Genomic DNA, 72089 nt, shown 5'->3' with positions numbered 1-72089 from the left:
ATGAGAAAGGACACTGGAAGAAAGACTGTCCAAAACTGCAGAAGAAATGGAAGGCTCCACAAGATGCAAATGTTGCAGAATGCAAAAGTGATGTGGAATCAGATATCTCTTTAATTGTCTCGCTTTCAGCATCATCGTATCCAGATGAGTGGATATTGGATTCAGGTTGTACCTATCATATGTGTCCCATTCGGGAATGGTTCTTTGAATTTCAAGAACTCGATGGCGGGGTTGTTTACATGGGTAATGATAATCCATGTAAGACAGCTGGGATAGGTTCAATCAAGCTGCGGAATCATGATGGATCCACCAGAATTTTGCGGGATGTACGGTACGTGCCAAAGTTGAAGAAGAATCTCATCTCATTGGGGGCTTTAGAATCTAAAGGCCTAGTTGTGACTATGCGAGATGGAATTCTTAAAGCAACTTCAGGAGCATTGGTGATGTTGAAAGGCGTAAGGAAGAACAATTTGTATTACTACCAAGGTAGTACAGTGGTGGGGACAGTAGCGACAACAACTTCTAGCACTAAGAAGGATGTTGAGGCAACGAAGTTGTGGCATATGAGATTGGGACATGCTGGAGAGAAATCCTTGCAAATTCTTACAAAGCAGGGATTGTTGAAAGGTACGAAGGCTTGCAAACTTGAATTTTGTGAGCATTGTGTTCTGGGAAAACAACGAAGAGTGAAGTTTGGCACTGCAATTCACAATACCAAGGGTATTCTGGATTATGTGCATTCAGATGTGTGGGGACCTGCCAAGACTCCGTCAATCGGAGGTAGGCATTATTTTGTCACTTTTGTTGATGATTTTTCCAGGAGAGTTTGGGTGTTTACTATGAAGAACAAAAATGATGTGCTTGAAATTTTCCTTAAGTGGAAAGCTCAAGTTGAAAACCAGACAGGAAGGAAGATTAAGGTTCTCCGAACAGACAATGGAGGAGAATACAAGAGTGATCCGTTCCTGAAGGTATGCCAAGATTGTGGCATAGTTCGGCACTTCACTGTTAGAAAAACACCACAGCAGAATGGGGTGTCAGAGCGTATGAACAAGACACTTGTGGAGAAAGTTCGTTGTATGTTGTCTAATGCTGAGTTAGGCAGAGAGTTTTGGGCTGAGGCTGTGACATACGCTCAACATCTCGTCAATCGTTTGCCATCATCTGCTATAGATGGCAAAACCCCGTTAGAGGTATGGTCTGGAAAACCTGCAACTGATTATGATTCTTTGCATGTTTTTGGTTCTATTACATATTATCATGTGATTGAATCAAAGTTGGATCCACGGGCAAAGAAGGCTCTTTTCATGGGCTTTAGTCCTGGAGTGAAGGGATACCGTTTGTGGTGTCTAGAGGCAAAGAAGACGATTATCAGCAGGGATGTTACCTTTGATGAATCTGCCATGTTAAAGAAGGTAAATCCAGAAGGAGCTGATAGTACTCCGCAACAGGTGGAGTGTGCCCGGAAGCAGGTGGAGTTTGAGCCGATAGTGGTGATCCCAACACGAAATACCACAAGTGACTCTCTGTACCGCCCTGGTAGTCGGGAGAGATGACGTGGCATCCCGCTACAGTATAGGCGTGTTGGCAAGGCGCCAGGTTGGCAGAAGGGAAGGAAGTCGGGGGGCTCGTGAAGTCGCCAGTTATTAAGTTGGCGTGTTCCGATCTCCAGCATACTAGAAGCGGCGATCACCGGGTTAAAGATGAAGTCGCCAGGTGTAAACTCAGGCGACCAAGCGATTGGAGATCGCCAGAGAAAGCACATCGCCGAAGATGAAGGAGAAGCAGATTATGAAGGCGGCCGGCGAGACCACAGGGAAGGTGTATGAAGGCACCCTAACTCGCCAGTTCCAGTAGAGATCGCACTCCCAAGTTGGCTATGTACTGGGCAGTACCATGCATAGGTAACTTAGTAAAACAAGAGTAGAAGCAGCGCCCAAGTCAAGGAGGCTCCAGATGATGGCACGTGTACAGTTGGATACGAGCCACGTGTCCAAGTCTGTAACTGCCAGGAGAGAGAAAGTAACCAGGTATATAAGAGTTCTCAACGAACTTTCTAAGGTACGCACGTTCAGATTATACTCTTTACGCTTGCGAGTTATAGAGCTGACTGTGAGAGAGGATTTGCACGGTTCTTGTTCTCTTAGTATTTGGTGATTCGGTCACTGACTTGGGCGTTGGAGTGCGATCGGCCGCAGCGCCGCCGCTCTGTTTCTTTGCAGGTTCTTGAGGTGGATCTCGAAGAGGAACGGAGGTGTGAAGCGGTGCACACGTCGATCCTTTGACGAGGCAGTTTCCAGCGTTCTAGTCAACAGGCAGGATCACTCTCCTATGGTAGAAGAAGAGTCAGATGAGGAAGAGGTTCCTACCCAAGAATCTCAACAGCAATCAGCGCCAATTGCAGTTAGAAGACAGAGACGAGATATTCAGAAGCCTGCTCGTTTCATGGATATGGTTGCCTATGCACTTCCAGTTGTTGATGACATTCCATCCACTTACCCAGAAGCCATTCTGAGTTCAGAGAGTGGTAATTGGGCAGGTGCGATGGAAGAGGAGATGCAGTCTTTGAAGAAGAACAAGACGTGGAAGCTGGCACAATTACCGAAAGGTAAGAAGGCAATTGGGTGCAAATGGGTATTTGCAAAGAAAGAAGGATTTCCTAATAAAGAAGATGTTCGCTACAAGGCAAGGTTGGTTGCTAAAGGCTTTGCTCAGAAGGAGGGAATTGATTATAATGAGGTATTTTCTCCAGTTGTTAAACATTCCTCCATTCGAATTTTGTTGGCCTTGGTAGCATAGTTGAATTTGGAGCTTGCTCAACTTGATGTAAAGACCGCGTTCCTACACGGTGATTTGGAGGAGGAAATCTATATGACTCAACCAGAAGGATACAAGGTTGATGGTAAAGAAGATTGGGTTTGTAAACTTAGCAAATCGTTGTACGGACTGAAACAATCTCCGAGACAGTGGTAGAAACGATTTGATAAGTTCATGAAGGATCAGAAGTACAAGAGAAGCAAATATGATCACTGTGTGTATTTGCGCAGACTTGAAGATGGTTCCTACATTTACTTACTCTTATATGTTGATGATATGCTGATTGCAGCAAAAAGCCAAGTTGAGATTGACAGGTTAAAGGCTCAGTTGAGTAAAGAGTTCGAGATGAAGGATTTGGGGGAAGCCAAGAAGATTCTCGGCATGGAGATAAACAGGGACAGAGAGAGGGGAAAACTTTGGCTGTCACAGAAGCAGTATTTGCAGAAGGTACTACAACGTTTTGGTATACACGAAGATACAAAACCTGTAAGTACCCCACTTGCTCCTCATTTGAAATTGATGTTCGCTATCACTTTGTGCGTGAGATTCTCGAAGAAGAGGAGATTGTTCTCCAGAAGATTCACACTACGGAGAATCCTGCAGATATGCTCACCAAGGTGGTTACAAAGACCAAGTTTGAACACTGTTTAGACTTGGTTAATATCTTGCACATTTGAAGTTGGCGTCCAGAGGCGCAAATTTGAAGCACTGTAAAGTTTGTTTTTGTTATGTTTTGAGAAGATTTGTTTTAGGTGGGACTTGAAATTAAGCCAAGGTGGAGATTTGTTGATTTTGGCTTAATCCCAAGTCCCACATCGGTGGGTTCATTGTTTGGGAAGGAGGTTTGAGGGTTATAAATTAAACTTTCCTCCTTCATTGTTATATATCCCAATTTGTAATATCTTCTCACATAATAATAAAAGTGAGTTGTTTTTGTTGTGCTCGGAGATTAGGCTAAACAGGCCGAACTCCGTTAACAATTTTCGGGTGTGTTTTTTCCTCTTTATCTCTTTTATTGTTCCGCTTTATTTATTCAATATTATTTATCGGGTAGCTCTGTTAGGGTTATGTTTTAGTGGGAAAATTACCCGTTTTTCCCAACATTTCCTTCATAAAGACATACATAGATTACTTGTTCCACGGCGTTTGAAAGTTGGAGGCACACTGGTGTTCCCGACTTTGATCGAAACTCGAATCTTCCCACGGTGCAACTCCTTAAACGAACACCCCCAACAGGTTTAGAGTTTTTCTTAGTGGGGTTGTGATGGAAACCAAGTAGAGGACGCCCAAGCCCATGACGCCCAAGCCCAAAGAATCACTAGGAGCATGACAAGAGCTTTGGGACAAGAGGGTCAAATGATGACTCTTCTTATTTCTATTGTATAGTGGAGGTGGTGTGGATATTAAATAAATAGGTGTGAATGTATTACAGAGAGTCACGTTGTCCATGTGACTTAGTGGGAGGGTGTAGGTGTCATATAGGAGGTGCCAAAACTAGAAAGGAAGTCACACTTTCCTCATGCTCTAGTTGGCGCCATTTTAGTGTCATTTAGGGGGGAATTTGAATTTGATTTAGCTTCTCATTTCAGCACCTCTTAGGCTAAAATAAGGTGTTTGCTTTTGTAAAATTCAGAATTGGAAATTTGATATAGAGAAACTCTACTCATTTGGAGAGAGATTTGTGTGAGATTTGAATCTCCTTGCTTGGTCTCATCTTGTGAGCTATTGAAGAGCTTCAAGTGGCGGCTTCCTTCACTTATCTTGGAACAATACTCCAAGTGTCGTGATGCAGTTCCAATTCTCCATTCCAGCCGAGCTTCATTCTATAAGTTTTCATTCCTTTCAGCCGAGCTTCGTTCCAAAAAATTTTTGAGTTGCTGGACACTTTGATTCTGTTTTGTGATTAGTAATTCTGTTTTTCTGTTTTTGAGTATTTCTTGCTGTTTTAATTGTTGTTAATGCTTTGTGCTTGAGTCATTTTAATTTTTGAATCCATACATGTTTTGTCTAGTCATGTTTTTTTTTCTATAATGTCATCAATTCCTTGTAGTCCTTTTCTTGCTATCTTTGGTTGATTGTTTTTATTTGAGTTCAAATTTTGGTTTCTATTTTTTTCTTGATCCTTTGGTGCATTTTATTTTTAATTTTGAGTTCATGCTTGTGTATTAGATCTATACAAGTTCTTATTCATCATTTCTATTGTGTCTTTGTAGTTTCTTTAATTCTGTTTTTCATTCCAGTATAGGTTCCTCTGTTTTTCATAAAAACGTGCTGACTGATTGGTTTATCAAAATTTCTGTGTTTACTAGAAAATTATGAAATTCTGGAATTAAGTAGTTTGCGGTGTTACAAAAGAGTGAAAAAAATAAGTACATCAAAATTCAATATACAAAAAAAATTATAAATGAAATACGAACAGTGTGTAATTCTGCCGAAAAAAATACGGTAATCTGGCAGTGATTTTGAAAAATTTATTACAATTAATTGGTGTACTTTTTTTGAGTGATTCCAGTGCCAATATTTAGATAAGATCTTGAATTTCCAGTGGTTAAAATTTCACATTCCAGTTCGCTTTCTAGAGTTCCAGTTAAATTTTTTAAGTCACGCACGGTTTTTAACAAAAAATTCCAGTAGCATTGTTTTTGTTTTCTTCATCTATTCTAGTATTATTCTTTAGGACTCCTTTGTGTACTATCCTTTCTTTGTGTGCCTTAATTTTCTTGCTTGTCTTTTAGTTCATATTCTTTTCTAGTTTTGTCATATCTTGCATTCTGTTTTGGTTTAGCTTTTCTTGCTTATACATTTTCTTGCTTGTCTTCTTTGTTTCTCTAGTTTTTGTGGTGATTTGTTCCTTGATTAAGTGTGGTTTGCTTTGACATTTTTCATTTGAAGCTCATCCAATCCACAAGAGAGGCTTGGTTAAGGAAAGAACATTTTCTTGGAGTGGTTTGAGTACATTCTTTTGGCCTTTTCCAGCAAGCTACATACTTTCTTTTGCTAACAAGTTTCCTTAATTGTTTGTTGTTGTTTTTGTGTCTTTTATGATCATGGATAATTTTTCTAGTGGAGAATCCTCCAAACCTTGCTCACCTCAAAAGGCAGCTCTCTTTGAAGATTTGAAGAATGCTAGACAATCAAATGCACAATATCTTGACATGATAAGACAAATGGAGGCAAGGCTCCAAAGCTTGGAGATGGCCCGTGAAGATGTTCATCAAAACCGGGAGAGAAGACATCATCATCATCATCATCATAGGCATTCTTCAAGGACTTCTCACTCTTCTCATGGATATCATGAAGACAATGCACGGCAAAGGCACCATCCCCATGAAGAGAGGCGCCAGCATGTGGCTGTCCCTTATTCACCTAATGTAAAACTCCCTAGCTTTAGTGGTGAAAGTGATCCTAATGTATACTTACGGTGGGAGGCCAAGGTTGAGCAAATATTTGATGTAAATGGGGTTATAGATGTTCATAGGGTTAGATTAGCATCATTAGAATTCTTAGACTATGCCATGCAATGGTGGCATCAAACTCTCTTGGACATTAACCTACACAAGAGACCGCCCGTGGTCTCTTGGGATGATTTCAAAGCTTGTCTACGCGCTAGATTTGTGCCTCCACACTTTAGGAAAGACCTATTGTTGAAACTCCAACGGTTTCATCAAGGCACGCTAAGTGTGGATGATTACTTTAAACAACTAGACACGCTTTTAATTAGAGTTCGTATGGATGAGAGTGAGGAAGCTAAGATAGCTAGGTTTGTTAGTGGCCTTCGAAGGGACATTCAAGACGTGGTAGAGCTACAAGAATATTCTTCATTGCAAAATGTAGTTCACCTTGCTAGTAAAATTGAAAATCAACTTGCAAGGAAAAATGCTTTCAAAAATTCTTCTAAAGATAGCTACTACCACTCTTCTTGGAAAAATAAAAATAGCTCTTTTTCAAATATCCCTTCTAAGGACTCTACTTTCAAACCTATAGATTCTAAGCCTTCCACTTCCACTTCTAGGCCTGAATCACCAACTAAATCGTCTAGTAAGAAGTGTTTTAAATGCTTAAGCTATGGACATATTGCTTCTAATTGCCCTTCTAAACGAAATATGTATATGCATGATGGGGTAGAGGGTAGTGAGCATGAGTCTGAATCTTCTAGACATTCCTCACCTTCTAGGTCCCCTAGTGAGAATGAGAGTGAAAGCCCACATGAGGGTGACCTATTGGTAATAAGACGCATGCTTGGACAAGTTTTAAAACCTTTTGAGGAAAGTCAAAGGGAAAATATTTTTCATTCAAGGTGTCTTATTAATGATAGGGTATGCTCTTTGATTGTGGATGGGGGGAGTTGTGCTAATGTGGCAAGCACAAGAGTGGTAGACAAGCTTGGATTATCTACCATCTCTCATGCCAAGCCCTACAAATTACAATGGTTGAGTGAGGTAGGTGAGATTGTTGTTAACAAACAAGTCCTCATTACTTTTTCTATTGGTAGATATAAAGATGAGGTCTTGTGTGATGTTGTCCCAATGGAAGCCACACATATTCTTTTAGGTAGGTCATGGCAATTTGATAGAAAAGTTTTTCATGATGGCTTTACCAACAAAATTACTTTTAACTCTCATGGGCACAAAGTCATTCTTAAGTCTCTCTCTCCAAAGGAAGTACATGAGGACCAAGTTAAAATGAGAGAAAAGAGAGAGAAAGAAAATGATAAAAAAAGTTCCAAGAGAAGCCTTCTCATGTCCACACAATAAGTTAAAAAGGTAATAGTTACTCAAAAGCCTATTTTTTTAGCTATTCCTAGGACTATTGAATGTGAGTCGGCTAAGGATAGTCCCACATGTTTGGACAATTTGGTAAAGGAATATGAAGATGTGTTTCAAGATCCTCCTAAAGGCTTACCACCTCTAAGAGGGATTGAACACCAAATAGACCTCATGCCTGGGGTTTCTTTACCAAATCGCCCTGCATATAGGACCAATCTATTTTCATTCTCATATAATGTTGTGTTCAAGAGTTTAAAAGTGTCTATGTTCATCCAACTCGTATCAGGTTGTAGTTGAACTCACAAAACTTAATTTTGAGAGAACGGGATTAGGCCTGTACTTGCCTCCAATCGAGATTAATCATGGATGCTCGAAGACGTAGAGAGTTTGTTACTGGACAAAGTTGTAGTTTTGTTTGTTACTGGAGTTGTAGTTTTGTTTGTTATAGACAAAATTGTAGTTCTATAGTTACACTATTTTATTTTATTTTGTTATGTTGTTTAGGGAGATGTATAGATATAAGGTTGTTATAAGAGTGGTTAAGGCATAGAAAAATGTCAATTGTAATTCTTGAATTCTTCTCATTGACTTATTACAAACAGAATCCATTCTTTCATTAGAATTCCCTTCATTTTATAATTCTTTGAGTGACCTTAAACTCCTAGAATTATCTACATCAGTGGTATCAATTGGGCACCTTCCTATCAAGAGTATGGCAGACGCAACACGTAGTCAAACCATGTTACGTGAACAGGAAGACCGTCTAGAACCAAGATTGAAAGTAAGAATCATGGAGATTACGACCTCCATGAGATAGACGTTGGACTCCGCTGTGGCGAAACGCATTTAAGAATGTTTCTAGAATCATCTTGTTGCCCCAGATTTACAAATGGCACAAACACACCATAGTTCTTCCACTTATTCGCGTGGAACAAGATTAGTCTAAATTGAATTTCCTTGCTTTAATGGTGATGGCGTGAAGCAATGGATTTATTGTTGCGAAACATACTTTGCCATTGATGGTATGCCCGAGGAGGTCAAAACAAAGTTGGTTGTTGTTAATCTTGAAGGCAAAGCTTTATAATGGCACACATTTATGGTGAAATCTTTTTCCCTAAACAACCTCCCTGTTTGGACAGAATTTAAGGCAATGTTGACAGAACAATTTGGAGGTATTTACGATAACCCAATGGCTGATCTAATACGCTTGCAACAAACAAGATTAGTTGTTGAATATCAAGAAAAATTTGAATCAGTGATTTCTAGATTACAACTCTCAAGAATATAAAATTAGTTGGTTTTTTGAGTTGGTTAACACATGACATTCAAATGATGGTTTGAATGTTCCAGTTGACCATCGTTTTGAAGGTTGCACAATTGGCAAAGTTATATGAATTTGTTGCAACCTCTTGCCTCTCCACCCAAACAATTCTTGAAGTTTTCCAAGAATAGTGTTGTAATCAAGCCACTCTTATCTCTTTCTTCTTCCAACAAGGGGGATTTTCCATCTACCAAAAACCAAAACCAACTCCATCAACAACCCTACAGAAGCCTCACACCTGCTTTTATGAGTGAAAGAAGATCAAAGGGTCTTTGTTATTTCTGTGATGAACCTTTTACACCTACACATTCTCTAACTCACAAAAAGTTAGAAATTCATGTGTTAGAAGTCAATGATGATCAACCATCAGATTTGGAGGACTTATCTCAAAATTTTCTCACTAATCATGGACAGTCACTGGACCCTCACATTTCTATTAATGCTCTTACGGGTGTGGCAAAATTTAAAACCATGAGAGTAACGAGTTATTTCAAGAAAAGACCAATCCACATCCTTATAGGCAGTGGAAGTACTTACAATTTTCTTGATGCTCTATTGGCTACAAAAATGGGTTGCTTACTTGAAGAAAATCCTCCCTTGAATGTGGTGGTTGCAGATGGGGCGAAGGTCACTATAATCTCTATGGTAAAACAACTTTCTAGGACTATTCAAGGGATTGGTTTTACTTCTGATATGTTATTACTTTCGTGTGGTTCTTGTGATCTAGTCCTAGGAATAGAATGGTTTCTCACCTTGGGTGATATTACTTGGAACTTCGAAAAGTTGACTATGTTGTTTTCGGTTAAAGGAAGGAAGTTTGTATTGTGTGGATCTTCAAGGAAGTTTGTATTGCGTGGATCTTCTAAAGAAGGATTGAAAACTATGAGAAGAAAACATATATGTGATGCACAAGATGTCACATTGTTGCATTCTTTAACAACTCATGCTTCTCCCAGTGTAGAGATTGCTCAGATTGTTGAATTGTTTCTGCAGATATCTTTTCGGAGCCAACCATTTTGCTACCAAACAGAGTTGGGCATGATCATCGCATTCCCTTAGTCCATGAAGCAATTCCAGTAAACAAAAGACCATAAGATACGCTAAACAGTAGAAAGATATTATTGACAAACTGGTTCAAGAATATCTCAATAGTGGGTTTATTCAAAACAACATGATGGAGATCAAATAAGAGAGGATTTTACCAATGGAAGAAGAGGTCATTCACCCACACATTTGAAGTTCTTCCTTCTAGTCTTCTAAAAAATTAAAGAAGAATTAAATAAAGAGAGGACCAAGCTTAAAGCAAAAGAAGACTACAAGCTTTCAAGAATGGGCTTCAATTAATATCTCTCTTTATAGTTGCTTTCAATTTGTAAATAATATAGAATAGTGTTTAGGTAGGTGCTAAGAGGGAAACCTAAAGATACCTCTTATGTAAAGCATCTTTAGATATTAGTTTTAGAACATTCTAGTAGATTGACCCTTCATAGCTCACTATAGGCGCTAGAAGTGAGACATGTGCAAGGGACCTTAGGTAGCTTCCTTTGTAAGCTTCTTTACACTTTCATGATCGGTCATCCTTCTATAAAAGGAGGGGCTAGAGTCTTCATAAAGGAGAATTGATTGTTTTAGTAATGAATCTCTCCCCAAATTGGTGAGTGAGTGAGTGAGATTTGTCTTCTCCTCTTCTAGTCTCATCTTGAGTGCTATTGGTTCCTCAAGTGGCGGCAATTCACACTTATCTTGGAGCATTCACCCTTCAAGTGGCGTGTTCCTCAACCAAGAACTCCAACCACATAAGTTCTCTTCTCTTTTCCATCTCTTCATCCATTTCCATGTCCATATAAACTCTAGAAACATATCTTAGGATTTTCTTGCACTTTTGTTCGGTTCTTTTGGTTCTTATCTTGTTTTGTTCGGTTCATCTCATTTCTTTACTGTTTTAATCGGTTCAAATGCTGTCTTTCATGGTTTTGTTCGGTCCAATTGATTTCTAGTTAGTTTTAATCGGTTCCTTTGCTTTCTTGTGCATTTCAATCAGTTCATTTGACAAGAAATGGGTTTCTACATGAGTTTGGCTTGGTTACTTGTGTTTTGGTGAGTTCTTGAATGTTAAGAACATTGATCCAATTCTTGAAAAGTTCCTAATCATATTCCAACTCAAGTTGATTCCATATCATGTCTATGAAACATCTCTATCTTGCTATTGGAATCATATCACAACACCAGTTCTTATGCGAGTCCAGTAGTTTTGGTGGGAAAGAAGGATGGTACATGGATATTATGTGTTGACTACAGGGACCTTAACAAACAAACTATAAAGGACAAATTTCCCATACCTCTAGTGGATGACCACCTAGACAAGCTACATGGATAAGCTCTCTTTTCAAAAATTGACCTCAGAGCAGGCTACAATTAAGTTCGCATGGATGAAGGTAATATCCATAAAACAACCTTCAAGACTCAAGCTGGACATTTTGAATATTTGGTTATGCTATTTGGCATCACCAATGCTCCAACAACATTTCAAGGGTTAATGAATGAGGTATTTAGCAAATTCCGAAGGAAATTTATGTTGGTATTTTTTTATGATATCTTGATTTACAGCGAAACCTTGGAAGATCATGTGACTCATCTAAAACAAGTGTTGATGATTATGCAACAGCAATCTCTATTTGCAAAAAAAATCTAAATATTATTTTGGAGTGGAAAAAGTAGAATACTTGGGTCACATTATTTATAAACAAGGAGTAGCCACTGATCAAAAAAGAGTATGGTTGTGCAGCAGTGGCCAATTAAACAATTGCGTGGATACCTTAGGCTAGCAGGTTATTACAAAAGATTTGTGAAGTGTATGGAAATATTGCTAGACTTTTAACAAATATGCTAAAGAAAAATACATTTTTTTAGTTTGCAGAAGCTAAAGATGCCTTTCATTCTCTAAAAGCTAGTTTGGTAAGTTCACATGTTCTTGCTCTAGCAAAATTTTCTAAACCATTTGTTGTTGAGGTGGATGCTTCAGGTATAGGTATCAGGACTGTTGTGATGCAAGAACACCATCCTATAGTCTTTATTTGTTATGCCTTAAATTTACAACAACAATCTTTGTCCACTTGTGAAAAAGAATTGTTAGCCTTAGTTTTTGTGGTACAAAAGTGGAGACATTATTTGCTTACTTCTCACATCATTATAAAAACGAATAATAGAAGTCTCCAGTACATATTGACTCAAAGATTGACCACACCCTTCTAGCAAAAATGGTTGGTCAAACTCATGGAGTTTGATTTCTCTATTGAATTCAAACAAGGTCATACAAATGTAGTTGCGGATGCTTTATCCAGAAAGGATATAGTGGAAAACATGGTTATCACTACACTTACTCCTAATGTTGACTTAATGGACAAAATTATATTATCATTGTAGCAGGACATTCTCTTACAACAACTCATACATGATATCCAATCTATGACGGCCACTCATAGACATTATACATGGCACCAAGGTATTATGCGCAGAAAGGGCCGATTGGTGGTGGGAAAAGATGCTTGAGATGGGACATTTTTCTTTGGTTACATTCTTCTATTTTTGGTGGCCATTCAAGTGGAGATGCTACTCTAAAAAAACTGCAAGTTGTCTTTTATTGGAAAGAAATGACAAAAGATGTCAAATTTTTTGTTATGCGGTGTGAAATCTATCAATGATGCAAATTTGATGCAACTGCGTCTCCAGGACTGCTGCAACCTTTACCTATACCTGGAAAAATTTGGCAACATATTACAATGGATTTTATAGAAGGATTACTTTCTTCACATTGTAAAAATGTCATTTATGTGGTTGTGGATAGGTTGAGCAAATATGTCCACTTTATATCTTTAATTCATCCTTATGCTGCTGCTGAAGTAACCCAATCTTTTCTTGATAATGTGTTTGATCCTGCCTGTTGACCAAAACGTTGGAACTTGCCTCGTCAAACTTTGGATCGACGTGTGCACCGCGTCAACCTCCGTCCTTCGTCACGATCCACCTCAAGAACCTGCAAAAGAACAGAACGGCGCCTCTGCGGCCGATCGCACTCCAACGCCCAAGTCAGTGACTGAACCACCAAATACTTCAAGAGTAACACTCAAGAACTCTCAAGGAACGTGAACCAGTTCTCTCTCACAGTATGCTCAAGAACTCGCAAGCGTAAAGAATACAATCTGAACGTGCGTACCTCAAAAGTTCGTTGGGAAACCCTTATATACCTGGGCACTTTCTCTCTCCTGGCAGTTACACATCTGGACACGTGGCTCGCATCCAGCTGTACACGTGCCATCATCTGGAGCCTCCTTGACTTGGGCGCTGCTTCTGACTCTCTTTTGGCTAAGTTACTTATGCATGATACTGCTCAGTGCATAGCTAACTTGGAGCGCGATCTCTACTGGAATTGGCGAGTTAGGGTGCCTTCGTACACCTTCCCTGTGGTCTCGCCGACCGCCTTCATAATCTGCACCACCTTCATCTTCGGCGATGTGCTTGCTCCGGCGACTTCATCTTTGACCCGGCGACCGCCGGTTCTGGTATGCTGGAGATCGAAGCACGCCAACTTCATAACTGGCGATTACACGAGCCCCCCGACTTCCTTCCCTTCTGCCAACCTGGCGTCTCGTCAACACGCCTATACCGTAGCTTGGTGCCACGTCATCATTTCCGACTACCAGGGCGGTACAGTGTTTAAACTGCATGGTTTTCCTAACTTTATTACTAGTGATAAAGATGCAGTTTTTGTGAATCAATTCTAGAAGGATTTAATGGCTTTTCAATGTGTGCACTTTCAATTGTCTACTGCATATCATCCGTAAACGGATGGGCAAATAGAGATTTTAATAGCTGTTTGGAGACCTTTTTGCGGTGCATGTGTTCAAATGTTCCTCACTTGTGGTATAAATGGTTAGCTTTGGCTGAATGGTGGTATAATACTACCTACCACAATACCATTAAGTCCATTTCTTATGAAGTGGTGTATGGCCAACAACTGCCCCTTTATCTTATTTTCCAAGTGAATCAATAATTGAATTGGTTGATAGAAGCTTGAAGAAGAGAAGAGAAGCATTGAAATTGATTAAGTTTCACATGAAAAAGGCGGATAACAGGATGAAAAGGGCGATCAAACACAGGAATGATAGAACATTTAAAATTGGTGACATGGTTTATGTAAAGTTGCATCCTTGTCGCCAAACTTCGGTAGCTTTTCAAAAGAATGCTAAGCTTGCACTGAAATATTTCAGTCATTTTCAAATTGACAACAAGATAGGAGCAATAGCATACAAACTCCAACTTCCTTCCCAATCTAAAATTCACAATGTGTTTCATGCTTCGTAACTCAAGCGACATGTGGAGGACATGATGACTGCAATTTCAATTCCAAAAACTGAAGTGCAGATAAGAGAACCAAAATTAATTATGGATCACATGACGGTTAAAAGAAAAAACGGAGTTGTGACTAAAATCCTTGTCAAATGAAGTACCAATTTCCTGAAGATGCTATTTGCGAATTCTTTTATGACTTAATGAAAAAATTTCCAGATTTTCATCCTTGAGGACAAGGATTCTCTGAAGGGGAAGGGTTTGTTACAGGACAAAGTTGTAGTTCTGTTTGTTACAAACAAAGCAGTAGTTTTGTAGTTACATTGCTTTTTCTATTTTTCTGTTGTTTAGATTCCGTTTTTCTATTGTTTAAGGAGCTGTATAGATAGCTATATAAGGTTGTTATGAGAGTGGTTAAGGCATAGAAAAACCTCAATTGTAATTCCTAAATTCTTCTCCTTAACTTAATACAAATTGGAATCCATTCTTTCATTGTAATTCCCTTCGTTTTCTAATTCATCGGGTGGCTTAAGCTCCTAGAAGTACCTACATCAGAGTTGCACATGATGAAGCAAGTTGTTGCAACAATAGTGACCATCAGGTCGATATTCATGAAGAATTTCGAGAAAAGGAATCTGATGCATTGGGTACTCAACAATTTAATGTATACGGTGAATCCGACCAAGTGTATGCTTATGAAGACTATTCCCGGGATACGAATTTAGCTTTTGGTTTGTCTTTGTATAACGTGAGGCAAGCAAAGAATCCTCATATTGTTGTAGGATGTGTTCTTTTCATTCTAAAGGGAGCATGGAGGAAGTCTGCACAAAAAAAGGAAATCGACTTACAATTATCAAGGTGTCATCATAAGCTGAACACTTGTTTGTGGATGTCAGGAACTCTAAGAAGTGTAAGCGAACAAAAATAATGGTTACTTCATCCTTTTTCTTTCTAAGAATATGTCAAGTAATAGTTACAATGTTTTCTTCTCCAAGCGTATTGTTGTCATGAAGGCACTAGTTGGATACCCTGAAGAAATGGAAATCCTGTCTATTTTTAGATGGGGAATGGCAAAGAGAGGAAAACGGCTCTTAGGTTCGAACAGAGAGATAATAGAATGTCTCATTAGAAGAAAAGAGGAAAATATATTGGAACAGTAAGTTCTACAAAATTTCACGTGAAGGTCATTTTTTCCAAGCTACCCAAGTTTTGTTAGTAGCTATATTAAGATCTCTCTTTTGTTGAATTTGATTATTAATCTTTTTTTCTTGGAGTGTCTTTGCACTTGTCATCCCTGGAATGTGCTTCCTTGATAAACATACTTTAATTACTTGCCTTACTAGGTAAGGTCAAGACCATCACCACACCGTTCAACCAAAACAACCTAGGAATCAATGTCGATGATATGTTGGAAAATTGGGGCAACATATATTAACTTTTAGTCAAATACGATATTAACTCAAACATATTAATCTAGACCTAGACTCAATAAATAAAATCGAAATTTGATAGGTAAGTTATAACTTTAATTGCATTTATTACTCATGATTCCACCTAAATAATTTGAACGTTGAAGTATCTTTTGTAGGTACACAAACCTCTCTTTTGGATATGGGATGTACAAGTGAAACCTTTTGAACGAGATTATTGCAAAATCAACACAAGACATAATAACATGGTGAAAGAGGAGAGTTACTCGACATGTGTAAGAACATTATGGGGTCGAGGAGGATGTTGAAGAAATTTATGGTATCAATGAGGAATATGACAAAAAATTGTCACATATTAGTAGATGCTCGGTCAACTGAGGTAGGACACATGACCCTACTCTTTAGAAGAATTAACACTTTAAAATGCAAAAGGAAAATGGTAGAAATGATAGAAATGAAACAAAAGAAAGCAGAGGAGATCAACACTTTAAGACAGGAGAAAGAGGAGTTGAGAAAAAGGTTGGGGGAGGGGATGCACATGTCTCGACCTATCGAGGAAAAGGCCTACCAAGAGCAAACTAAGAAAGACATGACAATTTCACCCTGTTTAAGACTGTCTTCGACTATAGAAACTTGAGGATTGGAAGCTGAAAGTCACAAAGTTAAGTCCCAACTGCACACATTGGGAAACACTTCTGTGACGATAGGAGGCACTCGGCGACACCCATTCGCTAACACATCAATGGACACCATGCTCTCATCCAACTGGAAAGTCCTAATTATTGATCTATATGACAATACAACCGCCTCAGACAAACATGTTGATGTCGATGCTATCCAAATGAATTTATACACAATAGATGACATTATGTTGCATCGCGCGTTCCCCACGTTCTTGAAGGAGGTGGTGTTAAGTTGGTTCACATAACTTCCCCCCTTCTCGATTGACACTTTTAACATGTTGGTGGCTAAATTCAGGAAGTAGTTTGCGACAAGCCGACCACATCATCTAACATCACATTGTAAACACCTGGCAAGAGAGAGAGAGAGTTGTTGAGACTCTTCATGGAAAGATTCGAAAAAGTAGCTTTGAACATTTGTAACCTTGGCTCCATGGTCATCATGGTGCAAACAAAGAATTTTGCAATCATGAAGACATTAGTGGATTAGGGGAGCTCAATCAACAATCTTTATTAAAAAAAATCTAGAAGCTGCAAATCCCTAAAACAAAGATCCAACCCTACGACAACTAGATCGTGGGGTTCTTGGAAGAAATAGTTGACACACAATGATACATTAACTCATACAAAGTTTGGTGAAGGTAGCCTAACAAGTAAAACTATCAAAATTTGATACTTCATCGCTGATGTCAACATCTCATATAACATCTTCTAGGAAGACCTTCTCTGAACAAATTAGATGTGATAGTCTTCACGACTCACTAAGTAATGAAGTTCCCTTAACCACTTTTTTCTAGATTGTCTTTGCACATCTCATCACTAAAATGTGTTTCATTCATAAACACATACATAAATTACTTGTTTTGAAAGTTTGAAGTTAATAATTCATATTGGATGACGTGTTTATATTTATGTTTCAAATTGTAATTGTTTGGATCATTGATATGGGATGAGGTGTTTATATTTTTTGTTTCAAATTATAGTATCAAAGTAAGAATGTGAATGATAAAATATTTATTTATTTATATGTATAGTTTTACAGAAGGAATCAAATTACATTTTATAAATAATAATGTAGATATATGCTTTTACCAAAAATATAAAAAAAATTATATGTAAAAGTTAAAATGAAAAAAAAAAGTAATTAATCAAAGAGGTTAAAAAACACAAGTTTTAAATTTGGAGTACAAATACTACTTTCCAAACTTTGTTATGACATTTTTAATTATTCTAATAATAAAAAAGCACTTGTGCAATTCTATCTAGAGACTACTTGTTCTGTAAGCTCTTGTACATAAGGTCAAATAGTTATCATCAAAATACTAGATTAACTTACCTAAAAGAAGTCTTTCAAGCTTAGAGTAGTTCTGTTATTAAAGTTTGTCTTCACAAGTTTACCCAAACAGACCCTTAGAGAAAAACTTACATAAGCAATTCAATATAGACTATCTTAATAATCAAGTCATTCAATATTCTAACCACACTCTCTATAAAAGAATATTAAAATTGGAAAAATCATATGGGAATTAGGAATATACTTTGTAGTAAACAATTGAAGAGGACAAATGAAAAGAGGGGAAATGAAAAATGTTTGGTATCATATCTAAAAGTGTGAAAAAAAGTGTAGAGGCAAAGGAATCTTCCTAATGACATTTTTCCCTTACATATAAATTTGAAATCAAACTCAAACCATTTACTCAAATACATCACATGTTGATTGTACGATATTTGTTTCTTACATTCATTTATTTCTTGATTTTTTATGGACTCGTCATGCTTTGAATCCAAATTAGCTTTATTAGTTTTGTTATTATTTGAAAGATTCCATATTAATTTTATTAGAAATTCAAATGTGAATTTGAGTCTTCCAATAATTAAACATAAGAAATTAAATATATATAATAAAAAAACTCGTAAATTCAAGTTAAATCTTTAGTGTTTTATATAAGTTTTTATTGCTGAATGACCTAGGTGTATCTAACTCTTTTAAAAAAAAACAATTCTCATGCATTAAAAAAATGTTAATCACATCTTCAAATTATTCTTTTAGAAAATTTTAGAGATATGGTCTATAAAAACATAAGTAAATAAGTTTATTTTAACTTGTAATAAAAGTTAGAAAAAAATGTATGAAAAAAATAATTCATGAGAGGACATGCTTGATTAAAATTTTATCAAAATAGGGATCAGAAAACAATATATTGGGAAGCTCAAGCTCATGAGTTACTGTGACCTAAAACTTTGTACATGGGTTTCGACTTAGTTCCCACTTAGCCTACCACCAATTCAACCTGAAGAAGGTGAGGGCTAAGGGATGTTGAAGTTGAAGTACCTTTGGGCTCAGAAATCAAAGAATGAACAATTCCCATCAATATAATCTGAAAATAGTTTTGTCTAATTAATCAACACCCAAGTTGGTCACAACTTTCTACTATGAACCAGGCTAGATGATGGTTTTGGATCAAAAGCTCTCTCCTCTTGATCACCACCAAAGAGCAGATTAGTCCAATTTGTTGACCTCTGAACAATCCTGGTGGGAACCCTGTCACTATCTTCCCCACCAGAGGCCTCATACCCATCACTGGTTGACCTTGACAGAGGGATTCCCTTCAGGTTTGCAGCACCAAGGGCAGAAAGACTGGCAAGCCTTCTTGCTTCTTCAGCTTCAGTCGAAGACACTCGAAACGGGTGGATGTCCGGCGAATCTAAACTGCTTTCAGGTGAAGAAGCAACAATCCCAGCCGAGCTTGATACTGCCTGACTTGTTTGAAACGCACCATGTGCTTCCAGCTGCAGAGGAGCCAAACTAGATGTTCCACTGAATCCTTTGGCAACAATGTTGCTGGTAGAAAATTTTGGTATGGCCTCCATAGGCAAATCCGCGGGCAGACGAATCCGTTTGCCTGCCCGTCTTCTGTTGGTCTCAACCCTGGGACTCATTCGCCGACCACTGCTGCCAGAGTTGTGGTCTGGTTCCAGCCTGAAAGGCTCATTGTTGTGTCTTGTCACAGGCTGAAGAATTTTTGATTTTTTTCTTGCTTCTGCAGCAGCCTTGGAAACCTCTTCAGCATTCAACCGTGCCAGAGTCCATGGACTGATTTTGACTGCTCCAGGATTCTTTTTCTTAACCGGCTCGTCTCTCATTGTCTTCTTTCCCACCGAGCTTACAGAAGCCGTTTCTGGGGGCACTACATCAAACTGCATAATGCAAACCATCACGTACCATCAACAAAACTAAGATATATAATGTCAGTTATTCTGTTTTTCATGGTCATAAAAAAACTACGGAATTCTGCTATAACTAACTCCACATTTTGAAAACATGGACAATTTGATAGGTTTAAGAAGTATTTCATTTCCCTTCATTAATATCAGTGAATTTTATGTTTTATGCAGTAACAATTTTCAATAACTAAGTCATTCATTCAAATCATGTGTCAGATTTTCATGCACTGATCCTTCAATTTGTGTCACATATCTGATATGTATAGGATACTCTGCGATACTTTATCGGTAGTTCATATCTATGAAAACACTAATACTTTATGATTACATTAATTTATAATTTTTATTTTGACAATGTCTAAGATATGTGATCATTTGGATCCACAACTGCAATTATATATTCATAATGTTTTAAGAATTTTTATACATTTTTAAATATATATGTCAGGTATCTTATCTTATTATTTTCAAAAGGCGTATCATCATCTCAGATAAACATCATAATCACATGAGGAATTAGATGCAGAGGTCTAGTGTAAAATAAAGATATATAAACATTAACTAATAGCAGTAGTGAAATGAAAATTTACATTAACTAATAGCAGTAGTGAAATGAAAATTTTACCTGATCTTCAAGGAACAGACGCGGCGGTGTACACCATGCACCACGATGGAAAGTAGTAAAGGAACTTGCACTGCTCAATCCAGTAAGTGAGCTAACAGGTGACATTTGGGGACTCTGCTGACCTCCAATTTGCTGCTCCTGCTCCTGCTCCCTCAAAGCTATGATGTAATCATATGTGCTGATTCCCTGAGTAGTCAAATCACAATAATCATAATATTTAGTACTTAAAACATATTAAGACCTCTTGGGAGCAGAGGGCCATAAATCTATACAATTATAATATTTATCTACTACATGCCTTCGAAATTCTTTTTGCACAGAAGAGCACATATATAAGTTGCCACTAGTGTGAATTATATAAGATAAGTTTACAAATGAAGCATGTGTGTGTGGATTTTCAGGTACCAAAAAGTTCCCAAGCTTACCTTTTTAATGAGAAGAATGTGAAAGAAAAACAGCTGAACAAGGGGTAAGGTAGCAATCATAGCCAGAATGGTGCAGACTGCCTGTGAAAAGAAGAGGTTTGTCATGGATAAGAATAAAAGAACAACAGAGAGAAAGAAGCTAAAGAAGAAGTAACTGCAGAACAAAAGAATAAAGATTTAGTGTGCATAGTAACCACATAATATGCACCACGACTGTAAGCAGAATACTCACCACAACAATGACAAAGGGAACAAGAGAGAAACTGCTCCCTAACTTGGAGGAGATATCCACAGAAAATTTCTTCTTCTCAACAAAACAGCAGATAAGCACAAGTATCCCAGTCAACCACTGAAGTATAAGCTGCAATCCCAAGCCCAAGGTGCACAAACCATGCACATACCTGTCAATAGTTAATCAAAATGAAAATGACTAGGAAATTAAAAATGCTTACTCTGGAGTTTTCTTCAGGTTTTGGCATGTTGCTTCCAACAAGTAAGTTGGACTTTAGGACAGTAGGACATTCCAACTTTTGACACTTGATAGGAAGAATATCAAGTATTTGACACGGAAACTAGGGAAACAAATTAATTTAAGCATGTTTCTTGGTTTCAAGATCATGCCAAAGATATCAAGCTTTGTTGACTAAGGTCTCGTCTCGTTGTGCAGTTCCAGTATGATGTGGCACTAAGGTAGCCACAAAGTAAGGAAGGGATAGTATTTTGCAAATAAAGGATTTTGGAATGCTGGTGATCTGGTGCATAATTATACTTGAATTGTATGGCCTGGGTAGGGTGTGGTTTATACTTTATACATAGTTGCAGAGTTTATGTTATGCAACGTTTAAACATGTGAATGGCAAGTAAGGTATAGGCAGACAATTTTTCTTACCAAGAGGAGAGCAGCAACCATGAGGGTGAAAAATTTTCTGTAGTTCCTTTTTCCAATACAGTTGTTGAGCCACTACAAAATCCAAGAAGCAACAGTCCTTTAGAGATAAACATCAATTGATAAGCAAAGAAAATAGAATTTAGATTATCATACTCTGCAATGATGATCGAAGCGATCAACACACTTGTCACAAACCCTACAGTGCTTGCTGTACTTGAAGACCTGTAACAACAATATTCCTCAATGGTTCAACTTCTTTTATTACCAAAATTGACAGAATGAAACCTCCAAGCATTCATGTAATGAAAAAAAATATATGCATTTCAAGATGAGCACGATTTTGTAACACTAATGAAATTCTTAAGTTCTAGACCAAGGAATACACATATGGTATATCTGAATTCAGCTTGCAGGATTGTTGTCGTGAAATTATATGTTCTCCCCAACTGACAACATATTTCGGACAGAACTGCTACAATAAACTTGGAGGGACAAAAATTTCAGTAAAAACGCCTCTGCTCACCTCAACTTCACACAAACTGCAATAGAACATTCCATCTTCACTTGCTTGTTGATCACAAGATTCCTTACTTGAACTTGAGCAGCCGCAGATATAAGCGCAAGGAGAGCAAAGTAATAGGAGACAGGACGAAGAAGGTGAAGATGATGCATTTTTCTTCTCTACAGAAATAGCAGCACCTTTAAAACTAGCTTCAGTTCCCAATTCTTCCTTATCCACTGATTTTGGACCAACAGTTGAAGCATTCCCATCATGCATTGATGAAGTTGATTCCCCTCCTAGTTTAGAATTCTTGAGTCCATCAAGCTGTTTGCTATCTGGAATTTTAAGATATTTTTTGGACTTGAAAACCCCAGGATCTGCAGGATCAGATGCTGCACACCAAATGTACAGTGCAAAGACACATGTAATCTGGCAAGAGGAGAGGTGTTACTACAACATGAAGTCCTTCATGCAATTTAAGAGAAAATACATAGATAGTTTCCATCTTTTACAAGCAGATAAAATTGATATCAAAATAACAATGTTGTCACTAAACATTGGTTAAGCATATTTCAAGCACATTCAAAGCCAGAAATATTGACCCACAGACAGAATGATGCAAGCTCTGTAGAGGGTTAGCAGCCCAAAGACCATAGGGATAAAGAAGGTCTAACAAAAAGAGCAAACTGCCAGACAATGATAGAACGCTGAACATTGTTTATAAAAGCATATCAGCCTGCATAAACTTCTCTTTATTGGATGGTGGGTATATTAGCTACCCACCCATTTAATATTCCATTGGTTTTACCAGTTAGAGACTAATATTACACTGGTCAAGGATTGTTAGTTGCTGTGAGTTAAGTTTAGAAACTTTCATCCTCCATAGTGGATAGTTAAAGCAGTTCTTTGAGTCTAAAATCCAAGATTGTTAATCTACAAAAACAACCACCACCAAGCATTTTTTTACTGGGTGATGTAGGCTACATGAATCAAATCAAATAATATTATATAATATTATGTAATAAATAATTATTCAAATAGCGCACAGAAACCAGATGTTTGCCAATCAATTCGCCAACTTAGTGTTTGATGCAAATTACTCAACTAAATGCAAATATTTTATTGCAGCTTCTGCGCATGGATTTTTTTAGGACAACAGTCCATTTTACCATGAAGTTCTATAATGATCTTCAAACAGCTTTCATCAAAGTTCAAAAAATAACTCAGCTATTACTTAAATGCAAATTACAAACTCTCAAGAGAGAACCTAAACCATTATCTGCAATAATCTCCAAAGGAAACCACCTGCAAGTTGCAACTGTCAGTGCCATGCTATGTTCCAACAGCCCCAGGAAGATTATTAATTTTTATAGCGCTCAAATTTCCAAAAACTAGTATTAACATCATGATGGTTGCATATTGTTTCCATATGTTTCTCTTAAAATATTGAGCTGAAAAGTTCAAGACAATGCTAATGATTAAACAGTTGGCATGATGATTAGGAAAAAGAGCTATCTCTGTCATTCATGAATGTGTCATTAGAAATCATGCATAATAGTTCCAACTTCCACATTGCAGCGACAGGAAGACAACTCAGCAAATTATCACCCATATTCAGATACTGACTGGTTGTACATTTAAGCAGAATGTCGAAGCTATTGCAAAATTCAATGTGACCCTCTTTAAGTAGCAAGTTCATGGAAGCTTCCATGAACATGTCCCAGTTTTGACCAAGGGCGTGCTCAAAAATTTTACATGTATCAACATCCCTCCAAAGAGGAGGGTGATTGCCGGAATTATCAAGAAGGCCAAAAAAGGAATGTGATAAAGAAAATTCAGTGCTATCTTGGATTTAAAAAACTCAAACATGTTTGAATTTGGAGAATAATCTCCTAACACACACATGTGCTTTGTTTGACAACAACAACAAAAATGAAAGCCAGCACATCATTAACTACATATCTTCACAAGGCTACCTCTCAAAAACATTATAAAAAATCAATTAAATAAAAGGGAAGATAATTTAATTAAGAAGGGTATATAACTAGGGGTCAAATAGCCTCTCATAAGGTATGCAGAGACAACCCTATACCACATTAAATTGAACACCATTTGAATGCTAACAAAAAAGAATGCATAAATAAAGCAAGGAAGTAGAAGGAAACCAGATTGGAAATTAAGATTAGAGGCACATGAAACCAAAAACCTTGAATCAGAAAGCAACAATCACAGATCTCATCACACCTTCCACCAACCCACTCATATACAGTAAAATGAGCATACAGCAGATGAAGGTTCAAGATTGGCTTACCAGGGGTGTGTAGAGGCCCATGACAATATACTGATAAATCTTCTTCCCAACAAAAGGAGCAAAAAATACGTAGAAGGCAAATCCCAGAGCCAAAAACACAGCAATAGCCACCACCTTCACAAAAACAAAATATTCTCAAAATGACAAACCCCCCCAGAGATCAATAGTAACAAATCCTGTAACAACAATAAAAATTAAAACTTTACCTGGAGAGGATGGTAAGGTAGCTGCCATCCATTCTTCCTCATCTTTCAGTATGAATGCAAACACAAAATCTGAAGGGGAAGTACACAAAGTACAAAAAGCCACACAAATGTAGGTAGCACCAACCAGAAAGAGAACTATAGAGCCCTGTTATTCACCCTCTTTAACCACTTTCGCTCAAGTTCATTTCGAGGGAAGAGATGAAAAACCAAAGATTTCACTCTGGGACCAGCAAAAACACTTAACTTGCAATGACATGTTGGTACAAAGAGCTGGCAGAAAGAGATGTATCAAAGAGAGAGAGAAAGAGAGAAAGAAAGAGAGAGAATGGGGCAGTTTTTGTGTGTGAAGCGAGAAGTTCCAAAGGGTATTCAGAGTGAGGAAATGTTTGTCTGGTTCACTCAGAGACAAACCTTACCCAGGTCATGGAAGATGTAAAGAAATGGCCTTTTCTGGATTTAGGAATTGGGGTGGTTTTGTTGCTTGCAAAGCTTTTTACTTTTGCTGCAGAGAATAGATCTCTATGTGGTGGGAATGAGTTTGATTTTCTTTCTTTGCTGTGAAATTTACCTCATCTCATGACCCACCCCTTTACTTTTTGGGGTACTAGTATTACGCTGTGTTGTGCTGTGCTGTGCGTTATCTTTTTCCATAGGCAAAATCATGTGTTACTCACAAGCCACTGCACTGGACAGTTGTTTTGGTTCTGCTTTTGTTAATTGCCAACAATCCCTTTAAAAGCTTGCTCAGGAAACGCATACACGCATTCTCTCTCTCTTCTTGTCTTCATCATACATTTTTTATTCATAAATTGTAGCAGTAATAAATAGTAATAAATTGTATATTAAGTATATACGAATATAATTAAATCCAATGAGTAATAACCATCTCACTGTTTTGTGTTTGACCAGGTTTGGCTTTCTTTATTACTTTATTATTGCTTTTCCTTGTACTGTGCAATGATACTAGGAAATTACTATGTTGGAGTGTTGCTCTTATAAGGTGGGGTAACACTGTCTATTGTCACCCTCAGAACAAAAAACACTTTGTTTATGCCTCCCAGTGTATGTAAATTGTAAACATGTTTAGTCGAAAAATCATGCGTAGATAACAATTTTATCCCAAGTTTGTATTCAGATTTGTTGGGTCAAAGTATATTAGCAAAACAAAATTAAGTACCCCTAAAAAATACAAACAAACTGTTTAAATTCTTTTATTCAATTCTATTTAATTCCTAGGATTTTAATTTTAGAACCAGTTAAATTTTCTATTTAGTACCATTTACACTTTTATTTTTCTATCTAGTACCATTTTCCTATATATTACCCTTTTGTAAAATTAAACCCTACAACAACATAAAAGTTGAATTTATAAACATAAATTAGTATTTATTTTTATTATCATTGATGATGTAATCATGTTAATTTCAAGTAAAAAATATAGGACATAATTATAGAAAAAACCAAAGTCAATTAGTATTAATTAATAGTGGACACAAATAATATTGAAGTGTCTACCTTAAATGAAAAATCCTAAAAAAACTAATGTAAATGTTACACTTAATACCTAAAAATGAGAAGAAAAAAAATGCAAAAATAAATAAGTCTAGAAAATAAAAACAGCAACAATAAAATAAAAACAAAAACCAGAAATAAATAAAGAATGGAAAAAAATAATAATAACTAAAAACATAAAAGATATAAAATAAAGGCAAAACAAAATAAGATAAAGATAAAATATATAAAAAAAAATCCAAATAAGATAAATATAAGAGATATAAGGCGGTACTAAATAAGTATATGCTGATCATAAAAAGGAAAATAAATTAAATATGATCATTCATTTAATAGTTTTTCAATGGTACATTAAATAGTTTGTACGAAATGAAACATAATTAATGACGAGAAGTGTACAATCCAGTAATGTTGGGATAAGTTCTTTATGTGTGTCCTGGTGTTTGACAATATAAACATTTTTTTGTTCAATTATGTTGTTTTATTATGTCCATATCAGTCCTTATTCAACTTGGTTTTTTTTATAATTATGTCATGTATTTTTTACTTGAAATTAACATGATTACATCATGAATAATAATAAAAATAAATACTAATTTATGTTTATAGATTCAACTTTTATGCTGTTGTAGAGTTTAATTTTTTATTTTCTTCATTCTTAAAAAAAATAAGTTTTAAACTAAACATTTTAAATTTATTACTTTTTTATTTTTATTTTGTAAAAACTCATTTCTTTATTTATTAATTATATTTATAACTATTTTAAACATTAAAAATATTTATTTTTTAATGCATTCAAAATTAAAATTATCAAAAAAATTATTTATTTATTTATTTTTGAAATGGTGTTAGATAGGGAAATAAAGAATAAAAAGATGTTAGATAAGGAAATAAAAAAAAAGTGCTAAATAGAAAAAAAAAAAAAGGTGTTAAAAAATAAAAGTGCAAATGTTGTTAGATAGAAAATTTAACCTTTAGAACCCAACAAAAATGAATTTTAATGTTTCAGTTAAACTTGAATGTGTAGAATAATAGTATTCCATTTTTTGTAGTGCATAATTTACTTAATGAATGGAGATTATTTTAATTATTAATTTAAAAAAAATATTAAATTTTAATTCAAAGATAAATATAAAGTGAGGATGATATGAAATAATGAAAATAGATTTGTTGATTTGTTTCATCTGATTTTAAGTAATGAAGTCAAAAGTGAAAATTAGATTTTGTTCGATTTTGATCTAAATAGAATATGTATTTTATGATTTGGTTTATTGGTTAGTCCAGTCAAGTTAAAATTGGTTATTTATTTTTTTAATCTATATTTATATAATTTTAAAAATGAAAATATACAATAACATTGATACAAATAGGTTTAATGTTTTTAACTTGTCGAGGCTCCATTTTGTTTCCTTCTTAATTTTAATTTTGAGGGAATTATTTTTTTAATTATTGTTTTTATAGATATGACAGAATTTTAAAGATAATGTCAAAAAATTTATCCATACGTAAATTTGTCATAGAAAGATTTATTATGATTAGACTATAACTGAAAGAATTAAAAAATTTACAACATTATTTTCAATGAACAATATTAGAAAGTAATATGATATCTTAATAATTTTTAATTTTAAAATTAAATTTTATTTTATAATTTTTTCAAAGTACATACCCGTTGAAAGTAATTACTTAGAAATCTAATTATAAGAAGAAAAATAAGGACATTTGAAAAAAAAAATAAGATCACATAAATGAAGAAATAACAATAACAATATATTAAAAAATTCTGCATCGTTACTTTAAGTTTTATATCTGTTAGACAATTTTACTTAAAAGTCAATTGATTTTAAACTGGAATTTAACATCTCATCATAGGATAGTTGATTTGAATAATCATTTGGCAACATATAATTTATGGCTTTTTGGATTGATTTAATATTTTAATTTTTTTAAAGTCTAAAAGTTAAAAAGTTACATACAAAATTACTCTTCATTTTAATACTTATTTTTATAAAAAAAAAAATTCATCATATCTCATTCTCATTCAAATTAATTTATCATTATTTATCACACACGTCTATTTATATTTATCAAGATAATAAATTCATATATATAAACACATATCATAAATAAATTACATAACTACACAATTAAAAATGTGTTATTTGAACAATATATTCTCACATGATAAAGAGAGACTCGTCCACAAGCTTTAAAGTCATTTTAGTGATATTTCATGTTGTTTGAGAAATAAAAGTTTTAGAGAATATATATTTAATTTGATTTGATTTTTTTTCTTTATGTGAGTGTCCAAATTAGTTTTTAGGCACTCAAATGTCATTGAGAAAAGACTCAACATAAACTCTTATCACTTAAACATTCTATCATCGCTTGAAATGTAACTTCAAGTCACAATCTTTCAAAAATTACCTCAAGTTACTAAATTATTATTGCTTTAATAGTCATTTGTCATTTAAGATATGAGAGTTCTAAAGAAGAGAAATCTCTCATCTTATTTTAATTTGACCAATAATTATAGTATAATTTTCAAAAATGAATATGATGCAAACTTATCTCCCTCACTCCCACCTTTTTCCTTAAAAAATCTTTCATGTTTCTTAATTTTTTTTTTTATAAAAGTTTTCATGTTAGGCATCACTATGCAACTTGACATCTCAGCTAGACTGACATCTCAAGTAACAACAATCATCTGTCATCACATGAAAAAAAATATTATTAAAAAAAAGGAAAAAGAAAGAAAATACAAAAATATGGGGGAACTAGACCAAAACCCACATGTTAACAAAAACGGTACATAGGTAGACTATACCTATTCATAAAGAATTCTAAGAACAGACTAGATGGAAGTCTATTATACCAATGAAATGATTCTCTATGAATGAACCCTAAATTAGCCAACTTATCAGCACATACATTTCCCTCACGAAAAATATGAGTAACCCTAAACCTGATTGTCCTACAGAAATTAAGACAAGTATTCCATCGATTACGAAGCATCTACGGAACATTAGTCCTAGCAGTAAACGCAATACAAACCAAGACAGAATCACATTCAAGCCAAACATTAGTAAGTCCCATCTTTTGAGCTTCCTCCATAACATGTATAACTCCATAAAACTCAGCAACCAAAGCAGTTTGAACTTCAAGAAACCCTGAAAAAGCACCAATAAATTCTCCCATACTCCCACGAAAAATACCTCAACAAGTAGCAAGACCAGGATACCCCATAGCAGCCCCATCAGTGTTAATTTTAACACAGCCTGGTGAAGGAAATTCCCATCTAACAGGAAGAGGACGAAGAACTTTCCCACTACGAGTCTTGATACCAAAAAACTTAATCACGTTGAAATCCAACATATCATTCTTCATTGAAGCTTTAGACGAATTTCCCACTAGACAAGTTAAATCTTTAATTACCGAAATAGCCTTTGAAACCTCAATCTTATCCTGAAATCTAGCATAATTCCTCATACGCCATATCATCCATATAGAAAAGGTTGTCACAGCAAGCTTAATCAATTTAACCAAAGGACTACCATCACTCTTAATAAAAGAAAGAAGATCATCCTTATTAGAGAAATGAGAAGTAAGAAAAATCTGTCGAACCCAACTACAAATATGTAATGCATTAGAACATTCAAAAAATAGATGTTGAATAGATTCTTCATGCTTTTCACAAAGCGTACACATAGAACATATATGCAAACCCTTATTCTGAATATGCAGATCTGTAGGAAGTCGCCCATGAAAATTTTTCCAGAGTACTAGAGTTTTGGAAGGCGGAATAGATGAAGACCAAATGAACTTACCCCAACCACATGGAACTCCTGGTTCCAAGAAAAAAGTCCTAGCTGATTTAAGAGTGAAACGACCAGACTCATCTAGAATCCAATTAGGAATATCTTGTTCCTCTCTAACCATGATATGATTAAAAAAATGCGGCATCTGCTGTAAAGATAAGGGAATATTCCAATCATAACTTGACCAAAATTGAGAGACTGTATCCGGAATGCTAGCCCCATCAGATAACCCTGCAATATTTGCTAAAGAAGTAGTAGAACATCATTTATCATTCCAGAAATTAATAAAAGAACCTGTACCAACCGTCCAAGAAGTATATTCAAGTATGATAGTTTTTAATTCCAAGCCAAAGAGAGGAGGATCTATAAACCATTCTAACCTCGTATTTTGATTTAAGAACTCTAGCTTTCAAGAGTAAAGACAAAGGTTTGTTGCTATAAGCAAAGTTCCAAGCAAGCTTAAGAAGATATGCATTATTTTCATGATGAAGATTAATAATATTCAAGCCTCCATCCTCAAGAGATGAACAAATTTTCGCCCAATTAACGGTAGCGATACCTTTTTTCATAATATCACCAGTCCAAATAAAATTCTGGCACCACTGCTCAACTTGCTTAATAAGTGAAACAGGCCATTTATACATATTAAAACTATAAGCTAGAAATCCAGTAATCACTGTATTGACCAGCTGGATCCGACCCATCATGCTAAGAGATTTTCCTTTCCAAGATGCTAGCTTCAATTTGACTTTATCAGCCAAAGGTTGAAGAAATCGACACTTTGGAGCACCAACAAAGATAGGCACTCCTAAATAATTGAAAGGCAAACAACCATGACTACAAGAAAGAATATTTTGAATTTTGGTGACAAATCTTGGAGAATTATCCATGGTGAAGAAACTACTTTTAGAATTATTAATATATTGACCAGAAAAATCACCATATGTTTTAAGAAAAATACTCAAATTTTGAAGAGACTTAATACCCCCCTACAAAAAATAAAAATGTCATCAGCATACAAAATATGAGAAGGAGTGAGATAACCTTTCGGACTAGCCATATTTAAAATCTTCTTATCATTCACAAGCTTAGAGATACCTCTACTAAGAACTTCCTCTGCAAGACAAAAAAGTAAAGGAGACAATGGATCACCTTGTCTTACACCTCGACTGCAGGGAAAAAAACCCACCAAACTACCACTTATTCTGATAGAAAGCATAGTTGAACGGAGAATTGTACTAATCCAACTGACCAACGAGGGGTGAAAACCAAAGCGTTTCAAAACTAATAATAAGAACTTCCAACTCAGAGTGTCAAAAGCTTTATGAATATCAACTTTATAAGCCACATTACCTCCTCTAGCCTTTTTAGAAAGCATATTAATAGCTTCAGAAGCAATACCAATGCAATCCTGAATCTGTCTACCCTGCACAAACCCATATTGATTAGGAGAAATGATTCTAGCAGCCACAAGAGCAAGCCTATCTGCCAGTATCTTGGAAATAATTTTAAATTTGAAATTAGCAACAACAATTGGCCTGCAATCTTTAATAGAATCAGCACCCTGAATCTTAGGAATAAGAGATACCACATTACTGTTCATTCCAGGGAGAACCCAATTTTGTTTAAAAAATTGTTGAACAGCATTACAAACATCTGTCCCAATAATTTCCCAACAAGAATGATAGAAAACACCACCAAAACCATCAGGACCCGGAGCACTATTACCGTTAAGATTAAAAACAACATTCTTGATTTCAGAAAAATCAGGACATTTAATCAACATCATATTCTCCTCAGAGGAAACCATCGCAGGAATATAAGTACCAATAAAATCTTCCATATTATCAGCATCCAGAACATTAGAAATAGACTCAGCATAAAGATTCTTATAAAAGTCCAAAATATGATCCTCAATGATTTTAGGATCCTCCGTAACCTCATTATCAATCCGTAGACGATGAATCCCACTAGAATTATTTTCTCCTTTTGACCACAGCATGGAAAAAAGCGGTATTTCGATCTCCATCCTTGAACCATAACATCTTAGCCCTTTCTTTCCAAAACAAATATTGACAGTGAAGAGCATGATCAAGCTCCTCCTTAGCAATCTTTTCTTGATAGAGAAGCCCATCACTATCAGAAAAACTAACAGTCTCTAAGTTTTTTTGAATACCAAAGAGGATATCCTGCTTAAGAAGAACTCCATTGTGAACATTACCAAAAGAATTTTTATTCCAATCTCGGAGCTCAAGTTTCAACCTTTTTAACTTATGTTGTAAGATAAACATAGGACAACCAACAACCTTATCAGCCCAAGAATCATGAATAAGCTTCATACACGAAGTGTCCTGAAGCCACATAGAAAAGAAACGAAAATTGCTAACCTTCCGCAAAGAATTACTAGCAAGACTAGCAAGAATAGGGGAATGATCAGAACAATTTTTAACAAGAACTTGATAAGTACAAGAATTCCATTCATCCAGACATACTCCATTACATAAAGCCCTATCCAGTCTTCTGTGAATTCTATGCAACCCTCTCCTTCCGTTACACCAAGTATAACAAGATCCAGTAAAAGGCATACAAGAAAGATCATTAGTATTAATCCAGTCCAGGAATTCATTACAAGAAACCTGATTAGGAGCCACCCCCCCCCCTTTACAGTCCTCCGCCGAGAGCACGACATTAAAATCTCCCAGAATACACCAAGGCCCTGTGAAGAAACTAAGATCCCTCCACAAAAAATCGTCTAGACAAGTATGTGTTAGCACCATAAACACCTGCAAAGCTAAAACTTTTATCCTGCAGGAAACAAGTTACAGAGATAAATTGATCATTAACCAAGAAATTTTGGACAAGATTAGGAACCGACAAACACCAAAGCTTAGCAACTTTATTAACAATAGGAGACGTAGCCACCAAATGCATATTAACAGATTTGAAAAGGACGTCGAAAGCATTAGTGTACGGCATCATGGGTTCAGCAAGAAAAATCAGGAGAGGTTTATGTAGGTTAAGTAAACTAAGCAACATCTCCACAGTTTTGTGGTTTCCCAATCCTCTGACATTCCAAAAAAAATAAAGAGACCTTCATTGCGACGTTGTAGAGAGAACTGCCTTAGCAGTTTTCCTGGATTTACCAGGCACCTTAGGTGGTCTCCCTGGTTTTCTTTTAGTGTGAACTGTTTCTTCCCCATTATCACTGTCATCCTCCTCCATCTCATTAGAGTCAGCCCAAAATTTTGAAACAACCTGATTTTCAATATGATCCGAATTAATTCTAACAATGGTAGGCGGAATATTTGACGCTCCAATATGAGAATCACCTCCCACATCTGTAGTTTCCAAACCATCAAGAGAGGAAAAGTGATTTTGAAGGACCAACGATATTGCTTTAACATCCCCAATATATTTAGCCTTCCGAGGGGAGGTATGAGGCGACTGAGATGGTACAGTCACAATAGCAGAGACCTCCACATTAGGAGTAGTATCTGCGTGTGATTTAGCCCTTCGAGGAGAGGTAGTACGCAACGGAGATGGTACAATCACAGAAGCAGAGGCCTCTACATGATGATCATCAATAAGAGTCGTTGAATGTGACTCTGAGTCCTTAGCTTGAATAACAACAAGTGAATCCAAAGTGGGAGTGGACAACCCCTGCTTGGGTGAGGACCTATCATGATCTGAAGCATCCTCAAGAGGAGGCATATCTGCAAAATCATCCTCTCCTCCATCTATTTTATCAGCAAGGTGACCCAAGGGTGACCCTACATTAACCCCACTAGTAGCATCAACTTTCAAATTATCCATGGGACCTTCTAAGAGCTTGGTCTGCAGATTTTTTTTCCGATATTCTTTACGTTGGGTTGGAATCGTGGTCCTCCCTTGTTCCTGTTCATCAGAAGGTGTCTTCTGAGAAGGTTTATGTAGAGGCTCAGGAATACGAACCTGGTCATGGATCACCCGGCACTGAGCAAGCTCGTGCCCAATCATCTTACAATGAGAGCAAAATGGAGGGAGCCATTCATATTCCACACTAGCTACAAAAGCAAAGTCTGAACGTTCAACCAAGAGGTGATCATGAAGAGGGGACAACAGATCAATATCCACCAGCACTCTAGCAAACATACCCCTATTCTTTCTCATAGTATGCTCATCCAAAGACAAAGGAGTACCAAGGCCTCTGACGATGGAAAATATTGTCCTTGGTTTCCAATACTCCAAAGGCAAATGGTAAATTCTAACCCAGGTCTGAGCTTTGGTACTCCTCATGGTAGCTGGGACAAAGTCTTTTGTCCAGGCAAACAGTCTCAATAAACCAAGAGATAACTTCAGGGAACCCATCCCGAGGGCCCATCGCATGTCTTCTATAGAAGCGAACTCAAACTCATAGAAACCCTTTCCAAGAGGAATTGTTTTCCATGGTCCAAGAGCTTTCCACACCGGCTGCAACTTTTTAGTTAAATCTAGGTGTGTGAGAGGTTTATCCCCCTTAGATAGAATAACCCGACCATGGAGATGGGTTTTGCAATCCTCAAGACCAGCCAAGTAATCTGCTTCATCAATCTGGACAGCAATCATGTCACCCTTAATACAAGGGGTAGGTAGCTGGGACAAAGGAATGTCACATGTATTTCCCAAAGCCTGAGCAAAAGTCTTCCTTTGACCGGACATAGAATATACTTTATTATCAGGACATACTTTTCGATCCATCAAACAAGTCCATGGAATGAGGAAACCCGCAGAGCCCTCCGTCATTTTAAAAGGCTAACAGGACCTGTAGTAGGAAACCCTAAAACCCCCAAATCTTCAATTTAGGGTTTTGGTTTAGTTAATTTACGTAACCTGGACCTGCTGCTATTTGGGTTCGTCGCCGTCTTTCTCGCAGTACTTGCTTCGTTGTCACCTCACCGTAGCGTTCTTTCCTTGAAGAAGACGGCGGTGGAGGTCGTGTCGCAGTGGAGTTCGCGTGGCGGGCGACCACTGGTTTCACGACATTGGCAGCTTCCCAGTGGTGGAGGCGAGGCTGCAACTGCTGCTGCACCGCGGCGGCGACTGCTGGCCTGGTGTTGGAGGAACCAGGCGTCGCAGAGAGATAGAAGCAAAAACCCTAGCGATGCTGTGAGGGAGGGCGATTGCGACGGCAGCGAAACTGGACAAACGCTAACCTAGCGATGCTGTGATGGAGTGCGATTGCGACGACGGCGAAACTGGCCCTAAATTTTGAATCGAGAGAAATCCCTTCGTGTTCATATCAGTCATATCATACTATTTAATTAAGCTCTCTTCTTTTTTCATGTTTCTTAATTCATTACAAGAATAGTTTCAATTAGGAAGTTTACTAATGATAGTTTTCTTTTACTTGAATTTGATCCCTTTAAATTTTTTTGTGAAGGATTTTCAGACATCTAATATGATTTGATGACACAAGAGAGTTTTATCTCAACACCACCACAATTCCAAACAACCAAGTTTCATTATCCTTCACATTTGTAACTTTAATACCTTCTTTATAACATATGTAGTTTGGTCATCTGAATGGAACTCATAGTTCTCATGTTTGCATTCTTACACTATTAAAAACACATGTTAAGTTGTCATTCATCATGTTCACATGCACTTTTGCCAATTGATATTATTCATAGTGATTTTTAGACAAATCACATTTTAAGTTCTTCAAACCACAAATATTATATTATGTTATTAAATTATTACTTTAATTTTTTGTGGACTTTTCCCTTATCTAACAAGTCTCAAGTTTTTCACTTTCTTAAAATTTAAAGCTTTCATCAATACTCAAGTTGAATGGAAATTAAAGAACATTCAATATGTCAATGGTAAAAAAAATTAACAATGAGTCATTTTAGAAATTTTGTCAAACTAACGATTTATTCATTTTTTTTTCTTGTCCTTGCACATTTTCAAAAAATGGGAAAATCAAAAGAAGAATATGAACCACTAAAAACATTGTTGACACCTTTTTTCATCATGCTTCATTGCCACCATTATTTTGGTATCATGCATTACAAAATGACAACTTACCTCAACATTCTTCCAAATAAACAATTAACCTATCAATATACTCTTTAAAATCTCTACCAAAACAACCCCTCCTATTCTCATCTTAAGATATTTAGTTGTTTGTGTCATCCATATTTCTCATCTACAACAATACATAAGATACAAGCTCACTTTATCTCCTGTGTTTATTTGATATATTCATCTAATCATTATGAATATAAATGTTATAATTTATTCACAAATAAAATTAGCTTAAATCACCGTATCATTTTTTATAAACTTAATTTTCTTTTTCCAAAGTCCATCATTCATCCAATCACACATATGATTATTTTGATGATAGTTACTCTCTTTATGTAGTCAATAATTTAAACTCTAAACCCTAAAACAAAATTGTTCAAAACATAATATTTAACAATCTTGTTCCTATTACATCACATTTCCTTAATCTTAATATTACTAACTAGGTTGTCAAATTTTGTTCAAACTTTTAAGTTATGACTTAAAACATTATCAATAAAGTAACTAATATTGTGTTTGAGCCACAATGTTTCTCACAATAATATTGTAACAACCAATTCAACGTTGAGGTTATGGTTGAATAAATTGGAACCTGATTGAAAAAAAAAAATCACACAATCAATCTAAATCCAAAGATAAAATTCAGAAAATGTAAAATTTATAAAGATGAAAATTTGTAATAAAGTAATAATATAATGTTTTAAATTTATTTTCAGATTTTAAAAAACACATCCATTCTCTTTTTAATGTAACTACACTTTAAACAAAAATCTTACAACTCATATATTACTATATAATTATGCAAAAAAAATTAAAAATATATAATCAGTTAACCACGAGTTATACAAATGTCTGGATACTTAACTCTAAGTTTAACTATCTTTTATTTTTGGTTTTACATGTAAATATAAGAATATATATAAATATATATATATATATATATATATATATATATATATATATATATATATCAGGTTAATTATGAAAGCCAGTTAGCATTATTTGCTTTTACTAATATCCTTGGGTAAAAAATTCCCTGAGCCTCAATTCATTTAATCCTGATACCAAAAGTAAAAATAGGTCACTGAAAATTTAATTTTAATTAAATAAATTATTTTTTAGTGATAAATTAAACAATAAGAAATTAGCCAAAAGTTGTTCATGTTTTAGTTCACTATTAATTCGGTGATCTTTTATATTTAAATTCAAAACTAACTAATCAAATTATTGGCTAAAAATTAATCTTTAAAATAACAACAATTGATAAATTTTTACAGTATAAATCATTGAATTTTTAAAAAAATTTACATCCTGATCACCAACATAATGTTGAATTGCTAATTTGAATTAATTGAAAACTTTAATATATTTTTTATCAACAAAATAAGAATAAGTCAAGAAAGAAAGTTGGATATTCTCAATTATTTATTTATACTTGCTATTTTTTAAATACAGTTCCTAATGGTGGAGCAGTTAATGCTATTGCAAGGTAGGTTAGAAATATCGAGTTTAACGGCTTAATTAGCCCATATTTTAAGATTATAACCCACCTAGATTAAACTTACATAGCCTATGGCACTTTTTAAATAATATATTTGAAATTTGATTCACTTATTTGAATATAGATAACATTTTATGACTTAATTTGACATTTTTTAAATTTTTTAACTAAATCCTCAAAATAACTAAATCTGAATTTGTATATTTTCTAGTATGCCTTGTTAAACAAGACTACTAATATATATATATATATATATATATATATATATATAAATAGGTTAATAGAACTACAATTACTCAAAACACAAGAATATTTAAAATTCGAAATAAAATAACAAGAAGTCATAAATTGTACATTATTTTTAATGTTTAAATTATCTTTTTCTTTTCTTTTCTTCCTTTTACATTTATTAATGTTTTCTTAATACTCACCTCACTGGCCTTTCAGTTGGGTAAATACAAACAAGTTAAGGTGTACTTTTTTTGTTGGTTCTAAAAATATTTTGAAATAAACAATGAGAAAGTGACTGAGTTGCTTAGATACCAAGCAATAAGTTTCTTTCAGCGTGGTTATAATAGGTTTAAGTACTTTATACAAAATCTTACATTTTAATTTAATCATAACTCTTATTATACACTAAATAAATAAGTTAAAAACAACTAAAAGTGATCAAAAGATATTATATATATATATATATATATTATGGAAATACTAAACACAATGACTAATTTAAAACCCCATATATTTATTTTCTTCTTTAAAAAATTTACCCAATTTTTTTAAATCACTCCTAACATGCAATATGAGTTATGGGGCAATTGGTCCAAAAAGAATGTTTTTTATATTAGCATATTAACATATTTTTGTTTTTATAAAAAAATAAGTTGTTCTAATACTTTTTTTTAAATGAATGTAAAATAACCATAAGAGATAAAAAAAAGTTTATTCATTTTATTATTTTATTTTTCTAATTTTTATATTATTATCAATGAAAAATAATATAACATTTTTATGAACATATGTAAAACGCAATTATAATTCTGAAATGTATAAATAAGTTAAATAATTTTTCCATCATGTCGTATATTTTGTAAAACTTATAATATTTTTATTTTATAAAAATAATGTAAATCATTTTTTCGTACCACTATAAAAACTTTCTGGATATGTAAGTTATATATGAAACTTAATTTTTATCCCGTGAAATTGTATAAAGTTGTTCCGTCCGGTTGACCGGGACGTCTTCGTGCGCGATCTCAACCGTCAGCTAAGGACTCCTTCCCACTGATTGCCTGTGAATTCCTGCAACAAAGAGAACAAAGAGGCGCCCTAGCGGCCGTTTGCACTCCGACGCTCAAGTCAGCCAGCAAGAAACACCAAAAAACTGTCCACCCACGTATCTGAGCACCGCGTGTGGCACTCTGAAGGTGGTGAAAGAACTGTGTATCGGTGTGTGTATTGTCTCCTTTAGGCAAAAATATTCTCCAGTCACTTGTACGTAACCTTAAAGCACGGGCAAGCAACCAAAGAGTTTCTCGTAAGTTTGCCAAAGGATCCAACCCTCTTTCCGACATTCTCAGCGCTATTTAAACTGCCTCAGCATTTAAAGCGCCTTAAAGCGCTTTTAATCTCAAACGTAACGCACTCATTAAAGCGCTTAATTACGAAACGTAGCGCATTTAAGACGTTGAAACGCTCGGGAGCCCTAATAGTACCTGAATGCTAGAAAGGGAAACTGTATTGAATATCTTTAATTACCTGGCACCTGACTAGAGGGTGTTTCTATTCCGGCATTGCTGTCATACACGTGGAGGGCCTCACGACGCCATGACCCCATCTGGGGGCGTTTCTGCCCATCTGGGGACGTTTCTACGTGTGGGTCCTCCTGCCTGGGAGTGCTACTGCGCTAGGGGTGGCTTTTTGGGTGCCAACTCACGCCCCCAAGTATCTAGCCACTTACTCTGAGAGCGTATCTGCCTTCCTCTCGCACCCTGCACCCGGTTATCCTGGGCGTGACCTTCCTCTTGGGTCGTATCTGTCCCGAAGGCGTCTCTAGGGCGGCAAGGGTACTTCACGAGTCAGGCTGCCCTTCACTGGTACTATCACTATGGCCTTGAAGCCACCTTTTCCTTCTCTTTATCACTTTCCCGAGATATCGGGTCTTGAGGCTTCCCACGGCGTCGCTCCCTCCATGGTATTTCCTACCCATGGGTATCGGGGAACCACACCGTGGTTGCCTTGCTTTTACACTGTTTGATCTGGCGACGCCCTGGTTGGGCGACGCCTCTACCCAGGCGACGCCTCCACCCAGGCGACGCCTTGCCTTGGCGACGCCTTGTCCTGCCTTGGCGACGCTTCCTCTTGGCGTCTCTACACCTGGGCGACACCTTGAGTTGACTTTGACTCTCCAGTCGTTGACTTTGACCTTCACTTGGTCAACGCCCTGATACGGGACGGTACACAAGCCCCCCAGTCTTAAGCCGAAGACTTGTCTTCAGCGCAAAGACTAAAGCCTTGCCCCCGCCATCCACGTGCCTTCCCGATGACGTGTCATTCTCTGCTGACTCAGCAAATTTTCGAATTACTGACGCGACATTTTCTGAACCACAGGGGTATTCTTAATGAGCGATTGGACATTCCCCGAAATGGGGATGATTACACCTTTTGGGCTGCCCTTGATCGCGCGCCACGTGGCCCATCACGTGGCCCTCCTTTAGAGACCCTTGCGCTTCCCCTGGGCAATCAACCCTCTGACGCGTGGCCCGATCCTACGACCCTTAGTTAGCGCTTCTTGAGTCGCGAAATGTAACGTTTAAGTTACTCCAAACCCCGCGCTCACCCTACTGTTACATTCATTCACTCTGCTACTTTGCCCTGTTCATCGCCTCCAAAACCTCTTCTCTCTGCAATTGCGATTCTCCCCTTCCTGCGCTCTCCTACCGCCTCCATTTCAACAGCAAAGGTATGGTTTCGAGCACTCTCAACTCTTCACTGTTGTCGCATTATAGGAAACTGCCTGGGACTGTTGTTATTCTCGTATTTCTCTGGATATTGTTTGTATGCTTCGTTGTTCCTTTCGCTTCCCTTCGTTCTCTTGTGGGTAGGGCGCTCCTAGGGTTCTTCCATTTTCCCCTTTTCTTCTCTCCAAACCCCTTTTCTCTGAACCCTTTCTTTCTCTTTTGATCTTCAGCATTGGCGTTGATGGCAAAAACCAAGACCACCGCGCCTCCCCCGCTCCCCAAGTCTCATTATAAGGGCGAATATGACTGGGCCCCCGACGAACTTCTGGACGAATGTTCCCTCCTGAACTCCGTTGAGGACATGGAGGCCCACAGGGGGGACCCTGCTCTCTATAACTTCAATGCTTTCCACAAAAGCCATGACTCCCAAGTCCTGGTAAGCCGAGTGCGACCTGGGATGCCCGTTTGCGCGGACTCACGGGATACTGGGGGATGCGCTTTCTTCTTCCTCTATCAGATGGTGCTCAAAAGGGTGGGCCTGCGTCTACCCCTCACTCCCTTCGAAAAAGAGCTACTGACAGAGATAAACACTGCTCCCGCCCAACTCCATCCCAACAGTTGGGCTTTCGTGAGGGGGTTCCAAATTCTCTGCGGCTATCTAGGTGTTCCCTCCTCTGTGGACGTTTTTCTCCACTTCTTCGAGGTAAAGAAGCAAGGGAAAAGCCTCTGGATGAGCTTTTTTGGGATCGCCGGGCGCATCATCCTTACGCTCTTCCAGAATTCGTTCAAAGGCTGGAAGGGGAAATTTTTCAAGGTACGCGCGACCAAGCGCGATCCTACCATTCTAGAGGGCTTTCCCCTGTACTGGACAGACAAACCCATAACTATGAAGCCCTTGGCTTTGGACGAACTTGCCCCGCCTGACCGGGACATATGCAAAGCCTTGGCGGGACTGGGGATAGTCTTCGATACCGCCAAGCTCATCGCGAACGAATTCAATGCCCATGGGCTTTCTACATACTTCGGTATCTGCTCTTGGCGATTTATGATGCATTAGTTGTTATGGTTATCTGCATTACCATTTTTCACTGTACAATGTTACTTGCATTTCGCATCCCTTCCTGTATTGTGAATCCACATAACTGCTCTAGTACTAATCCTTGTTGTTTGGCCTGTCTTGATGTAGGATCGATGATGGGCGCTTCCAAAAGAATAATGTTGGCGAAAGCACTGAAGGAGGCTCGTGCCGCCAAGGCAGGCGTCTCCTCCAGCCCTGTTGCCAATCCGATTCTCCCACCGGCTCCTACACCGCCGCCTCCAGTCACTGCTGAAGCTGCTTCTAGCCCATCTCCGACGTCTCCCCCTGGCTCCGACTTGCTTCCAACCCCCAACTCTCCTTTGCCTATCGCCGCTGTTCCCCTAGCTGCGGCCTCGTCACCGGCTCCACCCCCCCTTGACAAAGGGAAAAGGGTTTTGGAGATTCTGTCAGACGATGAGGAATCGGAGGGTGTGGCTCCCTTCAGAAGGAGAAAATCCGCGCGGGTTCCTCTTCTGGTAGAGACGTCGCCACAAGGAGGGAACCCCTTTATGGACAACCCTCCAAGCGCAACCTCACTCCCTCCTATGATTCTCCAAGAGGAAAGGGGCGAAGGTGCTGAATTTGCGCCGCCTCTGCCGCCGCCAGAAACCACTGCTTCCCCGACTCCCGACGCTGCTGCCCCCGACTTCATCGCCATCCCTCCTCCAATCATGCATCTCATGAGGGGTTTCAGTGGCGGGACTATGCCAGAAGGTACCGACAGGAGGGAAGGTATGCCTTTCTATTTGGGGGCCTTCTTGGCGGTGGCTCTTGAATGGCGCTCCCAGGCCAGAAACGCTGTCATGCAAACTCAAACTCTCCAGGCCTTGGAGACGAAGGCATCTACCCTGGAGGAGGAGATGAGGATCCTGGGACGTCAGAACGAGGCTTATTGTTCCTCCCTGAAGCAAGCACAAGAGTCCAGGGCAGAAACTGAGAGGAAGCTGGCAGAGGCCTTGGAGCTCCAGGCTGACTTCTACGCTCGTGAAGTTTCTCTCCAAGTACAGGTGGCGGGTCTTCAGGAAGTGGTCAAAGCGGATGCAGAAACTCACAAAGACCTGAAGGACCGTTGCTGTGAACAGGCTGCCAAGGTGGAGCGGATGGAGGAGGAAATGGCCACGCAGGCCAAAGCTATGGACCTTCTCCGAGTTGACTACGACAAACTGCAGGTCGAGGTTAGCCGGCTTCGCGTGGAGAAAGAGGCTCTGGAGAAGCAGGTGGCCTCTGGAGACGCCGCCATTGAGGAACTGGAGAAGGAGAAAAAGTCCCTTATCCAGGAGATGGCGGGCACCTTCGAGGAGGGGTTCCAAGAGGCCCTGTCCCAGGCGTCCTGTGAGAACCCTGGCATCAACCTTTCGAACTGCGACCCCACACACCACGTAGTCGACGGGAAGGTCGTGCCCATGGATTTGAACGACTGAACTGCTGCCCCTCATCCGCCACCTTCCTCTTCAAGCTTAACTCTTCATTCTTTACCTTCGCTTTTTGATTTTATTTGCCAAAGCTTGTAATTCTTTGAACTATCCGCGCTCTTGTTACTGATTTGGGACGTTCGCATGGTTGTCTTTATTTCTTTGTCACATACGATTCTGCCTATGCGATCTCGCTCTCATCTTTTCCCTTCATATGCTTCAATTATTTTATCTGTGTTCTGCCCGTTTCTCACACTTCGTTGGGCGGTTTGGTATGATTGGGTAAGGTCGCCCGCCAACCCTTACGTCCATGGAGAGGCTCACTAAGTGGCGCCGTATCGTCCACGGGACGTCTCTGATACCGAAAGGATTTTTCTTTGATCTTTTAACGCTCGGCGCCCATGCCTAAGGAGAGGCCTGCTAAAGCAGCACCGTATCGTCCCCGGGTGTCTAAAACGCTGAGTGCTGTGGGGTTTTGGTTCCCTCCATGGTCTTTCCTGCCCATAGGTATCGGGGAATGCCCTGCCAGTGACTCGCTGGCGTTTGACGGTCTCGCCTCCCTCCACAGTCTTTCCTACCTGTGGGTATCGGGGAGGCGACGCCTGCAACTAACTTTGCCTTTCTCTGATTTCTTCTCCCTCCTCAGTCTTTCCTACCTGGGGGTATCGGGGAGGTAACGCCAGTCGGTATTTGGGTTGGCGACGCCCGCGACTTCTCGTCTGTCGTCGCCCTTTGCGTCCTTCCTGGCAACGCCTCGGGCGTTACCTTTACTTCGTCATTGACCTTAATTCTGGCCTTGGTCAACGCCTAATAACAGCGAAGAGCCCAAGGCTTTGCCTGTGCCATCCACGTGGCGCTCCTTGTATAGCTGATGGGACCTTCTGTCATTCGACTTGATCCACGTGGCGCTGCCTGTATGGTTGATGGGGTGTCTAGTCATTCCATTTTCTAACTCCTGCTGTACCCCTGGCTCACTTTCGACGGCGGATCGTACCATTGGATATTCTGTTGACGGGACATTTTCTGATTTAAACCAGAGGTGCCAGCATCATCCTTTCATCTTCCACCACGTGTATCAATCGTGCGGTGCATCCATTCACGTCTTTTGGCGCTCTAACCGCTTTATTTAATTCTTCGAGCTCTGGAACTATCTTCATCGTTTTCTCACTTCTCATAACCTACTTGCGTTCTTTCTTCTTGCACCCTTTCTTCTTGCACCCTTTCTTCTCTGTCGAAGGGCTGTTCTAACCTTCGCTCCCCTCGCTCAACCCTTGCATTTCTAGCCATCCTGATCTTGCTAAAGAATGTCTTCTCACGACGCTACCCCCAGGGTCCGTCCCAAAGACTTGTACCCTTGGGCCTCGAGCGAACTTCTTGATGAGTGTTCATGCTTGCTCTCCACCAGGGCCGTACGAGAACACAAAGGGGAGTTGTGTTCTTACGACCACCGGGCCTTCGCGAGGAGGCACGATGACGACATCGCTGTGCTCCCTTGCACTCTGGGGGAGCCAGTGTGTGGAGACGAACGGGCCAACAACGGGGTCCCTTTCTTTTACTTTTACCAGGTGGTGTTCAAGACCATCGGGGTGCGCTTACCCTTCTCCTGGTTCGAGAAGGAACTGCTGACGGAGATCAACGTGGCTCCAGCCCAGCTATACCCCAATAGCTGGGCCTTTGTCAAGGCCTTCGATGTCCTCTTTGGGTTTCTGGGTTGTGCACCCTCGGTTGACCTCTTCCTTCACTTTTTTGAGGTGAAGAGACAGAGACACAATCTCTGGGTAACTCTCAGCAATGTACCCGGAAGAGTTCTCTTCACGCCCTTCCAAAGCTCTTTCACGGGGTGGAAAGGCCGGTTCTTCAAGATCTGCTGTACTGATCTTGTTCCCGACGCCCTCGATGGGTTTCCGTTGTACTGGGTGAGAGAGGAAAAGGTCCTCAAAGCCAAACCCCTCAAGAATCTGGCTCCAAGTGATCAAATAGCTTGCCGGATTCTTGCTGAGGCGGGAGGTTTTGACTCTGCTACGGTGATCAGCTTGGAGTTCAACGCTAGGACTCTTGAGAAGTACATAAGTAAGAACCACTGCCTTAGGCAACTTCGGCCTTCGTTACTTTCTAACTGTGCCTGTCTTTCTCCACTGTGTCTCTAATACATCTGTTCCCTTTGTGCAGGTTCGAAAATAAGCCAAGAAAAGAGGACACGGCTTACTCGAGCGCTGCGGGCTGGGAAAGGGGCTTCGCCTTCCTCCAGTGATGACTCTGATGAGCGCTGAGAAGTGGCTTGTTTGTGTTTTTAAATTTTGTACTGAACATTGCTTGTAACAACAACTTTTCAATATCATAATTCTTTACAACGCCACTTTACTTTGCATATGCTTCATATACCGCGCGACTTCCTTTCGTCTCGTTCTGCCAACAATGCATGCTTTTACTTGGGCGACGCCTTCTTTCTGGGCGACGCCAAGACCTAGGCGACGCCTTCTTCCTTGGCGACACCATGGCCTAGGCGGCGCATCACATTACTTCTAACAAGGAAAAATAAAGGCTGAAAACCAAGGCACTTCTTTTTCTCAACTGGTTTTTCCATTTATTAGGGTGACCTCATTAAAAAACCCCCGAAAGGGAAAAAGAGCGTCCCCTTCAACTAAATTGTTACATGCTGCTTACATAGGTCAACTGAAATAAAATTTTAAGTTGGCTGCATTCCAACTGCGCGGGATAGGGCCCCCATCTAAAGTCTCCAGGTTGTACGAACCGTTGCCCTTAGCCTCAGTAACTCTGAAGGGCCCGGTCCACTTAGGAGACAGCTTATTCTCCAACTCGTAAGGGTGAGCTTTCCTCATCACTAGGTCGCCCACCTGAAACTGTCGTGGCTTTACTTTAGAGCTATATTGCCGCTCCACTCTTCTCTTCATCGCTTCAGCTTTTATTCTAGCTTCTTCCCTGGCCTCTTCTAGCAGATCCAGGTTTACCCGTCTCTCCTCATTAGATTCCTCCACCACAAAGTTTTGAAAACGCGGTGAGCTTTCGTGTATTTCTACTGGAATCATCGCGTCCGACCCGTACACCAAACTGAACGGCGTCTCCATAGTAGAGGATTGGGGCGTGGTGTGGTATGCCCATACAATCCTTGGCACCTCTTCCGCCCACGCCCCTTTGGCCTTTTCTAACCTTCTTTTTAACCCCCTCAGCAGAACTCTGTTTGCTGACTCTACTTGCCCATTGGTCTGGGGGTGTTCGACCGACGCGAACACTTGCTTGATTCCCACTTCAGCGCACAGATTTCTCAACTGCTGACTGGCGAACTGGGTCCCGTTGTCAGATATCAGGCGCCTGGGTACGCCAAAGCGACACACGATGTTTCTCCACACAAAATGCTGTACCTTATGCGCAGTGATTTGTGCCACGGGCTCTGCCTCTATCCACTTAGTAAAGTATTCTATGGCGACGATCAGATATTTCATCTGCCTGATTGCCAGTGGGAAAGGGCCCAAGATGTCAATTCCCCATGTGTGGAAAGGCCACGGGCTGTATATGGACCGCAACTCTTCTGGCGGCGCCTTGGGCCAGTCGGCGTGCTTTTGGCATTGCTTACACCGCTGGGCGTGCCGTGCGCAATCCTCTTTCACTGTTGGCCAGAAGAAACCTGCGCGTATTACCTTGGAGGCTAGGGACCTTCCTCCTACATGGCTTCCGCAGATGCCTTCATGTAGCTCCGCCATTATCCTGGTGCACTCATCGCCACTGACGCATGTTAGGATAGGGTGAGTGAAACCGTGTCTGAACAGCACCCCATCCACCAAGGTATATCTTGCGGCGTTCCTTTTGATTTTCTTACCCTCTTCAGGGTCCACTGGAAGGGCCCCATCCGCCAGGTATCGTTTATAGGGCGTCATCCAGGTGTCTCCCGTGGACAGGACACAAACCTGCATCTGCTCTTCCTCAAACGCACCCGCGTATATACTGATGCGGGGCGCCCTCTGCGTATCTTGGGTTAATGAGGAATGACTCCTCGGCCTTCCCCTTGATGCATAAATCTGGAGGACATCCACCCTGTTGTCTTCCACGAATCGACGTGGAGCTTTGAGGGTTTCTTGGATCACTGTCCTCTGTCTACCCCCCTTGCCTGAGCTGGCCAGCTTTGCGAGCAGGTCGGCTCTGGCATTCTGCTCCCTCGGGACGTGTATTAACTCAAGAGCGTTGAACGCCCCTTTCAGCAACTGGACGTATTTTAGATACGCCGCCATCTGGGGGTCCTTCGCCTGGAACTCACCCGACACCTGCCCCGTAATCAACTGGGAGTCGCTCTTCACTAGGAGGTTCTGTGAGCCCATCTCCTTGGCCAAGAGCATTCCTGCAATCAGGGCTTCATATTCTGCTTGGTTGTTACTTGCCTTGAAGGCAAAACGCAAGGCCTGCTCGATCAGTATGCCGTCGGGTCCTTCCAGCACTATTCCCGCACCACTCCCTTGCTGGTTTGAGGAGCCATCAACCGAGAGCAGCCACTGTGAACTCGCTTCCACCTCTTGCTCACCTCCGGGCGAAAGTTCTGCTACAAAATCCGCGTACACCTGCCCTTTGATGGATCCTCTAGGCTCGTACTCTATATCGAATTCTGACAGTTTCACCGCCCAGCGTACCATTCTTCCTGCCACATCGGGCTTCTGCAGCACCTTCTGTATGGGGAGGTTGGTCATTACCACCACCGTAAAACTGTGAAAGTAATGACGGAGCCTCCTAGCCGAGAACACTACCGCCAGCGCCGCCTTCTCCAGTGCTTGGTACCTTGTCTCAGCTCCCTGTAAGGCCTTGCTTACAAAGTAGATGGGCTTCTGACTCTGGTCCTGCTCTTGGACCAACACAGAACTGATGGCCCTATCTGTTACAGTAAAATACAACCGGAGGGGCACGCCCGCTACCGGTTTGCAGAGAACTGGAGGCGTCGCCAGGTAATCCTTCAGCTTAACGAAAGCCGCTTCGCATTCCTCAGTCCATGCAAAGCGACTGTTTCTCTTGAGGCACTGGAAGTACGGGTGCCCCTTTTCTCCTCCGGCGGAAACAAACCTCGAGAGCGCCGCCATCCACCCTGTCAACTGTTGAACCTCCTTTACCGATGTCGGACTCCGCATGGCGATAATAGCCGCACATTTGTCGGGGTTCGCCTCTATCCCCCTCTCGGTGAGCAGAAAACCCAAGAATTTACCGGCCTCTACCCCGAAAACACACTTCTCGGGGTTCAACTTGAGGCGGTATTTGGATATCGTGTTGAACAACTCCTCCAAGTCTGCCATGTGCTGCACCCTGTTCTGCGACGCTACCACCATGTCGTCTACATAGGCGTATACGTTCCTCCCAAGCATTGGCGCCAGGACCTTGTCCATTAACCTCTGGTACGTGGCGCCCGTATTTTTGAGCCCGAAGGGCATCACCTTATAGCAATAACTGCATGTTTCAGTCATGAACGCAGTCTTGCTCTCGTCTCTGGGGTGCATCTTGATTTGGTTATACCCTGAGAAGGCGTCTAGGAAGCTTAACACCTTGCTGCTAGATGCGCTGTCCACTAGGGCGTCGATGCTGGGCAACAGATAGGAATCCTTTGGGCACGCCTTGTTCAGGTCCGTGAAGTCAACGCACATTCTCCACTTTCCGTTCGCCTTTTTCACCAAGACAACGTTGGCGAGCCACTCAGGGTACTGAATCTCCCTAATGTGGCCAGCACTCAGCAGCTTCTGCGTTTCGTCTTTCACCACCTGTTGTCGCTCCTCATTGAACTTCCTCCTTCTCTGACGCACGGGGCGGACCGTGGCGTCCATGCTGAGGTGGTGACACAGGAAATCGGGGTCGATGCCCGGCATATCCAAGGCGGACCATGCGAAGGCATCCAGGTGGCGCGAAATCACTTCTGCCACCCCTTCCTGTTCTTCTGGACTTAGCGAGCTTCCTAACTTGAAAGCTTTGCCGCCAATCTCCCTTTCTAGGGTGTTAGCTGCAGGTTGCTCCCTATTATCATCTTCGGCGGGCGCCGCTTCTTCTACGGGCGCCGCTTCTCCGGGGGGCACCGCCTCTTCCATGGGCGCCTCCTCCATTGGCACATCTGCTTCGGGCATCGCCCTTTCTGCTATGGCCTCTTCAAGCGTCAGCACAGCGGGCGTCGCCTCAATCATCGTTGCGTCCGCGCTCGGCGGACGTTCGTACACCATGAAAACGCCTCTCTTCGTCTTCAGGCTGTTTTCGTAGCACTTCCTCGCCTCCTCCTGGTCTGATCTGATGACTATCACCCGGCCACTGAGGTCCGGTAGCTTCATCTTCATGTGACGGGTGGAGGATACTGCACTCAGACGGTTTAACGCCGGTCTGCCCAGCAAAATATTGTATGCAGAATTGGCGTTCACGACGAGGTACCGAATGCTCTCTGTACGGGAGGCCTCTCCGTCTGTGAACGTAGTCCTCAACTCCAGGTACCCCCGGACCTCTATCTGGTTATCCCCAAACCCATACAAGCATCCCGTATAGGGACTCAGCAGATCGGGGGACAACCGTAACTTATTAAAGGTCGACAGAAACATGACGTCTGCCGAGCTTCCTTGATCAACAAGCACTCTGTGGACCTTCCTTCCAGCCGTGACGACTGAGATGACAACGGGATCGTTGTCATGAGGCACCACATCTCGGAGATCTCTTCTTGTGAACACAATATCTGACTCCCAGGGCTCCCCCGAGAGCCTCTCTTCGATTGAATTCACCCCCCTCGCGTATTTCTTCCGCTGGGAGGCGGTGGGTCCTCCGCCGGAAAAACCTCCAGCAATGGTGTGGACCTCGCCAAGCACAGGCATCTCGTGTGCTGGCTCATCTGCCGGCGGCAGCAGGGTGGCGGTCGTGGTGGACTCTGCGACATAATCTTTCAAAAACCCAGTCCTCACCAGCTCATCTAGCTGGTAGCCCAACGACAGGCAATTGTCAATTTGGTGCCCGAAAGCCTCGTGAAATTCGCACCAAGAGTCTTTGCGGGGCCCTAACACCTTGTCGGTCTTCGCCGGTCGCCTCAGCCTCTCGACTATGTTGGGCACGGCGATCAAATCCTTCAACTCAACTACGAAGTTGTACCTCGCCGGTCTTGCTCTTTCTCTGGCAGGGCGTTCGCCTCCTGCGGGGCCCCGGGGCTGGGGCTTTCTGGCTTCGTAGGGGCATCTCGCCTCTGGCTTCTTTCTTCCCGTCGTGGTCTCATTGACTCTGACGGGTTGAACTCGCGCCGGTCCCCTCGGGCGTGAGGGCACGGCGCTGGTGCGCTTCACACATACCTCCCCTTCCGAAGCAATATGCTCTACCGCCCTACGCCGTAATTCAGCGAAAGTCCTAGGGCGATTGCGGATAATAGATTCTCCAAAGGGGCCGGGGCATACGCCTTTCACAAATGCGTACACGATCATAGGCTCCTCTGTTGTACCAACCTTCACGACCTGGGCCCCGAAGCGATTGATATACTCCTTCAGGGTCTCCCCCTGATACTGCTTCACGTCAAACAGGTCGTAAGAGACCGGCGGCGGGGCCTTGTTGGCCAAATACTGTTCTCTGAATAACCGCGACAACTGGTGCAAAGATGTGATATGGCCCTCGGGGAGGCTAATGAACCAGTCCATAGCCATCCCGGTCAGGGTGCTCATGAAGAGCTTGCACTTGGCAGCGTCAGAACCGCCTATCAGGACCATCTGTGTGTGAAATGCAGCGAGGTACGTCTCTGGGTCCTCCATCCCAGTGAAGATTACCTTGGGCCCCGCGAACGTGTTCGGAATCGCTGCATCTAGGATCTCCTGCGAGAAAGGAGTGGAAAACTCCCTTGGTGGGGAATGGTTCTCCGTCTCGTCCTGTCCAGGCCGCCTCCGATCGTTTCTCAGGCCCTGGCGCAACTCCTCATTCACACGGTGGAGCTCTTCGTTGCGCTCATGCGAGGCGTCAAGATCTGCCTGCATGCGCTCCTGCTCCATCTTCGAATCCGCCATGTCCTGCTGCAGCCCCCTCATTATTTCCAGGACCTGCTGCATGGATAGGTCTGCTGGGGCTGCACGCGCTGCTCTTCGTCTGGTGGGGGCCATTGTCACTCCAACCTCCTTCAACGTTACTGTAGCTTGGTAAATTTTCCTCGAACTTGTGATGGGACTGATGTTTTATATCGAGCCCCACGGTGGGCGCCAAATGTTCCGTCCGGTTGACCGGGACGTCTTCGTGCGCGACCTCAACCGTCAGCTAAGGACTCCTTCCCACTGATTGCCTGTGAATTCCTGCAAAAAAGAGAACAAAGAGGCGCCCTAGCGGCCGTTTGCACTCCGACGCTCAAGTCAGCCAGCAAGAAACACCAAAAAACTGTCCACCCACGTATCTGAGCACCGCGTGTGGCACTCTGAAGGTGGTGAAAGAACTGTGTATCGGTGTGTGTATTGTCTCCTTTAGGCAAAAATATTCTCCAGTCACTTGTACGTAACCTTAAAGCACGGGCAAGCAACCAAAGAGTTTCTCGTAAGTTTGCCAAAGGATCCAACCCTCTTTCCGACATTCTCAGCGCTATTTAAACTGCCTCAGCATTTAAAGCGCCTTAAAGCGCTTTTAATCTCAAACGTAACGCACTCATTAAAGCGCTTAATTACGAAACGTAGCGCATTTAAGACGTTGAAACGCTCGGGAGCCCTAATAGTACCTGAATGCTAGAAAGGGAAACTGTATTGAATATCTTTAATTACCTGGCACCTGACTAGAGGGTGTTTCTATTCCGGCATTACTGTCATACACGTGGAGGGCCTCACGACGCCATGACCCCATCTGGGGGCGTTTCTGCCCATCTGGGGACGTTTCTACGTGTGGGTCCTCCTGCCTGGGAGTGCTACTGCGCTAGGGGTGGCTTTTTGGGTGCCAACTCACGCCCCCAAGTATCTAGCCACTTACTCTGAGAGCGTATCTGCCTTCCTCTCGCACCCTGCACCCGGTTATCCTGGGCGTGACCTTCCTCTTGGGTCGTATCTGTCCCGAAGGCGTCTCTAGGGTGGCAAGGGTACTTCACGAGTCAGGCTGCCCTTCACTGGTACTATCACTATGGCCTTGAAGCCACCTTTTCCTTCTCTTTATCACTTTCCCGAGATATCGGGTCCTGAGGCTTCCCACGGCGTCGCTCCCTCCATGGTATTTCCTACCCATGGGTATCGGGGAACCACACCGTGGTTGCCTTGCTTTTACACTGTTTGATCTGGCGACGCCCTGGTTGGGCGACGCCTTGCCTTGGCGACGCCTTGTCCTGCCTTGGCGACGCTTCCTCTTGGCGTCTCTACACCTGGGCGACACCTTGAGTTGACTTTGACTCTCCAGTCGTTGACTTTGACCTTGACTTGGTCAACGCCCTGATACGGGACGGTACAAAAGTAATTATCAATCTATTCATCTAAAGAAGCACGTGAGGTAATTAGAACCTCAGTTTAGAAATCTCATTAAAATTAAATACTTTTTTGTAGTGTATGAATACTATTTAATTATTTATTGATATTTTATTTGAGTTTCTTTTGTTTCTGTAATATTAAACTTAAATATTGATACTAACAAAGCCATTAAGAAGCTATTCTATATATAGTGAAAATTCTTATGGCTTAAACTAATAAGAAGATATTCTATATATAATTGTTAAAATAATAATTTTCGTCATACAAAAATTCATAATTAGATGAGTGACTTTACATTGTGGTGTACTCCAAATAATTGAATTTACAAAATAACACATTTTTATTTAGGGATTGCTTTATTTAAAAATTTAAACTTTAATTACTTCACCTCAGAAGACGAGGAGACATAACTAGTTTGTATGCAACAAATTTTATTCTTTTACGAATCTGACGAATACCTATGAACTTTGAGTCAACTTCTTAGATATGATTGCTCTCCCTACACCAATGAATGATGTAACTCTCAAAGAATCATGTTTATCCATAGAGAAACCTAAAGATCTTATTCATTTATCTGTATCAGATTTCTGGCTGCTTGAAGATTTCTTCAATCATCACATTTCTCAAAATTTAGCTCATAGTTGTTGATAATTTGAAGTGATGGAACATACTCTAGGTTTTGCTTGACCAACATTCATTCTAGTGCATACTGAAATTTAGCCCCCGAAAGTCTCTTCCTCTATCTCAAGCACACGATCTAGGTTAATCCCATGTTATTTTAAAGGCCTCAAGAAGTTGATAGTAATTTTCATCATTAATGGAAGAGTTTGAACTTACACTGCTTGATGTAGATTCTTCCTTTGCCATCAGTCACATATTGGCTTTTGTAACTTCTGAAGATGAGCCAAAAGAAGACATGTCATTGTCTTGCCAAGCAATTCCACTTGAGTCTTCATGAGTGCTTTCAAGAGTATCCCACATATCCTTTGCTGAAACACACTTTGAAACTTTGAAAAGCTCATTAGAACCAAGAGCATATGTAATAATATTTTTGGCAATACAATCAAGTTGAACCTTTTTACTTTCACTCTTAGTTCATTGGGACCAAGGTTTTTCAGAGAAAACTTTATCTTTTTCAAGCATAGGAATAAAATGACCATTTGTGATAGCATCCTAGATTTTTCTATCAATAGATTCAAAAAAAAAAATCATTTTAATCTTCTAGAGTTGATAGTTTACACCACAAAATAAAGGTGGTCTATTAATAGAAGCACCCTCCCCAAATGGTAGTTTATAAGCCATGTAAAAGAAATTTTTGAATCAAAACTTGAATGACTTTGAAGCACCTAGCTCTTGATGTCAATTGTTAGAATTAAAGACTTTAAACAAGAGGGAGGGTGAATTGTTTAATAAAATATTTTTGAAAATATTCAACAAGAATGAAGATTAATGAAGAATCACATAAGAAACAATCAGATCAGCCAAAAAACAAAACTATTTTAAATTGATTCCAGAAAATCAATCGGTTGTTTTTGCGAATCAACCGATTGTTTTTATCAACAATTTAACACAGTTCAAACAGTTTTAAGGAGTGAGGGATAGAGAGATTCACACACAATGTTTATACTGGTTCACTTACACCAAGAGCTACATCCAGTCCCCAGAAACCCCTGGGTATTCCACTAAGTAATTAACCACATATTACAACACACAAACACCAAAGAGGTGATCTTGAACCCTTCAAGAACACTCACCCTCTTTGATACACAAACACTACAAGTCAGAACACCCTCTGACTGTAGACACCAGTACCTTACAAGTTTAACAAATATGAAATGAATTATAAGTAAGAACATGAAAGATCACACCTGATACAAAAGGATTACAACAGTTCCCTATTCCACTCTAAACCAAAGCAAAGCCTTAAGCAATCTTGCAATCTTGAAAATTTTTAATCTTTTTGGTAATCTGATCTCTCTTATTTTCAGAGATGTAAACACCGGTTATATAGCCTAAAAAATAGTTGTTTAGACTTTTAATCAAGGGCCAAAACAGTTTAGAATCATGGAAAGCAGATTTACCAGACTTAACCAATTCTGTTAAGATTTTTAAAAAACAATTGATTGAAAGCTCGATTCAACCGATTTAATTGGCCTTGACTGTGAGGTCAACCAATTTCAGTTTTTTCAAATCCTTTTCAAAACCACTAAGTGTAAAACAACCGAATGAAACAATAAATCAACATGTTGTTTTTCACTACTTTGAAAAATACTTTTCTTTTGAAAGAACTTGATTGAGTCAGTTTTGGATTAAGTTAAGAGTGGATTGACAAATTCTAATCGACCTAGAACCCATGCCTACAAGTAACAACCTTGTCTTCAAGCAATCTTCATGGATTTGGAGACATCAAAGCTTTAAGATCAATAAAGACGATCTGTCTCGATAAGATTATCCAAGTAGTCGCCCTGTGTGTAAATTGATTATCTATTGTCAAGTAAGACGACCTGTCTCACTAAGATTATTCGAGTAGGAACCTTGTGTGTAAATTGGTTATCTATTAACAAGTAAGACGACCTGTCTCGATAAGATTATCCGAGTAGGCACCCTGTGTGTAAATTAATTATCAATTATCAGGTAAGACGACCTAGCTCGATGTCAGTATGATTACCTGACTACGAGTGCTCTGCAGTTTAATTTGAGGCAAGGTAAGACGACCTAACTCGGCGTAAGAACGAGTTATAGGTGTTGAAAATAAAGCATTGATGCCTCAAAATCCATGAAGACAGCTTGAAAATCTTGTTGTTATGTTTAGGGTTTTGTTCTAGGTAGTTTAGAATTTGCTAGATCCACTCCTAATCAATTCACAACTGAATCAATCTGGTTACCTAATTAATACCCAGTGGTTTTCTGGGGACTGGATGCAACTCTAGTAAGGAGTGAACCAGTATAATTGTTTGTGTGATTTTTTTTTCTCTCTCTCTCACTCATTTAAAATCTGTTTGACTTGTGATTTCATCTCTGTCGCCATAAACAATCGGTTAAATCGTATTTTCAACCGGTTGTTTTTCTAATAACAGTTTTAACAAATTTGTTTTCTTGGCTGATCTGATTCTTTGATTTGTAAATCAACATCAATCTTCATTCTTAGCCAGTATTTGCGAAAATTTTACTTAAAAAATTCCCCTCCCCCTTTTATTAAGGCCACTAATTCTTACAATAGGCGCTTTGTAAGCAGAGGTCATGGTTAAGTTTGTTTCGGTGCAGGGTAAGTCGAGCTATATATGGCGAGATCAAGATATATGGCCCCAGGCCAAGTTTGTGAGATACACCTATGCAAGTCAGGAGTGAGCATAGGCTTGTCGTAGCTATGAGTGTATTAGTTCATCAAAAGGTTAGTTCTTTGTTAGTTGAGGACTCCACGGTTTTTCATGCTTAGATTTTGCTTAAGATGGATTCTTGTTATCTTTATTATTTTATGCTTAAGAGGTAGTTATTATATTTGAGCTAGTTGAAGTTAAGTAGTGAGCACTCGTGAATAAAGGTGCACGAGATTCTCTTATGTTGTTAGCACCGTGAGTAAATGATGGCATTTCATGTGTTCTTCTTGAATCAAAGTAGTAAAATGGATGCGGAAGCAAAGGGTGAGTGAAACAAAGCCCTCCTAGGAGTTGTGATGGCTTTGAAGGTGCATGATGAGTATGAATTTAGAGAGGTTCGGCCAGCTCTATGAAGAAAGGTGAAGGAAGTGAAGTTTATAGCCTAGATTTCTAGGAGAAGTATAGCTAGTGCACAAAATGGGCAGCATAACAATACTCAAATAAACTTGTCCAATACAATGAAATAGCCTCCCTATTTATAGGCTTGGTGGACGTAAATGTTAAGCCACCTTTCTAAAAGAAAATAAAACCAAAAATTAAATCTAAATCTAAGGTGCCATGACCGGCCATTCTACCCTAGATTCTAGAAGGTTTCTATCAAAAGTGCTTCCTACACTATCCTATCTACTAAGTACCCCCAATGGGCCTTTATGCAAACATATACAAAGCCTTCTCTCTTCCATCCGTGGCCTCATTTGCTTGTGTTTGAATATGTTTGGCCATTGATCTTGTAAGGGGTCTTAGACGGTCTAGCTCCATGGATAGCCGCCCTCCTTCACGGTCTAGACGCTCACCTTCACGTCCTAGACGCTTGCTTTCACGTCCTAGACGCTCACCTTGGTCTTGGTCTTGGTCTAGACGCTCTCCTTGGCTTGTGCCTTGGCTTCTTTGGGTAGGTGTGCTTGGCCCTCCTCCATCAGTAAAGGTGCTCGTAGGCAAAATATTTTTCTGTTATATGTTTTCAGTTGAAATTAGATTCTCGTAAGCTTCTTCGCCTAATCAAGCTCAGCTCAAGCCCGGGGGGCTTGTGTACTGGACAAGAATGCTCGGGACCTCGGTCTAGGTACTTGGGGGAGGTCAGCTCAGTGTTTGGCCCAAGCGGTGGGTCGTGAGCTCGACACAGATGTTGGTCAGCCCATAAAAGGCAGTTAAGAAAAGATAAAGAGATATTTTATCTGTTATCATATTATTCTAAAGATGAAAGATATAATTATTATTATTTAAATCTGTCATCATATTATTATGAAGATAAAGAGATATTTTATATCTTGTGATAATATGCAAGTTAGTTATATATTAATTAATACATGTTATTTACATATTAATTAATAGTTATTGAGAATAAAAGAGGAGCACCCGAGAATAATGGTGCACATGTTAAACAGGATGGTTTCCTGCTCTTAACACCTGAAGATAAGTGGTGCCTGTTAGCAGGTGATTTTTCTGTTATTATTTTATGCTTTCAGTAGAGATTATATTTACGTGAGTGAAAGTTGTTAAACGAGTAAGCTATAAAAGGGGCTTGAGACCCCAGGTAAAGGTACGCTGTTTCTGAATACTAGACTGAAACCAAATACTTGTCTTATTTTAGGAAGCTCTCACTGACTTGATCATCGGAGTGTGATTAATAGGTAGAGCTCCCTTTGTTCCCAACAGAGCCACGTTCCAGTGCAACGAGAAGATGCAGAACAAAATCTAGAGGAGACAGGTTAGAAGCGGAGCTTTCCACTCAAGTCAATTGGCGAGAAAGTCAACAGGCGAGAACAAAAATTTATTAGAGATAATATATCTTTGCTAGGATTCTTACCTGCATCTTGCGATCTTATCAAGAATTCACCAATTCTTGTGGCGATCATCCTTAGGCTTATCAAACTTTGTTTGTGGGGCCTCCCTCTATCCAGGTTTTCATTATTACTATTTTTAATTGATTCCTTTCCGTAATCCTAAATTCCCAATTCTATTGTTAGTTCTATTTGGAATCATATCATTTGGTATTCAGAGCAAAGGTTTGAGTGATAATACAATTGTGTATCTTGTTTTTTTTCGACATCATTGTTCACACACGACTCATTACTGTTCACGTACAGTTCACACAAAGAAGAGGAAAACATAAAAAGAAGAAGAAAAAGAGGAAAATAGAAAAAAAGAGGGAAATAGAAAAAGAAAAAAGAAAAGAGGAAAATAGAAAAAAATAGAATAAGAGGAAAACAAAGGGAAAAAAAAGAAGAAGAGGAAAATAGAAAAAAAAAGAGGAAGATAGAGAAAAGAAGAAGAGGAAAACAGAGAAAAAGAAATAAAAATTATCCAGTGCATACTTTTTGTTTGTTAGAAGTCCTAAGTTTCAAGTGTCTTGTCTACATAATTTTTTCTTCTTTTCTATATATTGTAATTGTCTTGCTCTTTTTGTTGGTAGCAAAATTGTTCTTCACTATTTTTGCTCTTCACTATTTTTTCTTTCATCAATGTTAAAATATCAAAATTTTATTTTAAGCTTGTGATTGCTACCATTGAAAATGATTATTGATTGTTTGATTCTTGTAAGAACATTTAGTTAGAGAACGAGTGGTAAAAGGTAGCGTGATCATTAAAAAAAAGCCTTATTGTGTGAAACACGAGTGTTGAGTGTAAACATGTGAGAAAGTGGTGTGAGGCCTAAACTTATTTTTATTTTTAATCTGTTTACTTTTGAGCATGGCAGGGGAAACGCCAAATAGTGGACTTTCACAAATACAAATGCAAGCCTTAATACAATTGAAGAGACTAATGAAACAACAAAGTGATGGACTCCATTGAAAGGTTGGATCAAATGGAGCGGACACAACAAGAAAATCATGAAAATAGAGGGGGAGATAGGAGGAGGAGAGAAAACAATAAGGGAGAACAAAAAGAACTGAGATTTGATGGGATAAGATTAAATATTCCCATATTCAAAGGGAAGAATGATCTTGAATCTTACTAGGGGTGGGAGATTAAAGTAGAACATGTGTTTGCTTGCAATTAGTATAATGAGGAGCAAAAGATGAAGTTGGTAGCAACTGAATTTTCAGATTATGCCTTAACTTGGTGGAATAAATACCTAAGGGAGAGAATTAGATATAAGGAACCCAAGTTGGAAACTTGGAATAAAATGAAAAGGATTATGAGAAAGAGATATATTCCAGCAAGCTACCATAGGGAGTTGCAACTCAAACATCAAAGCATGACTCAAGGAAATAGAAGTGTGGAAGAGTACTTTAAAGAGATGGAGGTGACCATGATTAGAGCTAGAATGAATGAAGAAAATGAAGCAACCATGGCTAGGTTTTTGAATGGATTGAACCATGATATTAGGGATATTGTGGAGCTGCAAGAGTATGTTGACATGGAGGATTTGTTGCACAAGGCTAACCAAGTAGAACATCAACTCAAGAGGAAGGGATTCATGATGAGGAGTTATAACAATAATAATAATTCCAATTGGAAGGATAAGATTATGAAGGATAAAGGAGTTCACTCAAGTTCAGCCACATCTTCAAGTGGAAAGTCACCTAATAGATATAATAATTCACCAACTAAAAGAAAGACAAGTGAGGTAAAATGTTTCAAATGATTGGGAAGAGGACATTATGCTTCAGAATTTCCAACAAAAAAGAATATGGTTATGTTATCAACAAATAGATAATGAACCTTCAAGTGAAGAAGAGAAGGAAGAGGTATAGGTGGATGCATTGAAGGGTGATTTGTTAATGATTCGGAGGCTTATGGGAAGCAAAATGCAAGCTTTGGAACAAACCCAAAGGGAAAATATTTTCCATACTAGATGTTCCATTCAAGGGAAAATATGTTCACTCATAGTTGATGGAGGAAGTTGCACCAATGTAGCTAGCTCAAGACTAGTTACCAAATTGAATTTGGAGACAAAACCCCACCCAAGGCCAAACAAGCTTCAATGACTTAGTGAAGATGGAGAGATGACAGTGAGCAAGAAAGTGGAGGTGAACCTATCCATAGGACAATATAATGACAATGTCTTGGGTGATGTGGTTACAATAGAGGAAACTCACATCTTGTTAGGAAGGCCATGACAATTTGATACAAAGCTATTCATGATGGTTTCACCAATAAAATCTCTTTCATGTAGAATAACAAGAAGATCATTCTCAAACACTTATCTCCTAGAGAGGTGTGTGAGGATCAAATGAAATTGAGGGAAAAGAGAGTCCAAGAGAAAAGAGAGATGAGTGAAACACCTAAACAAAGCGAGAGTGAAACACCTAAAAAAAGAGAAACACATGAGATAAAAATGAGTGGATTACTGAAAGTGAATGAAGTGAAGAAGTTGCTACTTGCTAGCAAACCTCTTTATTTACCTTATTACAAAAATAACACTTTGATTGTTGACCATTCTAACCAAATTAATTTTCTTCCTAATGTTGATTCTTTCTTGTAGGATTTCAAGAATGTGTTTCCAAATGAAATTCCTAGAGGACTCCCACCTCTAAGGGGAATTGAACACCATATTGACCTTCTTTAAGGAGAATATTTGCCTTATAGGCCAGCTTATAAAAGCAACCCTCAAGAGACAAAGAAGATCCAAACTCAAGTTAAAGAATTGGTGAACAACGGATGGGTACAAGAGAGCATGAGCCCAAATGTTGTTCCAGTCATTTTGGTGGCTAAAAAGGATGATTCTTGGAGGATGTACATAGATTGTAGAGCACTAAATAACATTACCATGAAGTATAGACACCCTATTCCCAAGTTAGATGATTTATTGGATGAATTGTATAGTGCTTGTATATTTTCAAAATTTGACTTAAGAGGTGGTTACCATCAAATTGGGACTTAAGGAGGAAAACATTCTATTTTTGTGGTAGTTGACAATTTTTCCAAAATTGCTCATTTTATTCCTTTTAAAAATTGATGATGCTTTCCATGTAGCTGAATTGTTTTTTAGGGACGTAGTAAGACTTCATGGACTACCAAAAAGTATTGTAAGTGATAGGGATACAAAGTCACTTTTGGAGGACATTATGGGGCAAGTTAGGTACCAAACTTTTGTTTTTGACTACTTGTCATCCCCAAACAGATGGGCAAACAGAGGTAGTGAATATAACTTCGGGTACCTTACTTAGAACTATTTTGAAAAAAATTGAAAGCTTTGAAATTATGTTTACCTCATATTGAGTTTGCTTTATAATAAGGTTGTTCATAGCACAATAAGTTGTTCTCCATTTGAAATTGTGTATGGATTAAATACTTTAACTCCATTAGACTTGTTACCTATTCCTAAAATTTATGTTTTAAAGTATAAAGATGCAAAGGCTAAGGCTAACTATGTGAGAAAGCTACATGAAAAGGTTAAACCACAAATTGAAAAAAAAAAGTTGAAGGTTATTCTAAACAAGCTAACAAAGGAAGAAAGAAAGTAATCTTTGATCTTGGAGATTGGGTTTGGGTACATATGAGGAAAGAAAAAGAAAGGTTCCCTGAGCAAATAAAATCCAAGCTCCAATCTAGAGGGGGTGGACCTTTCCAAGTGTTACAAAAAATTAATGATAATGCCTACAAGATTGATCTTCCAAGTAAGTACAATGTGAGTAGCACTTTTAACATGTCTGATTTATTTCCTTTTACTGCAGATGGATGAAGCTTTGGACTTAACTTCAAGTCTTTCTCAAGAGGGAGGGAATGGTGCAGACAGCCAAGCCCAATGACGGATAATCTTTTGGAGGCCCAATTGTTGAATGGCCCACAGTTTAAAAAGACTAAGCTGATTACATGCACAACATGCTTGGACTATTAGAAGGAAATAATAATGTTATTTTGCTTGGAGTTAGAATTTGAACCTAGGACTAGTTAGAAAGTATCAACTTAACTACTAGGACAAATGATCCTTTCTTGAAATATAAGGATTGTATATTTATTTTATTTACTTACAAACGAGACAAGACATATAACTAAATTTGTATTTATACACTTTTGGAATTCAGAATGAGGATGGGATGTTTTGACAATTTATTAGAGATAATATATCTATTCCTGCTAGTTGACTCGATTGCCTTCGTATTTCTAACGACGATCACACGCCCAATTCTCTCTGCCTTCGTTCGTGCTTTCTCTAGATCAAACACCCTGAACTTGCAAAGACAAAGGGGCACCCTAGAGGCCGTTTGCACTCTGACGCTCAAGTCAATACTGGGGCAAAGAAACAAAAATGTGTCTTTCAATTCTCTCTCAACAATTGAGTCTAAAAGCTGCGTCAAACTTGTGTACCTTATAAGGTTTATTACTACCTTTTATATAGTCTAGGGTTTCCGCTGTTTCCGCTACTCGCATTTAGGGTTTATGAGGGTATGCCTTAGAGCCGCTATCGCCCAATCTTAGGGCAATCTAGCGCGTAAGGCTCCCTTACTGGAGTGCAACCTCTGACGGAATGACCACCGGGGTACTAACTTGTGCACCTAATCTCTGGGGCCATCCGTCCCAGGGGTGCCCAAGCTGTTCATGTGCCATGCATGCAGCCTACCCCTGGAACGCAACCCTAATGGGCCTTAACGTTTCCAGTGGTTCTTTATTTGTGTCGTGCCAAAATGCGTTATTCACACCACATGCACGGACCCCTCGTGATCTAGGCTTCCCCCTACTGATAACTGGAGTGTTTTCCGGGATCCACCTCTCATGGCCCAGCTCTGCTGTTTGAGTCACCGATGTCCGATGTCACATCGCCCTCACTCTATTGCCGAGGACACATCAGCACATCCTGGTGATCGACGTCTGACAACTCATCGGCACCCTAGCAGGTGCCATTTGCGAGGCACTGGCCCATGCCACTTGTGGGACCCAACTTACGTGGCCCACCATTACTAGCAGTCAACGACGTCCGAGGACTGGTTGGTACAATATCTTTGCTAGGGTTCTTTCCTACATCTTGCGATCTTATCAAGAATTCACCAATTCTTGTGTCGATCAACCTTAGGCTTATCGAACTTTGTTTGTGGCGTCTCCCTTTATCCTGATTTTCATTATTACTATTTTTAATTGATTCCATTCCGTAACCCTAAATTCCCAATTCTACTGTTAGTTTTATTTGGAATCATATCACTCTATCTCAGAGACATGTCCTATTTTCTAAACTTGGAGCCCAGATTCTTGGATTTGAAAACATACTTGAGCTTTATGAAAATGATCAGGATTTTGCATCCACCTTTTCTAGTTTCAAACATAGAGCACAAGGATGATTTTATGTTTTTTAGGGGTATTTGTTTAAAGAAGGAAAACTTTGTATATGGAACACATAGAAAACTCCTTGTCAAATAGTCACGTGAAGGAGGTCTCATGGGTCATTTTGGAGTTGATAAATTTTTTGAGCTTTTAAAAGGAAAATTCTTTTGGACCCATATGAGAAAAGAAATTCAAAGACATTGTCATAGATGTATCTCATGTTTAAAATCTAAATCTAAGACAATGCCTCATGGAATTTATACTCCTTTACCTCTTTCTTGTGCTCCATGGGAAGACATTAGCATGGATTTTGATCCTGCCTGTTGACCGGGACGCAAGAACCTTGCCTCGTCAAACCTGGATCGACTTCTGCACCATATTAGCCTCCGTCCTTCACCGCGATTCACCTCAAGAACCTGCAAAAGACAGAACGGCGCCGCTGCGGCCGATCACGCTCCGACGCCCAAGTCAGCGACTGAACTACCAAATACTAAGAGAAAACTCAAGAACTCTAAGGAACCGTGCAAAAATTCTCTCTCAGCGTTCTCAAGACTCGCAAGCGTAAAGAAACAATCTAAACGTGCGTACCTCAGAAGTTCGTTAGAATCTCTTATATACCTGTGCACTTTCTCTCTCCTGACAGTTACACATCTGGACACGTGGCTCGCATCCAGCTGTATACGTGTCACCATCTGGAGCATCCTTGACTTGGGTGCCACTTCTTACTCTTCAGGGTTTTGGCTAAGTTACTTATGCATGACACAACTCAGTGCATAGCTACCTTGGAGCGTGATCTCTTCTGAGTGGCGAGTTCGGGTGCCTTCGTACACACCTTCCCTGTGGTCTCGCCGGCCGCCTTCATGATCTATTTTACTTGCTTCACCGTATATGTTCAGGTAAGCTGTCTCCCGACCTCATCTTTCGGCGATGTCCTTGTTTCGGCGATGTCTGGCCACCACGTGGTCACGGGTCCGCCTCTGGCGACTTCATCTCAAACCCGGTGACCGCCGGTTTGGGTCTGCTAGAGATCGGGGCACGCCAACTTAATAACTGGCGACCACACGAGCCCCCCGACTTCCTTCCCTTCTGCCAGCCATGGGCCCTGCTCAACACACCTACATAATAGCTCGATGCCACGTCATCACTTCCGACTACCAGGACAGTACACAAGCCCCCCAGTCTTAAGCGAAGACTTGTCCAGCGAAAAGACTAAAGGAGTCACGTCACTACCGATCTACGTGGCGCTGGTGCAGAATCCCAAGCGTTCGTACTTTCTGCTTTCCTGACGCTCCACCAAACACTCTTCCAATCGCTCGACACGTGGCTTCATCAACGGTTATCTTTAGTTGTCGTTTACGCTTCCAAAAATCGTTTGAAAAACCCTTAAACCCATTTCATTTCTACTGTTCCATCATCTCTTTGCTTTCTCGAACGCTCTGAGTTTTCTTCTGCAAACCCACGACGTTCTTCAACTCTCTCAATCCCCAACTCCCTTCAACGTTTGCTTGATCATCGAAAGGTACCTCTTTTATTCCCTCTGTTGATATTTGCTGCATTTTAACCGATTCGCATCATCCATTAACTGCCTGGTGCATACGTTGTGGTTTGTTTCTTCTGCTTCTCCCTTCTCGTAACTTAGGGCTTCGTCTCCATCACAACGAACTTTCGTTAGTTCGTTTTTCGTCCTTCTTTCACAATCGAGTCAGCCTCTGCAACCTTCGCTCACCTTTTCCTTTCTTTTTCCTTTGCAGTTTCCGCGATGGCTCGTTCAAAGATCACCGCGAATCCTCCTCCTTCGTCACGAAACCCTTCATCCCAAGTGCCCAACCCATCGCGAGCACCTGGAGCTTCTTCTTCCCAGGCTGAGAGGCCTGCAACCTCTCACCCCAACCTTGCTCAGGCAACTCCACCCATCGCCGGAGGTGCCCCCATTGCCTCTCCAGACTACAAGAAGCTATACCCATGGGCCACCTCGACTTTGCTGAAGGAGACCTCTTCAGTAAACTCTCCCCTGGCGGTGCTTCGATTGAAGAAAGGGGACGAGCCCAACCTCTCATTCCACAAGGAGCATGATGACAAGCTGACGGTGCTACCTTGCCCCCCCGACGTGCCAGTCTGCGCAGACGACAAAGGGAACAACGGCGAGTTGTTCTGCTTTGTGTACACCACCCTTTTCAAGAAGGTGAAACTTAGGTTCCCCTTTACCCGTTTCGAACGGAAGCTACTAACCGAGCTCGACATCGCCGCCGCCCAGCTCCATCCCAACAGCTGGGCATTCGTGCGGGCGTTTCAGATTATATGCGCGCATTTGGGACTACCGGCCTCGGTAGACGTGTTCCTCTTCCTGTTCGAGGCCAAGAACCCTGGAGATCGCCTTTGGGTGAGCCTGAACGGAATTGCTGGGAGGTCGATCCTCTCTATCTTCCAGCAATCTTACAAGGATTGGAAAGGTAAATTTGTCCAAGTCCGCCAAAATGACCAGGACGCTTCGCTGCTCGACGGCTTTCCCTTGTACTGGGTAAACAAGGGAAATAAAGACTCCAAGGGAAGCTTTAGGAAGCCAAGAAGCCCTGACAACATGGGCGCTTTGGACAAGGACCTGTGCCTCTTCTGGAAGAGCGTGGCGTCCGCTAACATCACCTCCTCACTTCTGCGATCATCTCCTTTGAGTTCTACGAGGGCCAACTCGAGGCTCGCATAGGTTAGTGCTTACCTCAATATCTAAGTTATTGTCCTGTGCTGCACCTCTGTTATTTGTTGCTGGGCGTCTTGTCTGTTGCGCGCAAGACTTGGTCTTTATTTCCTGCACCACTTGTTTGTCTCGTTTGCATACTTACTCATGTGTTTATCTTTGTCTTTGAGCTGACCTGTATACCTTTGCATTATGCAGATCTCATGCTGGGTAAAGGAAAACTAGCCGAATTGAGGGCGCTCGCCCGAGCTCATGGGTTGGCGTCGGGCTCCCAGACTGTGCCCAACTCAGTGGTGGAGATCGCCGCTGCCCAGGGCAGATCGCCCCCTAAAGGCCCAGCTCCTTCGGAAGCCTTACCCGCCCAACAATGCAAGAAACTCATCCTAAGGAAGCCAAAGAGGAAAGCTCCTCAGGTGGTCCATGAGGATGAAGAAGAAGACGATGAGGCAACTGAGGATGGCCTCATCACAAAAAGGAGAAGGGTGGCACCTTCTTCACCACCTGCCCCACCTCCTCTTGCAACACCAACACCGCCTTCTCCGCCAGCTCCAACTCCAACACCGCCTTCTCCCCCAGCTCCCACACCGCCAGTTCAAGCAGTACCCTTGGCGGCTGCATTTCCTGTGGTTGAGGCTACTGAGCCCAACTTTATGGAGAATCCTCCGAGCGCCTCCACGCCATTCATATCCGCTGGAGAGGGTCCTCCTTCAACTGCTTCAAACGCCGAAGCCGCGCCAGGTGGGGATGAAGGTGCTCACAACTCGCCCATTATCATCACTGAGTCCCCCACGTCACCACCGCGCCAAGAAGCTCCAATTCAACAACCAATCCAAGAGGGCGGTGGTGAGAACCAGCACCAGGCTCCTTCAGCGCCTCCACCAACAGTGGTTCCCAACCTTCCCCTTGCGGTTAAAGGGATGTGGGAACCCTTCACAACCAAACTCAGAATGATGGCAGAAGACCTTCTCTCCATCATATCAAAAGCTGTGGAGAGTTCTAGCAAGAAACTTCAGGACGACATCTCCGTGCTCCAAGAGGAGAATCGCCTAATAAGGATCGAGGCGGAGAAGTTGTCCTGCAACCTTATGCTGGCAGAGATCGACCATTCGCGCGTGGAGGACGCCATGAGCACTGAACTGAGGGCGACGCGTAAGGAGGCCACCGATCTGCGCCATAAGGTGCACCTCCTAGCTCAAGAGAAAATTGAGCTGGAGAGCAAACTGGTCCCCTACCGTCTCAAGGTGGCTGACTTGGAAGCGTCGATCAAAGCAGATGCTGCCAAGGTTGAAAGCCTTGAGAAGAGGTCAGTAGATCGGGAGGTCCTCTTGGGACAAGTTGAAAAAGAGAGGGACGACACCATGGCTAAGCTCGCTGAGGCCAGAAAGGAGAATGAAAAGATCGCCGCAGAGCTGGCCCAGGCGCAGGCGGAATCCAAGAAGGTTGCTGAAGACCTCCTTCAAGCTCGTGAAACAACTGAAGAACTCAAGAAACGAGCTAATGAGCTAGAGCAGCAGACCGAGGGGCTCAAGAAGCAAACTGAAGAGCTCGAGCTGAGCTCCGCCCAAATCCTTGCTGCTGGATTTGACGCCGCCCTGGAGCAATTTGCCTGCCACTACCCTGCTCTGGACCTCTCCATGGTGTCGCTAAACAACGAAGTGGTGGATGGGAAGATCGTTCCTTCTGAAGACTAGCTGCTTCCCTCCATCACTTATTCATCTGTTCCTCTCTTGCAAAACTTACTTTGTAATAATTTTTCCCCTTTTTGGTATATGTAATTTTGAACTGATACCTCTTTGCTATAAAGCTTTCTGCCCCTTTATATAATCTCCCTGTTAGCTTTATCTCTTCTTGCACAAAAACGCTTAAACGAAATCGACTTAGCAACTCTGCGAGCGCGACTGTTTACTAACTGTTTCGAGCCATCAACTTTCGAACGATAGCATTTTAACAACTTGTGAACTTTAAGGCAATGAACCTTAGCGCGAAACCACTTTCCAAACAACGAGTTTCAACCCAAATAATTTAGGACACAGCTCACCTGATCCGCCCTATCAAAACGGGCCTTAACTCTTGCCATCGCTTGAATTCCTTCTGATCGCCAAAGAGTCTTGGCGATCCCAGCTTCCTCTTGCCTTTAAAACTGGGCCATTGTTCCCTCATCTGGGGGTAGAGGTGCCTTTCGGATCCTTCTCTACCTTCCCTGATGTTCAGAACAGTAAGTCGGATAGCTAAGTGTTCTCTTCGAACCTAGCTTAGCTATCCTTCAAACTTCTTCCACCCTCCACACCGTACCTGAACTCGTTCAAGACGAGAAGAATTTTATCTTGCCTGAACTCGCTCGACGGCGAGAAGGTCTTTAACTCGCCTGAACTCGCTCATCGGCGAGAAGGTCTTTAACTCGTGCCTCTACATTGCCCCAGGGGCTACATCTTCTCTCCCTTGGAAACACTGAGGACTTTTCACCGGTGCCTCTACATTGCCCCAGAGGCTACATCTTCTCTCCCCTGGAAGCACTGAGGACTTCTTGCTGGTGCCTCTACATTGCCCCAGAGGCTACATCTTCTCTCCTCTGGAAGCACTGAGGACTTTTTACTCTAACTCGCCTGCACTCGCTCGACGGCGAGGAGGTCTTTATCTCTTTCTCGCCTCAGGACGCGCGAGGGCGTTGAGGTCTTTTAAACATTGCCGGTGCCTCCGATCGCCGAAAGACGATGAGGACTTTTAACTTTAACTGATGCCGCCAATCGCCGAAAAACGATGGGGACTTAGAAACTTTTTAGAAAGCATGCAACATAACTTCAAAACTTGCCTTAAATCACGTTCGAGTGACAAGGTTTTTTCTTCAAAACTTTCGCAATAACGACAAGCATGCAATCTAAAACAACTTTAAACTTCAAAAACTCTTCTTTATTGGGTGACCTCATTAAAAACCCTCCTTAGGGAAAAAAGAGTGCCCCCTTCAAACTGTTTTAACAGAAAGCTTGCAAACTCTTCGTGTTTGTTTTTACTTACAACGCTTTTAACTGTAATATAACTTGAGGTGCGTGGCGTTCCAAGTGCGAGGAATCGCCCCTCCTTCCAACGTCTCTAAGCGGTAGGCGCCGTTCCCTAGCGCCTCGGTTATCCTGAACGGTCCCGTCCACTTAGGCGACAACTTGTTCTCCATCTCGTACTGGTGGGCCTTCCTCATCACCAGGTCGCCTTCTTTAAACTGCCTTGGCATCACCTTCGAGTTATACCTTCGTTCAATCCTTCTTTTTACTGCCTCAGCCTTCACTCTCGCCTCCTCCCTGACCTCATCTAGCAAATTCAGATTCAGCCTTCTTTCCTCATTCGAGTCTTCTGCTACAAAGCTCTAGAATCTCGGCGAGCTCTCTTGGATTTCCACTGGAATCATTGCGTTGCATCCATAGACCAGGCTAAACGGGGTCTCATGGGTTCCTGACTACTCGGTGGTGTGGTACGCCCAAATTATACGGGGTACCTCCTCAGCCCACGATCCCTTGGTTTTTTCTAGCCTTCTCTTCAAGCCTCTCAGCAACACTCGATTGGCTGACTCTACTTGGCCATTCGTCTGAGGGTGCTCGACGGATGCAAATACTTGTTGAATTCCCACCCCTTCGCACAGCTTCTTCAACAGGTGACTTGCGAACTGAGTCCCGTTATCTAACACCAGACGCTTGGGCACACCAAACCGGCACACGATGTTCTTCCACACAAAGCTCTCGATCTTGTGTGCGGTGATCTGGGCCACTGGTTCCGCTTCAATCCACTTGGTGAAATATTCGATTGCCACCACCAAGTACTTCATCTGCCTGATCACCAATGGGAAAGGTCCCAGAATGTCGATCCCCCACGTATGAAACGGCCAAGGGCTGTAAATCGACTTCAACTCCTCGGGAGGCGCTTTATGCCAATCGGCGTGCTGTTGGCATTGCTTGCAACACTGTGCGTACTTCTTGCAGTCCTCCCTCATTGTTGGCCAGTAGTAACCTGCACGGAGTGTTCTTGCGGCCAAAGCTCGACCCCCGACGTGACTTCCGCAAATCCCCTCATGGAGCTCGGCCATGATTCTTGTACATTTCTCTCCGTGCACACATTCCAGGAGTGGGTGTGTGAACCCAAACCTATACAACTCACCATCAATCATCGTGAACTTGCTGGAGTTCTTCTTTATCTTCCTGGCCTCCGTCGGATCCAGCGGGAGAAGGCCATCCGCCAGGCATCGCTTGTACTGTGTTACCCAGGCGTCTGGCTCATGGGTAGTGCAGACCTGCGCCACGTTTACCTTCCCCTCCCGACACACTCTTATTCTCGGCGATCTTAAGGTCTCCTGAGTTAAAGACCTGTGACTCCTCGCCGCTTTCTCCGTCGACTTGCTTATCTGAAGAACCAGGTGATCTGCCACAAATGCCCTAGGCGTCTTCAGAGTTTCTTGGATCACCGTCCTCTGCCTACCCCCCTTGCCTGAACTGGCGAGCTTAGCTAGCAAGTCAGCTCGGGCATTCTGCTCTCTGGGCACATGGATCACTTCGAAGGAGACAAAGGAACTCTTCAACTCCCGCACATACTCCAGGTAAGCCGCCATTTGTGGATCCTTGGCCTGGAACTCGCCTGTTACTTGTCCCGTGACCAATAGCGAGTCACTCTTAGCCATTAACACCCTAGCTCCCATCTCCTTGGCCAGCAAGATACCGACGATCAGCGCCTCATATTCTTCTTGATTGTTGCTGGCCTTGAAGGCAAACCTCAGGGATTGCTCAATTAGCACGCCGTTGTGCCCTTCCAAGATGACTCCAGCACCGCTACCCTGCTGGTTCAACGACCCGTCCACCGAAAGCACCCAACGAAAATCATCCCCCTCAACTCGTGTTGCTTCTGACGAAAACTCGACCACGAAGTCTGCGAAAGTCTGCCCCTTGATCGGGCCTCGGGGCTCATACTTGATATCAAACTCCGATAGCTCCACTGCCCACTTCACCATCCTCCCAGCTACATCGGGCTTCTTCAGAACCTTCTGGATGGGCAAGTCGGTCATCACCAGTATTGTAAAACTGTGGAAATAGTGGCGTAACCTTCTCGCCGAAAAAACCACTGTCAGTGCAGCTTTCTCCAAGGCCTGATATCTTACTTCCGGGCCCTGCAGCACCTTGCTGACAAAATAAATAGGCTTTTGGGCCTGATCTTGGTCTTGGGCGAGCACCGCACTCACCGCCCTCTCAGTCACAGCAAAATACAACCTGAGAGGGGTCCCCACCAGCGGTTTGCACAAAACCGGCGGGTTCGCCAAGTACTCTTTAAGCTTGACGAAGGCCTCTTCACACTCCTTCGTCCAGGCAAACTTGTTGTTCCGCCTTAAACACTGAAAATACGGATGGCCCTTCTCTCCGCTGGCTGACACGAAACGAGACAGGGTGGCCATCGGACCTGTAAGCTGCTGCACTTCCTTCATGGTAGCCGGGCTCCTCATCGCCAAGATGGCAGCGCACTTATCAGGATTGGCTTCTATTCCTCTTTCAGTCAAGAGAAATCCCAAGATCTTTCCCGCCTCCACGCCAAAGATACACTTCTCGGGATTCAGCTTTAACCTGAACTTGGCAATCGTGGTGAACAACTCCTCCAAGTCCGCAACATGCTTGCTCTTCTCCGGCGAGGTCACGACCATGTCGTCTACGTACGCTTGCACATTCCTTCCCAGCATTGGTGCAAGTACTCGATCCATCAACCTCTGGTACGTGGCCCCCGCGTTCTTCAGCCCAAATGGCATCACCTTGTAGCAGTAGCACGATCTCTCGGTCATGAAGGCAGTCTTCTCTTCATCCATGGGATGCATCTTGATCTGGTTATACCCCGAGAAGGCATCCAGGAAACTCAGCAACTTACACCCTGCAGCACTATCCACCAGGGCGTCTATGCTTGGCAAAGGATACGAATCCTTTGGGCAAGCCTTGTTCAGATCGGTGAAATCGACGCACATGCGCCATTTCCCATTGCTCTTCTTCACCAGCACGACATTAGCTAGCCACTCAGGGTACTGGACCTCCCTGATATGGCCTGCAGCGAGGAGCTTCTGGGTTTCATCTCTGATCGCCTGCCTTCTCTCCTCGTTGAATTTCCTTCTTCTCTGACGCACTGGCCTGACTTGGTTGTCCATTGCTAGATGATGGCACAAGAAGTCGGGGTCAATTCCCGGCATGTCTGAAGCAGACCATGCGAAAGCATCCAGATGCCGCTCTATCACCTTGGCAATCTGGTCTTGGAGCTCAGCCTCCAAGGACCTTCCCAACTTGAAGACCTTTCCCCCGATCTCCCTTTCGAGCCATTCCTCGACGGGTTTGGGTCTAGCTTCCCTGGCGATTCCCAGCTCCCTCGCTTCCTCTGGGCGGTTTCTCGCCTCTTCTTCCCGCTCGGCGTTCTCTCCCTCAACCTCTGCATCCATCATGGCGACGTCTCCTCCGGCGGCCACCTCCATCGCCGCATCAACAACCCGCCACTCTGTTAGCTTGGGCTTCACACCGGGAGGCGTCGTCGT

At 40.9% G+C, this 72089-nt stretch overlaps 1 protein-coding gene and 1 pseudogene across 3 annotated transcripts; one reads left to right on the top strand and one right to left on the bottom strand.

Moving 5' to 3' along the window:
* Positions 1-18502: 18502 nt before the first annotated feature.
* LOC137810803 (putative protein S-acyltransferase 22) lies at positions 18503-25365 on the bottom strand. 3 transcript variants are annotated; one of them, XM_068612246.1, is made up of 9 exons: positions 24544-25365; positions 24338-24451; positions 22048-22455; positions 21678-21746; positions 21525-21596; positions 20868-20996; positions 20636-20716; positions 20211-20396; positions 18503-19558 (listed from the first exon to the last, which is right to left on the bottom strand). In XM_068612246.1, exons 1-9 carry the CDS (start codon positions 24583-24585, stop codon positions 18779-18781), a joined length of 1881 nt encoding a protein of 626 aa, XP_068468347.1. In that variant the 5' UTR covers positions 24586-25365; the 3' UTR covers positions 18503-18778. The 3 variants fall into 3 exon arrangements, with proteins under 3 accessions (XP_068468347.1, XP_068468348.1, XP_090154447.1); XM_068612247.1 differs by having other exon boundaries at positions 20868-21036; positions 24544-25304; XM_090298321.1 differs by having other exon boundaries at positions 21088-21596; positions 24544-25249.
* A 33589-nt stretch (positions 25366-58954) lies between these two features.
* On the top strand, positions 58955-60490 carry LOC150029026 (uncharacterized; annotated as a pseudogene).
* The last annotated feature ends 11599 nt before the right edge of the window (positions 60491-72089 follow it).

Source organism: Phaseolus vulgaris, chromosome 2 (assembly GCF_051622355.1).
Source record: "Phaseolus vulgaris cultivar YP4 chromosome 2, ASM5162235v1, whole genome shotgun sequence".
Lineage (NCBI taxonomy): Eukaryota > Viridiplantae > Streptophyta > Magnoliopsida > Fabales > Fabaceae > Phaseolus > Phaseolus vulgaris.
This window is presented reverse-complemented; position numbering and strand designations above follow the sequence as displayed.

Coding starts and splice junctions, on each gene's coding strand:
- LOC137810803 (XM_068612246.1), bottom strand. CDS start 24,585: ATGAGGAAGAATGGATGGCAGCTACCTTACCATCCTCTCCAG. Junction 24,452..24,543: donor TACCTTACCATCCTCTCCAG/GTAAAGTTTTAA, acceptor GTTTTTGTGAAG/GTGGTGGCTATTGCTGTGTT. Junction 21,597..21,677: donor GCTTCGATCATCATTGCAGA/GTATGATAATCT, acceptor TGGATTTTGTAG/TGGCTCAACAACTGTATTGG.